The following is a 72089-nucleotide window of genomic DNA, read 5'->3' as shown; positions in this document are numbered from 1 at the left end:
CAAAATCTCTTCTGTTTAGTAGAGAAAAATTAAACAGCACATGTCACCTTTATATGTATCATAAAACACAGTCTACAATCTCTCAAGCAATTTGTTACGTGGTACAGATTATTAACAACTGAATAATTTACATAGATTTTACATGGCAAATATCTAGACATTCCCTCACACCTTAGCATAATTCCCCCTATCACTAGCCAGCCTCTTGTATGGTTGTTATGCCAATAAAAATGAAGAAAGTGATACTGCCAAAGGTAAACTAAGGAGATACAGATTAGCATAAAGTGCTATAAAATAAATTGGATACATGCTTAAATCAATTACGAACAACTGGATTTTCCATACTTCTGTTTCCTTAAATTGCAAATACAGACTGTCTTGCTACATCATTATGAATAGTATGCTATATTCCAAATGACAATTTTCCTTTACCTAAAGATAGGAATTAGGAAAGCACTGGAATCAGGCAACATTCTTCTTAGGAAAACGGGCAACCTAGAAGTTAACCAGTGTTATAATCTAAAACACCAACTACTGCTTCATCTCTGCTGACATTTAACACCTACCTCCTAATCTGCTACATACTATTTTGGTTAAACATCAAATTTTCAAATGACATTTAAAATAGAAAATCACTGTTATGTAAAACTTGTAATCAGAAGAAATGTAAAAGAACAAATAAAGCACAAAAGGAAAATCTTTCTACCAGTTTAATCTATTCAATAACACGAAAAAACCAAAACTAAGTGCTTGTTAAAGAAGTGAGTTTTCATGACTATCAACACATTAATGGAATGACAGACAATCATTATAGTTCTTCCATGTGATGTAACAGGTACATCTACATGTAAGACAACAATTCAGTCTTTCTTTTGAAGAAAAACATATACATAAACACACAGACAAAGAGATACAAATGTGTTTGAAGAGTCTTGAATGTTGCATCTTGGGCCCAATGGATAAACCTAACTTTCAGTAGTAGAACTTCAAGTGGAAGAACTGAGTCATTATTGTAGTTTTATTATAGTAATGTTTGTTTTAGCATAGAATGCTTGTTTTCATTTCTTTGTAGAGAGACCTTATTCACTAAATATACGTAAATATATAATTTGTATTTACTTCCACACACCTAAAGCAATGATTTCTGGTGACTATTCAGGTGGGTGCCACAACTAAAAAAGGAATTACCTTTAAAATGAATCTCTAAAAGCCTGAGACAATTAAATTCTTTGTTGCTCTACTTGAAAGTACTCTTAGAAGTACTCTAAATTTTTATGCAGATATGGATACAACTAAGTTGAAAGAAAGGTGATCTTTGTTTTCATAACCCACTCAGGATCATTTAGCAGTCCAACGAACAATGGACTGAGGGGATAGACAATGGAAAAAACTCTACCATTTCCCAAGGGTATGGACATAAAAATATTTCTTTAAGTTTAGACTGAGCTCCTTGAGAACGGTGATTATGAGCTCCTTGAGGACGGTGACAAATAGGAGATACTCAATAAAAGTGGGCTGACCAAATGAATAAATGTTACAGTTAGGGTGCTCATTCACTCCCACAGCTAAGAACAGGCTTTCAAGGAAGCCACTTAATATAATGGGTAGAATGGTTTAGAGAAGAATTCCCTTTTCCCCAGACAGACAGATATCATAAAAATTGGGTTGATCTACCTCATTACTCTTGCTCTGAGATAGTGTCAGGCTATCATTGGTCAGTTCCTCATCATCAGCACTGTTTCTGCTAAGAACTTTACTCTTCTTCTTCTTGCAGCCCCCTTCACTGGCGGGACTGCTATGATCTTCATCGTTGCCTTCATCGTTCTCGTCCTCATCACTGCCACTTCCCTCCTCCTCATCATCCTCATTGTCTCCATCACTTCCTTCCTTCTGAGACGCAGATCTTCCCTTTCTTTTCACTACAGTGGGTCGCCAATCATTGTCATCTTCACTGTCGTAGTCATCCATGTCATTCAGCTCTTCCATGGAAACAAAATCCAAAAGTGGTCGGTTCCGACGAAGGTTCCACTTTTTTGGCTCGCTGACTTGCTCCTCAGCAGCCGTGGTAGCGGGGCCTGCAGGACACGTGTGAGCAGCAGGAGGGCTCGTGGCTGGCGTGGCGGAGGCGGCAGCGGCAGCCACATTATCAGATACTGTTGCTTTCTCTTTCTCCTTCTCTCTCTCCTTCTCCTTCTCTTTTTCCTTTTCTTTCTCCTTCTCTTTTTCCTTTTTCTTCCTAGGCCTTTCTCCACTCTCTTCCTCCTCTTTCTTTTCCACCTTAATTAACTGTTTTTCTGATGACAGCACTTCTTCCTCTGCAGAACTTTTAAGTTGCTCTTCTTTTACTTTAATGTCTTCATTCAGTTCTTCCTCTAAAATGTTTTCTTCAGAATCACTACAGGAACCTTCTCCACTGTCCTTTGAAGGATCTTCACTTCCATTACCACTCCCTTCAGAATCTGTTGAAAATATGAGAAAAAAAAAACCACACATATGTATATACATACACACACACACACACAACGCTGACACAAATGAAACCACCAAAATTTGTGAGTAACTTGCAAAACAATATAAACAAAGTTAAGTCAAAGAATGGTAGACATTCCCAACCTGATTAAATAATAAATCAATGAAGTTGATATGATTCTAGTTTAGTATAGCACTAATGAAGATGAATAGATGTAACTCTAAATTAAAACATGCTTTAAAACGAGGACCACTATTTTGTGTCATACGTCTCACACTATACTTGGTACTTTAGAGGCATTTTTTTTTTCTGAAAGTAAAGGTACTTCTTTTTAAATTGAGCACTTGATTTTAACTTTATAATATAGATTATATTCTTCTCTTACATCTTTCTTTCCTAAATTACATGGATTGGCAAACATGGAGTCACATTCAGAGCAAGAAAAATCTGACCCCCTCCCCGCCAAAAAAAAACCTGTTTCATTTATCTCACTCTTTACCTAGCAAAAGTGAACCTAGATATTTATGACAGTCAACCTATACCACATCTCTAATATACCAATCAAATTTAGGAGCACCAAATACACAAGGGAAAAACAGACAATAGCAATGGCACAGAAAATGGAGGTTGCAAGATATTTAAGTTATCCACTTTTCTGCTTATTAGGATACTGTTCATATCAACAAAAGAGTCACCTAAACTTCCAAAGGTTCTAGGCATTAACAACTAGAGCCCCTAGATTGAAAGAAATTAGTGCATTTTTTAAAAACGAATCCGTCTTAGACAAGAGCAAGCACAGTTGTCACTGAAAAGATAGGCTGAGGATATTAAGAGTTCATGCAGGACCATAAGCTTCCTAGCAAGTGCTATCCATCCCTGCCTAGGGCAGTCCACACCCTGTTAGACCAGCACTATTCAGTAGCATTCCAAGCCTCTTTACATATAATCAAATAAATAAGAATCTAAAATATTTGTGGAAGGAGAGCAGGAAGAAGTAGGAAACAAACCAGTCAATAACCAGGTCGTAGCCAACATCAATAGTAAAATCTGTGGGGTGATGAATATTTTGTACCTATAACCACAAAAAGGGTAATCATAAAATCATGGAAAAAATTCATATTTTTGCACCATTTTAATTTCTGTTAACTCAACCAGCATTAGCCTCTATAATTACCTGGCCATTCAAAGTAAAAAAAGTTGTCTGTTATTAGTATCTGGTTTCTAAAATATCTCAGAAATCCTTTACACACAGCTGATGAAGAAAATCCTGAAAGTTAAATCACATAAAAAAACACAGACTAACATTTAGTCGATGCTGACTGAGCCTGTAAAAGCACTGTCAATCTCAGGATTATCATACAGTGCCTATATCTCATTCAGGACTGCAGTGAAAAAAGCATTCTCAACCTGAACAATCTTGCAAAGGCCACAAGAGTAATATAATGTCAGCCAACAATCCTTTGTTTGAAACTTTTGGAGCCAGATGTGTTTCAGAATTTAGATTTTTTTCCCCCAGATTTTGCAAACATAGCATGGTGCATGCACAATATATTACACTAACACCACCGGTGGGGTCTATGGTACTATCGTATAATCAAATACATTATTTCTGCAGTGAAAAGTATAAAGATTTACGTAAGATAAGTAAACACTACAAATAAACTCCTATCAGTTCCAGTCAGATTTTATCATCAAATAAGTTTATGTCAAACATAGGAAACATCTTTGAATTTGTAAGCAAATTTTTAAGAAGAGTGTGGACCCAGTAACACAAATAGGGGAAGTCCAACAGCTCTACAAATCATTAAAGAAAAAAAAAATGGTGATTTTTTCATACCACTCACAACTATTAGACTCAAACTACCAAGAAAAAAATACTTCTGATTAAAAAAAAAAAAGTTCCTAGGTAATTTTAGATAAAAGTGAAAGTAAAGTGAAAGTTGCTCAGTAGCGTCCAACTCTGCGACCCCATGGATTGCAGCCCACCAGGCTCCTGTCCATGAGATTCTCCAACCAAGAATACTAGCCATTCCCTTCTCCAGAGGTCTTCCTGACCCAGGGATCAAACCCAGGTCTCCTGCATTTCAGGCAGATTCTTGACCCTCTGAGCCACCAGTGAAGCTCATTTTCAGATAAAGATAAAATAAATAATAAGCAGAGTTAATCATATGCTTCAGAGGCAAAGACGGATCTTTGTGCATACTGATGAAAGAAAACTGGAACATCCTGAAAGCAATGCAGATAACTATAATTAATTATAAGTAGATATAATTAATTATAATTAAGAGAGCTGTGAAATGGAGAAAAGGTACTTTTCTTCTGGATTAACCTTGTAGAATTTTTTCTTAATTAAAAAGTACTCCTAATAATTTTTACCAGTAAAAACATAATAGTAGATAGAAAAAAAAAATGATCAAGTGAGGCACAAATGTGGATTCCTGATCAAAACCAAGACCAATCCAACTTTGGTAAACATTAGTTGGAAATTTTTCAAAATGTCAAGAATTTCTGCAATTTTGTTTTGGTTGTTTTTGCCAATGCCAATAAATTATTTTTAAAAGTACTCTTTGAATCTGTTTTTGTTTTCTTATCATGCCTGAATAGAAAGCAGAATCTTAAACAGATTAATTAAATGTTTTACATTTGTTAACATTATTAGAAGAATCTGAGATTTTCCCACAAATTTCAATCCTAGTAGCTTACCCAACCCTCCATTCTCCAAATATAACACATTAGCCATACTCCAACTGCAGGGGATCAGGAATTTTCAAATTTTACTTTTCTCTGATTTCTGAAAAATAACTTCAACTGATTAGTTGTAACTTCTTTTTGGTACATATGCACTTGGGGGATGGAGACAAACAATGTTTACTCACAGGCATTACTTAGTAATAATGGCAATGAGAAAAATCAGAGTCCTGGGCTATCTATAATTGTATTTTTGTAGACTGCAATGAAAAATTTCCTATTCAAACAATGTTCCAAGTCATCACTTTTACAACCATTAAAAAAAAAAGAAAAAAGCAATAATAGACTAGAGAAATAAACCAGATATTTCAAATACAGCTATTGTGGACACAGGAATAGAATTAATTCTAATTCTACAATAAAAAAATTTTTAATTAGGAAAAAAAAACTTTAAAATTGAAATCTCTATCTCCTAGTCAGTTAAATTAATGGTGAGGTGAAGTGAAGTTGCTCAGTCATGTCCAACTCTTTAAGACCCCGTGGACTATAGCCCACCAGGCTCCTCCATCCACGGGATTCTCCAGGCAAGAATACTGGAGTAGGTTGCCATTGCCTTCTCCAGGGGATCTTTCCAACCCAGGGATCAAACCCAGGTCTCCTGCATTGGGGGCAGATGCTTTAACCTCTGAGCCACCAGGGAAGCCCTAAATTAATGGTAACCTTTCTCAAATATAATATATCAGAACCTCTGCAAGCAACAGCTATTTCCACTAACAGACAGTTAAATGTTTTACAGATAAAGAAATTAGAACTCAACCTTAAAGAATCCCTTCACAATATTCAATGCTTATGTTTTCTCCATGATAAATATTAAATAATAAATTAAATAACAGAATATTAGAATAGTTAATAAATATTAAGTAATTAAATCAGAATGATTTAATTCAGTTTTATGGTAGCTTTGCAATATAAAGAATCATCTTTGTTCATCAATCTTAATTATTTAACTATTCTGTTTATTGAGCTGATGTAACAATAATTAGGATTATATACATATACAACAGGTAACAGACACATCACCAGTCTAGTAGTCATTCAGTTATCATCCTGGGGACACTGTAAGCTAATCTAGTATGTTTCTTTTCAAAAAGCCAGTCAACACAACTCATCTTCTACTGTTTACTCTAGTTCTACTTGTGGCACTTTGTATTTTCTGGGTAAATCCAGACCAATGGTTCTCGAGTGGGTACAATTTTGTCCCACAGAAAACATTTGTCTATAACGGTTGCCACAAAAGGGCAGGGCTGGGATAGGAGTTAGGTAGGGTAGATGTTAAAGGCAGTTAGTAGAAGACAGAGATGCTGCTAAATATCCTCCAATACAAAGGACAAGCCTCCACAACAAAGAATTAACCAAAACAAAATGACAGTGTTGCTGAGATTAAGAACCCCGGTCTGACATGTAAGATCTCAATTTGACCTCATTCTATTTTCCCAGGCTCATCTCTTCTACTGTTCTTTTATTCAAATTCTGATCTCCATATGTAAATAATATTTACCATCCTCCACACTCTTTAACACCTAGTGTTTTCCTCACCTAGGTTGGGACTCTTTCACTTCCTAGTTCAACCCTCATCTCCTCAGTGAATCTTCTAAATCAAGCCAGTCTAAAGTAATCCCATCTCCTTTGAAAGACTGGAACTAGATCATGCTTTATAATATCTGTCTCCTTTTGTATTTAATTATTCCAGTATTTATTATTTCTTTGTGAATTCACCATAACATCCAGCAAAGAGCTTTTAAGCAAAGTAACAGTTGGTTAATGAAAAACCAGATTTGCTCATTAGCCAAAGTCAGTTAAGCAGAAAATACTACCAAGGCAAAATCTAGTCTCAATCTTTTGGTTAAATTGTTTTCTGGCAATTTGGACCAACCAAACTAACGATGGGCTTCCCTGGTGGATCAGTGGTAAAGAATCTGCCTGCCAATGTAGAAGATGCGGGTTCAATCCCTGCGTAGGGAAGATCCCCTAGAGAAGGAAACAGCAACTCACTCCAACATTCTTGCCTGGAAAATCCCATGGGCAGAGAAGCCTGGCAGGTTACAGTTCATGGGGTCACAAAGTCGGACACGACTGAACAACTAAACAACAACAAAACTATGGCTCAAGAGCTAAAGTTAACCATCTTACTTTGGCTAAGGGTTGGGGAGACACAGCAGTGCTATTTTATCTTGTTTAATAAACGTAGTACATGCATTTATCTTCAACATTATTCCAGCTGCATGTGGTGGTTTAGTCACTAAGCTGTGTCTGACCCTTGCTACCCCATGGATTGCAGCCCACCAGGCTCTTCTGTCCATGAGATTTTCCAGGCAAGAATATCGGAGTGGGTTGCCATTTCCTTCTCCAAGGGATCTTCCCAACCCAGGGATCAAACCCAGGTCTCCTGCACTGTAGACAGATTCAATCCTACTTTAAATGTTTCCTATCCCATCTTAAGTCATAGTCTCAGATATAGTCAGTTTAAGCCAAACTATGAAACTGCCAATAATCAACTGCCTTTAGTCCTATAAAATGATTAATTTCATAGGGTACCAGCTAACATATGGTTCTTCTGGTGGTAACCACCATAAATTTGATATGCTTACATGTTATTTTGGGATTAATTTGAAAATTTATTTAGTGATTGTCCTCAATCAAAAATGATAGATTTAGTCCTACTTTTACGTTAGAGATAAAATAAAAGATGGTCTATTTTCAGTTCATACTTTTCTAAAGGTAGAAGCTAATAACACTTAACTGTTGATAATAACTTGCCAAGTTTATTGGCAGCTCTTTTCTGAATTTTATCTTTTTCTATTTTATCTGAGAAGCACAAAAATTATGTCTATCTGCAAGGGTAATCAGTTTTCAGAAATTTCAATATTTATTCTTAAAGCCAGACAGAAACACAAAGTTTTGTAGTCAGAATTTCAGAATTCAAAATGAATACCGGAAGAAATTCATAGAATCCAATTAAAAAACTGAGGCCCACCACTCTAACCATTGTAACATTAAGTCTGAACGAAGTCAACAGTTTATTGAGTTAGTCATTTTTAACAACTTTGTAGGAGTCTTTTTTTTTGGCCATGAAACATATGGGATCTTAGTTCCCCAATCAAAGACTGAAACAGCAACCCCTGCATTGAAAATGCAGAGTCTTTACCACTGGACCACCAGAGAAGTCCAGAGTTAGTGATTATTAAAGACTGCTTTAATAGAAGCTATGATCAGAAAGACTATTATTAAAGATTATTACTATTCAGTTACCATTTTTTCACCTCCAGTTTAATTGCCTATTACTAAGTAGGGCTGGGATTCCACAACTTCAACATGTTTGAAAAACAGTGATAACTCAAATGTCTTATTTCCTATAAGAGTCCAACTGTCTTACAAAGAGAAGAGAAAGGATTCAAACAGGAAGCACTGGTCGTCTAGATAAGCCAGCATGTCAGCTATGGGAGACAATACACCTTAACCACAAGTGGAAAATACAATTCAATTTCTACTATTACCCATTTTAAAAAAAAATCATTTTCTACTAAACTCTCAGTTATGATAACAAGAGCTGCACAAACAAATATGCGACCTTTGGGGCCCAGGAAGGAAATTACAAGCATAGCAGACTAGACAACTGAAAGTATATATTTTTAATTACTTCAGAAGACTAAAAAAATTATCAACCTAACAAAACTCACCATTTTCACAAATAACAGATAATTCACGTCAACCATGATTAAAATTTAACAAGGTGAGGGGGTCTCTATTTAGCTTGATATCAAAAAATTATTTTGAGAAAGCAATTTGTATCATTAGATTATTTTAACCCTTGTAAAGAGAAGTGCTACATCTCAATAAATAAAACGAGAAAAATTATATACAAAGTCAGAATTTACCATCATAAAATTAATTATGGAATACGTAAAAGAAATTAAGCTTTGGAGTTTTTCCCTAACTGTATTCTAGTAAGTCATAATTTCTGAGACCCAACCATTTTTGTCAGTTTACAATCTCAACATGACAAACCAAAGCTGCATTCTAGCAAAGAATATCCCTTTCTGCCAGTTTTCAACAAGAGCACTGACATAGGTTTAGATTTTACTTCTTTCCCTTCCTTTTTTCCCCTTTGGAAATACCAAACAACAGTAAACCAAGTGAGAGATGAAAGAGCTGAAAAACAAAGGAGTAAAAAAATTAAACAAGATAAACTTTACAACTTTTGATTGCTGGGAGTAACCTCAATTAGTCACCTTGATAAGAAAGTACAATAGTTTCAACTTAAGACTACATCTATCCACTTTCAGGGCCTAAGCAGTGAAAGCATTAAAAATGTTGAGAATCCTAAGAACTGGACTAGATGCATTTAGGCTAAGTGGCTTCATGCAAATTCTTTAAACTCGGTGTCCCTGTTATCTGTAAAATAGTATCTCTTCCAAAGTTATTGTAAAAATTAAGTAAGATTATGGAAACAAAAAGTTGTTGGTAAATCACAATGTAAACTGTTCCTGTTGAGCTATTAAAAGTAAAATAGTAACACAACACAACCAAATTTCATCCCTTCCTACCACATCTCGCAGGAAAAAAAAAAAAAAATCAGGAGAGAAATAGGACTAAGCACTGAAAATTCTCTAGAAGAATAATTTAAAACCTTTAAAAGGATAAAATCAATTATCCTTTAATTGATTTAAATTTAAATTTGATTTAAATTTCTCACTTGATTTAAATTTCTGTCAAAAGGGGCAGAACTAAGGAATTTTTATTGTTCATGTGTACTTCTATTTTTCACATAAAATATTTAAACATAATTTGTATTTCTCAGATTCCAGCAATGAAAACTTATGTAGATATGTCTGTTGAATTACAATGAACAAAAGATAAAAGGGAAAACATACGTTTCCATTTTTCAATTGTGTACAATGTTACTATATGATTTCAGTTGTGTGTATCACCCTATGAAATTTTTTTAAGTTTATTTTTAAAATCACAAAATAAAATTAGCAAGCATTCATGCTTTGTAGCTCAGATTTTTAACGGCCCAGTTGACAGAGTCCAGCACCTACCAAAGTACAACTTTTTACTTATGTCAATTTTGCGCTGGTAAGGGAGCTAATAGACAAAAAGCAAAACTCCTTTCAGAGGGTGCCAAGCAGTCTGAAAAGACAAACTCTTCCTTGGCGGTTCAAGGCTCCTATTACTCTCAGAACGGTACTCTACTTTAAGATTAGCTCTAGATTTTTCCCCACTCTGTCCATAAAGGAAGTGTAAATGTATCTTTAAGTAAACAACAGAGAAAACACTTCTGCATCTTGTGTCTTTCTGGTTTCCACTGTGTCTTTTTGTTTGGTGTTTATTGAGGTATGAAAGTGAAAGTTGCTCAGTCGTGTCCGACTCTTTGTGACCCCGTGGACTCTACAGCCTATGGAATTCTCTAGGCCAAAATACTGGAGTGGGTAGCCTTTCCCTTCTTCAGTAGCTCTTCCCAGCCCAGGGATCCAACCCGTCTCCCACAATGCAGGCAGATTCTTTACCAGCTGAGCCACAAGGGAAGCCCAAGAATACTGGAGTGGGTAGCCTGTCTCTTCTGCAGCGGATCTTCCCCACCCAGGAATGGAACTGGGGTCTCCTGCACTGCAGGCGGATTCTTTATCAACTGAGCCACCAGGGAAGCCTTTATTGAGGTATAGGTGATTTACAATACTACTGCATCTTTGAAATAAATCCTTCTCTGACAGTTATCTGATACGTAGCAACAATAACAGAAGTAGTGATAGTATTATCCAGTGACACGCTCTAAGGGACATGTAGGAAATCAAACAGACAAAATAAAGTTTATGTGCTTTAACTTTATCTTGACATTTTAATTAAAATCCATTCTTTTTAAGCAACGTCTGAAAATCAGCCCAACTCCAAAGAGGTGGGAAAAGGGAAGCGAGAAATAAACATTTACCTGAAGCATCTCCAACTTTAAAATCACTGTCATCTGAACTATCATAATCGAGAGCTTCTAGCAGAGAAGCTGCCAAAGGCTTCACCTGCCTCCTCTTGGAGCTGCGATCCACTGTTAAAAGAAAAACATTACATCGTCATTCATAATCACACCAAGCGCGAGGGAGAGCTGTGGTGCTGAAAGAAGGTACAGATGACCTCCTGCAGGTGGCGCAAATCTTTGTCTTAATTCAGTTCTCGGCAAATGGTGCGGTGGAAGGTTGGGGTGGGAATATTGGGGCTGGCCGGCCAGCTCCATGGGCAGGTTCAGCCCCAAGGCGCAGCAAGTACGAGCCCAGGGCACAAAAATCAAAACTGGCCTTCTTGAACATCTTGCTTCTGAGACTTGCTCTCTGTAATCCCTCACTAAGACATCGTTAACAGTCAGTAAAAATTTCAAAGCCCAGGGAATATAAAAAGCTATGTCCATTCCGACGGATCGTGGAGGGGGGAGCGTCCGCGGAGGGTACATCTTCCCACAGGACTCTCCCACCCCCGCCCTGCCCTCGCCGGCCCCGACTTCTTGGACTGAAATGGATCTGTCTCCCCGCGGACGCCTCCGACACACTTACTAAGGAATCCGAGGTGGTCGTTTGGAGGAGACCTAGGAGAGGCTGCGATAGCACAGGCAGCGCCGAGGTCGAGGACTGAGACCAAGGAAATAAGTCCAAAAGATGCTATTAAAAATAGGCGGCGCCGCGGACCTGACCGGGGCGCCCCAGGTGCAGCCCCGCCGCTCCCCTCCCGCCCCCCGGCCCCCCGGTCCTAGCAGAACCGACCCCGGCCGCTCGAGCGCCTTCCTTTGGCGCTCCCTGGCCAAAGGCGCCCTCCGGCCCAGGCAGCGCGGCCAACCCGGCAGCCCTGAGGAGTTAATTTACCCCGTTAAAACGCTTAGATAAAAAAAATATATAAAGGAAAGAAAAACTTTATTATCCCGCAAACAAAAGCAACAAAAGACCCAGAATCTGCACACTCCGAGGCCGGTTGCCTAAGACAATAGAGAAAACAACGACCCGGATACAGCTCTGAAGAGAAGGAAGTAAAAACCGGAGCTAGAGAGCGGCCCTAAAAGCAGCAGAAGCTGAGAGCGCGTGCGCGCGAGTCGCCTCGGCTGTATCTCCGAGAGGAGGAGCTGAACGGAGCCGAATGAAGACGAACGCGAAGCCGAGGGAGAGCCGAGAGGAGCCGAGTAATGCCGAGCGGGAACAGAGAGCCTCCCCAAACCCTCTGCCTGCAAATCCCTGATGCTGGGCCCTCAGTCCAAATAAGTAGGAGGTCAGTGTTTGTTTCTGAGAAGACAGAGCAGTGTGTGTGTTCCATGAATGTGGAATAGTGCTTTGCATACACTTAGATAATATATTTTTTAAGATGAATTTTTAAATCCATAAAAATATGAGGAGAGTATGTACAATTGGATTTCAGTCCTTCAGCAGTTTCAAATGCCACGTTTATTCATATACAGGTTAGCTGTTTTTTAAAAACAATGTTAAAATGTTAGAATCTGAGCAGTGTTAACACTTTTTACGTGTTTCTATATCAAGGAGAAAGTAAGAAAATAAAGCTGATTCAGTTTATGTATTCCCCAGATATATATTGAGTAGTAATGTTTGTGACATGGGAAAATACAGAGTTAGGAAGGACTGTAAATGAAATATATAAGAAGCGAATCATGCAATACAGTAGGGGCAGTTATTCTTTAAAGAAAACATGTTGAATTCTTTTGTGAACTGTAATTGAATTTTATAATACTAAATTTGAAAAAGTAATAAATACTTACAGAGTACAATTTAGGGGATGATTACATAGAGGCTGTACCTTCACCAAGAAAGTTATCTTTTCCCTGCCAGAGCTTAAGATATAGTTGAGGATACAAATAAGTCAGTGAGCAATTACTACCTATTGTGAAAAGGGCTGCCAGAGAAAAAGTACACATGCTAAGAGAAGTCTTCCTAAAGAAAGCTTTTTTTTTTTTTTTTTTAATTTTGTTTATCTATGGCTGTGCCATCTTCGTTGTTGTGCACCTTTCTCTAGTCGAGGCAAGCTGGCCACTCTCTCCTTGTGGTCTGTGGGCTTCTCATTGCAGTGGCTTCTCTTGCTGAGGTTTGCAGGCTCTAGAGCTTGGTCTCAGTAGTTGTGGCACATGAGCTTAGTTGCTCCAGGGCACGTGGAATCTTCCCAGACTAGGGATGAAACCTGTGTCTCCTGCATTGGCAAATGAATTCTTAACCACTGGACCACCAGGTTAAGTCCAAAAGTCCCATTTAGCTCCAGACATAGTGTCTGAACTGGGCGGGAGAAGAGAGAAAAAGAGATGCAAGTTCCAGACCAAAGAAAGGACATAAGCAAATATCCAGAATGAATAGAGGAATAGAGATGACTAGTCAGATTCCCTGAAAGCTGGGCTACCTTGAATGCCTCAAGACATTCCACCACAACCGTAGTTATTGCAACCTCATATTTCTGTGTTCCACATCACTGCTAAAAATGCAACGTCTCTGACCTTCTGATCTCTCTGAACCTTTAATTCCCTGATCCAAACCACCACTGCTATGTATCCACTCAAACCTTTCTATCATACTGAGGAAACTTCCTTTCCAAAATTGTAAACTGTTAGTAAACTCTTTGTAAACTCTTTCCCGTTTCAGTATCTTTCTTGTGCCTCCTTGTATAAAGTAGCAATGTATAAAGTTGGTATGAAGTTATCACGAAACCCCCTCAAATGGAAGCCACTTGTTTTCTCAGTATCCAAAGGTGGCATCTGGTCCTTAGATGGCTTTCAGGAAGTGTCATAATTCAAAATGATTTGTAACCAAATTCAAGATACTTGGAGATAAAAAGATGGAGTGTGTGGGGAAAGTAAAACAAGAAATGAAAAAAGTTGAATTGTATTATCTGATTTGAGAGAGAAGCTGTAGGTCCTGATTAGTATTTTAAGAAACCAGAAAAGTGGAAATCAATTTGTTATAAACCTAAGGATAACAGACATCAGCAACTCGATGGATATGAGTTTGAGCAAGTTCTGGGAGTTGTGATGGACAGGGAAGCCTGGCGTGCTGCATTCCATGGGGTTACAAAGAGTCATATGACTGAATAATTGAACTGACTGAAGGATAACAGATCTGGCTCACAAAACATAATGGAACGTGTCAGTTACATTCCTACTCTCCCCAAATTTCACTGAAATTACAGGAAAAAAATAAATATAAATAAAGCCAAAAAACCATAACTCTGCTATAAATCTTAGCAGAGCGTCACAAGCAAACTTTTGAGAGTAGAAGAGAATGTTAACAGTTATGGAGGTAGGCTCAAATTGCCAACAAAATCCACCTTACTAAAAAGTGCTTAATCTCATCTGGGTGAAAGAGATGAGCCACTGAAATGAGTTTTTTCAGAAGTCCTTGTATAACCCTCAAATGACAGATAATAAGGCCTGTGAGAAGAGCTAAGACTTGGATAAATAGGTTGGCTAATTCATGCTGCTGCTGCTGCTAAGTCGAGTCAGTCATGTCTGACTCTGTGCAACCCCATAGACGGCAGCCCACCAAGCTCCACCGTCCCTGGGATTCTCCAGGCAAGAGCACTGGAGTGGGTTGCCATTTCCTTCTCCAGCTAATTCATAAGAAGGCAAAAAATGTTTCATAGCAATCCATTTGTAGAGGGCCTGAAAACAGTGTTTCTCCCCAGAATATAACTTCAAGTTCATTTTTATTAAGTAAGAAGTCTGATTCCAGAAATTACCAGAATGGGCACCAGGTTTATAGGAGAAAGAAGGATAATTAACCTAGTGCCATGAGCTGTCATAAGAAATAGGAAGATCCAGCATACAAAATCACTCATAAATCATGAAAAAGAGCCTAGTCACATGTACTCTCCCTACATCACTGATCTTCTTCCTGCCCACCGAAATGATCAGAGTGAGGACATCTATAAACAGAACTCACATTCTTTTATCTGCCAGGTGAACAGGACTTCTTATTTAGGCAACATACAAAAATTCGGGCTACCAAATCCGCCTATTCTATGTATATAAACATAGAGGCAACCATGAATATTTTAGTGAAACTAACAACATGAGAGGATTTAGATTTTTAAAAATCTGTAAGACAATTATATAATTCATATATATCAGGTCTCATGTACATCATAGATTTAGAAGGTGAAAGGACACAGGCCACCTTCTTTCAGCTGTAGCAGTAGCAAAACAAAATCCATTTTCTGTGAAAGTAGAATCTATGTTCTGGCATCTACTCACCATTTTCAAATGCATAACGTCATGGTGGAGAACGAGCTCTGGAAAAGATTAGCAACAATAGCTGCACTTTGTTTTCTGACTTTTAGATCATAGCTACAGTTGTTCGGTTTTGAAACTCACAGCCTCTTTGGATTACCGACTTTCACTCTTTCAGTCCTTCTAATGATTTTGCATGTACCAATTTTTTTTTTTCAGTATAAAATACTTGTAATGGTTTCTGTTTCTTCTACTAAAATCTACTTTGATATGAATGCTTGCTAGAGAAAGGTGTTCAGAAAATAAATAAATAAAACTCAACCATGAAAATTAAAGATTTTTTGACTTGGTGTTTGTCAAAAGGCAGTGATGACTTCATTTATTGTTGAGGTTTAGTCATTAAGTCAAATCTGACTGTTTTGCAACCCTGTGGACTGTAGTCCACCAGGCTTCTCTGTCCATGGGACTTCTCAGGCAAGAACACTGGAGTGGGTTGCCATTTCCTTCTCCAGGGGATCTTCCCAACCTAGGGACTGAACCAGAGTCTCCTGCATTAGCAAGCAGATTCTTTTCCACTGAGCCACCGGGGAAGCACAGACAATTTATTAACAGTGGAAAATAGATACAGATGCAGTGATAAAAAATTTATTTACAGTATTAAATGTAATAGCCAGGAATAAGGTGCCTATTGAAGGCAAATCTTTGGTGACAATGCTTGCTATGGCAGAATGAAAATTATTATTTTATCACTATTAGGATGAAATAAGAAATGCTGATTTGGGCTGGAGCCAGCAGCTAGCCAAACGGCTGTCATTTGTGATCACTTAATTCATTGTAGAGTCTATGGCTCATGTTATCTCACAATAGTTAACGTTTTCAGAGATATTCAGAAGAAAACAATATTGAAGAAATATAAAAAGATGGTGCTGAAATATCTGAGCTTCAAGAGAATGCTAAATGCTTCTAAAGAGAAAAGGCAGAATATCTACAAAGGAATAGAAATCAAGTTAGAATCAGAATTTTCAACTGCAACTATGGATGACTGGGAACTTCTAAAACCATCTCAATGTTTTCTAACAAAGGGTTCATTGATAACCACCCTTTTTCAATTATGTAAAATATATGGCCACAGAATTTTCTCCAAGGCAACAAGGATCTGCTCTAGTATTCCAGAGTAAAAACTTTCCACATATATAAAAAATGAATAATACTGACTTTTAAAAATTAATTTTTCATAGATAATATGTACACACAGTAAAAAAAATGTTTAATGCACAAAAGATTTTTATGAAAATAAATTTTCACTTTATCTTTGTGCCCTAGACAGTCATCTCTCTAGACATAGCAGGATTAACTTTTTTTTAAAAGACGCTTAGCTCAGGGCTGAGTTTTTAAATCTTTATTGAGATACAGTTCACATACCATAATATCCACACTTCCATGGTGTAAAATTCATGGTTTTTAGCATATTCATAAGTTGTACAATCATCACCACTATCTAACTGTAGAACATATATAACATCATCACAGAAAGATAGCCCAAACCCATTAGTAGTGACTCTCTGTTTTCTTATTTCTAGACCCTGGCAGTCATTAATCCACTTTCTATCTCTTGGAATTTGCCTATTCTGGATTTTTATACAAATGAAATAAAAAACGTATAGTCTTCTGTGTCTGGCGTCTTTTGTCTAGCATAGTGTTTTCATGGTTCATCCACACTGTAACACAGCTTGTTTGTAAACTAACCTAATACTGTGAAATGTTATCAGTATTTGTTCTGCCTGGAGAGAAGATGAAAGAGGTATTTCAGTATTTGCTGTAATAGCTGTGTATTAGACAGATCTCTTAGACAAGCTGAGATATTTAATTATGTTTCAGTGCATATGAATGGCACTCTTAGGGGATGAGTTTCACAAGGGGCAAGTCCCAAGAAAGCAAAGCAGATGGGCAAAGACAGCATCACTGATGCAACATCACAAAGTGTACAACATTGTATGTTAGACAGACAAATAAGGTTAGTTAGAGACAGGAGTTTTTGTGTCATCAACTCAAAAGGTGGCAAAGCTTTCAAACAAACAGGAATACATAAATAATACCTTCTGTTCTTTTTAATCCATCAAGTCTTCAAGTGACAGAACATAAGCAAACTCCTCAATATTGTTCTAAATCTACACAACTCAGTTTAAAAAAAAAGTCTTATTGGAAAATATCAGAAGACAGTGAAAAATGAATGAACATACAGATGAAAGGCTCAAGGAACAAAACACCCTTATAAACACCATCCATGCCAAGGCCAAAAAAGTCTCTCTTGAGCCCCCTCAATTAGTACCCTCTGTGAAAAGAAGAGAGGCGAAAAGCAAAGGAGAAAAGGAAAGATATAAGCATCTGAATGCAGAGTTCCAGAGAATAGCAAGAAGAGATAAGAAAGCCTTCTTCAGCGATCAATGCAAAGGAATAGAGGAATAGAACAGAATGGGAAAGACTAGAGATCTCTTCAAGAAAATTAGAGATACCAAGGGAACATTTCATGCAAAGATGGGCTCGATAAAGGACAGAAATGGTATGGACCTAACAGAAGCAGAAGATATTAAGAAGAGGTGGCAAGAATACAGAAGAACTGCACAAAAAGATCTTCACGACCCATATAATCATGATGGTGTGATCACTCATCTAGAGCCAGACAGCCTTGGAAAGCATCGCTATGAACAAAGCTAGTGGAGGTGATGGAATTCCAGTTGAGCTGTTTCAAATCCTGAAACATGATGCTGGGAAAGTGCTGCACTCAATATGCCAACAAATTTGGAAAACTCAGCAGTGGCCACAGGACTGGAAAAGGTCAGTTTTCATTCCAATTCCAAAGAAAGGCAATGCCAAAGAATGCTTAAACTACCGCACGATTGCACTCATCTCACATGCTAGTAAAATAATGCTCAAAATTCTCCAAGCCAGGCTTCAGCAATACATGAACCGTCAACTTCCAGATGTTCAAGCTGGTTTTGGAAAAGGCAGAGGAACCAGAGATCAAATTGCCAACATCCACTGGATCATGGAAAAAGCAAGAGAGTTCCAGAAAAACATCTATTTCTGCTTTATTAACTATGCCAAAGCCTTTGACTGTGTGGATCACAAGAAACTGTGGAAAATTCTGAGAGAGATGGGAATACGAGACCACCTGACCTGCCTCTTGAGAAATCTGTATGCAGGTTAGGAAGCAGCAGTTAGAACTGGACATGGAACAAGAGACTGGTTCCAAATAGGACAAAGAGCACGTCAAGGCTGTATATTGTCACCCTGCTTATTTAACTTCTATGCAGAGTACATCACGAGAAACGCTGGACTGGAAGAAGCACAAGCTGGAATCAAGATTGCCAGGAGAAATATCAATAACCTCAGATAGGCAGATAACACCACCCTTATGGCAGAAAGTGAAGAGGAACTAAAAAGCCTCTTGATGAAAGTGAAAGAGGAGAGTGAAAAAGTTGGCCTAAAGCTCAACATTCAGAAAACGAAGATCATGGCATCTGGTCCCATCAACTCCATGGCAAATAAATGGGGAAACAGTGGAAACAGTGTCAGACTTTATTTTGAGGGGCTCCAAAATCACTGCAGATGGTGATTGCAGCCATGAAATTAAAAGACGCTTACTCCTTGGAAGAAAAGTTATGACCAACCTAGATAGCATATTCAAAAGCCAAGACATTACTTTGCCTTCAAAGGTCCATCTAGTCAAGGCTATGGTGTTTCCTATGGTCATGTATGAATGTGAGAGTTGCACTGTGAAGAAGGCTGAGCGCCGAAGAATTGATGCTTTTGAACTGTGGTGTTGGAGAAGACTCTTGAGAGTCCCTTGGACTGCAAGGAGATCCAACCAATCCATTCTGAAGGAGATCAGCCCTGGGATTTCTTTGGAAAGAATGATGCTACAGCTGAAACTCCAGTACTTTGGCCACCTCATGCGAAGAGTTGACTCATTGGAAAAGACTGTGATGCTGGGAGGGATTGAGGGCAGGAGGAGAAAGGGATGACAGAGGATGAGATGGCTGGATGGCATCACTGAGTTGATGGACGAGTGAACTCCGGGAGTTGGTGATGGACAGGGAGGCCTGGCGTGCTGCTATTCATGGGGTCGCAAAGAGTTGGACACGACTGAGCGACTGAACTGAACTGAACTGTGGCCTGTAAATATATTCATTATCTTGAGTCTAAGACTATTTGTTTTCACATTTTATTTACATGAACCCATACAGTATATGTTATTTTGTTTCTGGTTTCTTTGACTAATATTTTTTCTAAGGATAATCTATGTTGTTGTAATTGTAGTTCATTTGCATTTTGGAAGCACATGCTTGAATATACCACAATTCACTTTTCCTTTACCCTTGATAAACACTTTGGCTCTTTTCAGTTTGTGCTATTATAGATAATGGTTTTATATGTATTCTTGTTCATGTCTTGGCATAAATAAGCACACATCTGTTGGGTTTATATCTCAGAGTAAATTATTGGACCATATTGTATTCAAATATTAACTTTAGCAGATTTTCAAAGCATAGTCCCAATTATACTCTAATCAGCAATGTATTCAGGCAATGTATTTAGCAGGGTAGCAGGATATAAGATTAATACACAGAAATCTGTTGTATTTCTTTAAATAAACAATGAAATAATAGAAAGAGAAAGTTTTAAAGAGTCCCTTCTAAAATACCGTGAAAACAATACTTAGGAGTAACCCTGACCAAGGAGGTGAAAAATGTATATGCCGACAATAAAACATTAATAAAGGAAAGTGAAGATGAATAAAATAAATGGAAAGATATCTTAGATCAGAAGAATTAATATAATTAAAATAGCTATACTATCCAAAGCAATCTGCACATTAAGTGTAATCCCTATCAAATCATCCATGACATTTTTCACAGAACTAGAGCAAATAATCCTAAAATGTATATGGAACCGCTAAAGACCCAGATACCAAAACAATCCTGAAGAAAAAGAACAAAGCTGGAGATATAACCCTCCCAGACTTTAGAAAATACTGCAAAGCTATAGTAATCATAACAGCATGGTGTTGGCACAAAAATAGATATATAGATCAATGGAACAGAATAGAGAGCCTAGAAATAAACCCACAGCCTACATTCAATTAACCTTTGAAAAAGGAGGCAAGAATATACAATGGAGAAAAGACAGTCTCTTCAGCAAGTGGTATTGGTAAAGTTGGACGGCTACATGCAAATAAATGAAGTTAGAACACTCCCTCATGCCACAGACAGAAATAAACTCAAATGGGTATTCGTCTTTAGGCTTAAATATAAGACATGGCACCACAAAACTCAGAGAATAGAAAAAACACAGGCAAAGCATTCTCTGACATAAATCATACAAATGTTTTCTTGGGTCAGTCTTCCAAGGCAAAAAGAGAAGACAAGTTTCACCACTTATATGTGACATCTAAAAATATATATACAAATAAACTTATTTACAAAACAGAAACAGACTCACATAGAGAAAACAAACTTATGGTTACTAAAGAGGAAAGGGGGGAGGGATAAATTAGGAGTTTGGGGTTAACAAACTCATACTACTACATATAAAATAGATAAATAAGAAGGTCCTACTGTATAGCACAGGAAAGTATATTCAATATCTTTTAATAACCTATAATGGAAAAGAATCTGCAAAAGACTATATATATATATTTCCATTATATACATATATAACAGAATCACTCTTACTATAGAAACTAACACTGCATTGTGAAACAAACTATACTTAACAACAAGAACAAAAAACAACCTAGCAGATCTGTCAGTACTTGAAGCAAATTACCATGCAAACTAAGTTATCCATCATGAACTGGGTTTTGTCTGACCAACAAAGCCATAAGACTGAATATGCAGAGTAGCATTCTATCACCAAATGGAAACCAGATGAGTCCGAGCTGGTCCTGAAGGTATAAGTAAATTGCATGAGTAAGTGTTATTGATGCCTGTGTTCTACACTCCTGCGATAATATCTGATCCCCTCTCAACCAACCGGCACCTATGATTACATGGAACACACCCTTTGACCAGTTAACTGAGGGAGAAATATTTAAGTCCAGACAGATGTTCCTCTATGAAATACTCTCAATATTAAACAGCTGTAGCATTTTAGTTCAACTCTGGATTGACCCTGAAGGACAGTAGTGAAAGATCATATGGAAGTGGCTCTTATTATTTTCCCTAAAAATCCACTAGTGAAATTCCTATCACGTCTGCAACTGGAGCCTTGCTAATCCAGAAGCCCTAGCTTCAAGAAAAGTTTTCTATCAGGACATAGAGCAATGATTCAGTTAAAGTGGAAGGTGAGACTGCTACCTAATCACTTGGGGCTCTTCAATCAACATCCATATGGGAGGTTCTTCTATTTAGCTTGGGTAATTGACTTTGATTATCAAGAGGAAATTAGGAAGCTACAACTCAGTGAGGGTAAGGAGGAGTATGTCAGAAATGCAGATCTCCCAGGGCACCTCTTAGTATTCCTGTTCTTGCCAAATCCCTCTTTTAGTTTCTATATTCCTAAACTAGGTTTATGTCTAGTTCTGTGACAAAGGGCTCCAGTGTCTTTGGCAGGACACCCATATCATTAAGCCTGAGAGTTTGGAGGTAATGAGAGACCACTGTGGTCTCTCTGTTCTCGTGGGTTCCACCCATCCCCAGAGATTCTAATATGCCTTTGCTTCTGTTCCTCATGTCCTCTTCCTTTCCTGACTACCTTTCCTGTTAACTTCAAGATGCAATTAGAAAGAGTACTCCCACAATTGCATAATGTCAATTCCTTATAATAAAACTCTAATTATACATGCATATATCCTAGAAGCTCTGTTTCTCTGGTTGAACCCTGATGGATATATCAGCCTACATTTCTGACTCATTCTACTTTTTCTGGTCTAACTCCTCCCCCTTGGCCTAGTCCTCGTTCTGTGCATATTCTCTAGAATCATAGCACTGACTCTCTTCTCTCCTTACATTTTCCTTCTTACACATTCTTTGTAGCCAAGCTCATCAATTTCCATAAATCTCACATGCACACCCTTTCCTTTTATATTGTACTTGTAGACCAAACTTCTCTCTTGAACTCTAGTGGGTATTTCTGCCAGCCTTCAAAACATCTCTGGTTGGATATTTCGTAGATAATCCTAGACTCAACATTTCCAGAAATGAATTCATACACCAAGTAACCTAAGCTATGTAGCAGTATTTACTGTGGCACTTATCATACAGTTTTGTGATAATTATACTCCCATCCCACTAGATTATAAGATGTTGAGGAAACACAGCATTGTGTTATTCATCTTATCCTAAGTATTTAGCATGATGAACAGTATGCAGCAGGCACTTAACATATGTTTAAAATGAATATATGAATGAACAAATGACTGAATGAATTGATTCGTAGAAGAGATAGAAACTTCAGAGAGATAACAAGTGGCAACACAGAAGAATAGAGCATAGTTATTTTCAAAAAAGATATAATTTAAAGATCTATGTGTATGGCATAATTTTCCAAAAGTTTTAATAAATATCATTTTCCTAAAATTAATATGTAATCAGAAGGTTTCAGGGAAAAGAAGTACCATGATTTTAAATTGCTAGCGTTTCTTTACTTTTTAGTATTCATTGAATTTTATACATAAAATACTTCAAAAAATGCTTCAAGTATTTAATTTAAACTGATGACTGTATGTGAGGCTTTCAGATTTATAAGAGTGGAAGTAAACTTTCACAGAACAAAATATGTTTTCATTTTTCTAATAGAAGTTGTATAATTAAATACAGTTTATGCTAAGCAACCACAATACTATTATAAGACATTTATTTTTAGATTAAGGATAGCTGCAGAGTCTTTATTAATAAGTGAAGGTATAATTTGTATTTGTGTTATCAGAAAAACAACTCCGGTTGTCAATTTATCTGCTAGAAAAATAATTAAATGCTAAATGCAAACAGAGTAAAAAATATAAGATTCTGCTTTCAATTTGCATTAATATAGTCGTACTCCATGGTTCACTTATCAAATTATTCTTCTCTAAAGAAGTTATTTCTTTACTGTCATACAGTTAATAACAACACATAATTACTATACTTTCCAGAATTTTCTGGGCTTGAATCTTCAAAGAAACCATGCAAAAGAAATAATTTGGGGACATGCTATTGATATACTGCCTATATTTATTCACTGAACAACTTGCATTTAATTTGAATAATATTTTGGTGTTTTAAAATTGTTCACAAAATTAAATGGAACAAAGGAACAAGAAATCTAGAGGACACATGTCTCAGAGTGGAATGGTTTTAATGAAAAAACAGCCTTATCAATATATTAATAGTATGCTCTGCCGTTGTTTTATCTCTTGTTTATATATAAGACTTACAAATCTTTACCACCTAAAAGATAAAGTTCCAAATCTCAACTTCTCAAAAATCTGTTAATCTTTTCCACTTCATTTCCAATAACTCATCCTTATGAACCTAAACTCCCACCATACTGAATTCATTTCAATTCCGTCTACACATGATATACTTTGTGAACTTTCATTCCTTCTGACCTTTTCAAGCTATATCATCTGTACGGAAGCAAATCTCCCCTCCTTTTTTCTCTGACTTTCTAGATGCTCCATTCTCTATCATTATAGCTTGCAAACTGATCAATTATTTTCTGAGTCCTTCTTTTTATTGTACTACAAGTGTGTCCATTGTTGCCAGAAGTAACTGACGCATGTTGCTACAAGCCCTTTGCCTGCCATTTCACTCAAAGCTCTGAGTTCACCAGGGACATTAACTGCCTTCTAATTAATTGAGAACTATTTCACCAACCTTCTGGCACTGCATAACATAGATTACCATCCTTCTAGCCTCTAGTAATAATTATCTTGTCACCTGTTGCTGAGTCCTGAATCCAATGGCTCATAGTTTAGGGTTTTTATCATAACACACCACCACAGTTTTGGAACCAAATCTGAATTAATCTCAGTAGGTTAGGTTATGCTACAGTAACAAGCTACTCTCAAACCTGGTGACTTGTTTCATTTTCATTCTCCATACATGTCCACCATAGCTCAGCAACATATCTGCTGCGGGTAGTTTTCAGCATGACAGGAAAGGCTCTGTCTACAACACTGCTGATCTTGCGGCAGAATGAAAAGACAGAACATAGCACATGCTAGCTCTTAAAGCTTCTGCCTGTGCATGACAAATATTACTTGTCACATCTCATTGGCAAATAATGCAAGTCATCTTATCAAGCCTGACATTAGTGAGGCAAGTAGGTGATACCCCTTCCAGGGAGAAGCAGCAAGAATTTGTACATAATATAATCTGCCACACATAACAATTCTACTTCTAAAGCTCAAGTTTGTTTTTACATCATGTATATTCTACTATGGCGTCTTTTTCCGGACTGTCATCTCTAATCTTCCCATTTCTGCTTAAATATTGGTCACTGACTCTTTCCTCTAACTTTATTGTGAAAAATGTAGATTTTTACAATCTGACATTTTAATATTTAATGAAATTTAGAAAATTCTCTGATGTTCCATTGTTTAGAACCCCATGCTTCCATTGCCAGGTGTCTGGGTTCAACCCCTGGCCAGGGAACTAATATCTCCAAAGCCAAATGCCTGCCCCCCTCAAAAAAAGAAAAAAACTTTTAAAAATGAAATTTAACTTCCCTGGTAGCTCAGGTAGTGAAGAATCTGCCTGCAATGCAGGAGACCCCAGTTCAATTCCTGGGTCACAGAGATCCCCTGAAGAAGGGATAGGCTACCCACTCCAGTATTCCTGGGCTTCTCTTGGGGCTCAGTTAATAAAGAATCTGTCTGCAATTCTGTGGAAGACCTGGGCTCGATCCCTGGGTTGGGAAGATCCCCTGGAGGAGGACATGGCAAGCTATTCCAGTATTTTTGCCTGGTGAATCCTCATAGACAGAGGTGCCTGGTGGGCTACAGTCCATGGGGAAGCAAAGAGTTGGACACAAGAAAAATTTGGCTTAAAGCTCAACATTCAGAAAACTAAGATCATGGCATCTGGTACCATCACTTCATGGGAAATAGATGGGGAAACAGTGGAAACAGTGTCAGACTTTATTTTGGGGGGCTCCAAAATCACTGCAGTTGGTGATTGCGGCCATGAAATTAAAAGATGCTTACTCCTTGGAAGGAAAGTTATGACCAACCTAGATAGCATATTCAAAAGCAGAGATATTACTTTGCCAACAAAGGTCCGTCTAGTCAAGGCTATGGTTTTTCCACTGGTTATGTATGGACTATGAAGAAAGCTGAGTGCAGAAGAATTGATGCTTTTGAACTATGGTGTTGGGGAAGACTCTTGAGAGTCTCTTGGACTGCAAGGAGATCCAACCAGTCCATTCTGAAGGAGATTAGCCCTGGGATTTCTTTGGAAGGAATGATGCTAAAGCTGAAACTCCAGTACTTTGGCCACCTCATGCAAAGAGTTGACTCATTGGAAAAGACTGTGATGCTGGGAGGGATTGGGGTTGAGGAGGAGAAAGGGACGACAGAGGATGAGATGGCTGGATGGCATCACTGACTTGATGGACATGAGTCTGAGTGAACTCCGGGAGTTGGTGATGGACAGGGAGGCCTGGCGTGCTGCGATTCATGGGGTCGCAAAGAGTCGGACACGACTGAGCGGCTGAACTGAAGAGACTAAGCACAGCACAACCCTGCTTTGTTAATTATTCCAAAGGCATCACTTGACTACCTATATTATTGTTACTTCTAGAAACTAAATCATTCAAAAAAGAGTCACCGGATTTTACTTTCTTATTAGCAATGGCATTCCTGTGTGCCTACTTCCTTATTACCAATTGTTATCATTAAAAATAAAATATTGCAAGATCTTCCCTTTCTAATTTCTTTACTGAAAGCCTACCTACACTCACTAGTCTTGGGCTTCTATGTTCACATCTAAGTATCTTACATGATTTTTGTGCTGATCTTTTCTTTTAACATAACCATACTCCTTACCATAGTTTATAAAGTAAATGTCAGAGACACCTTTATAACCTCTCTGATCTCATTTTTTAACGGGTCAGCATACTGGCCTCCCTTGAGCATTTCATTATTTTTTTAAATCTCAAAATTATTTTTTCTTGAAAATCAGGATGTTTTTCCCCCAGATCTTCAGTAGGTTATCTTCTTTTCATTTAGGTTTCAGCTCAAATATTACCTCCTCAGAGGAATCTTCCACATTCACTTTTACTAAAATAAACTTCTTTGCTCCACACCTCCATGTCCTTCTCTATCTCATTATTCTTTTTGTTTGTTTGCTTTATTAGTCTGTAAAATGGGCTTCCCTGGTGGCTCAGATGGTAAAGAATCCACCTGCAATGCAGGAAACTCAGGAGATGCGGGTTTGATCCTTGGGTCAGGAAGATACCCCCTGGAGAAGGGAACAGCTACCCACTCTAGTATTCTTGCCTGGGAAATCTCATGGACAGAGGACCCTGGCGTGCTATAGTCCATAGGGTAACAAAGAGTCAGACACAACTAAGTTATTAAGAAGAAGTCTCTAAAATTATCTTAATTGTTTATTTATGGTTTTGAACCATTCACCTCAGATAGGGATTTGAGGTGCCAAGACCCATGTGCCAAGAATTGAACCTGGCCAAGACCCATAGCTTCAAACTGAGATCACAGACCTGTTTTTAGGACCTAATGAAGCTCAGTCAGTCAGTTTAGTCGCTCAGTTGTGTCTGACTCTTTGCAACCCCATGGACTGCAGCATGCCAGGCCTCCCTGTCCATCACCAACTCCTGGAGTTTGCTCAGACTCATGCCCATTGAATCAGTGATGCCATCCAACCATCTCATCCTCTGTCGTCCCCTTCTCCTCCCACCTTCAATCTTTCCCAGCATCAGGGTCTTTTCAAATGAATCAGCTCTTCGCATCAGGTGGCCAAAGTATTGGAGTTTCAGCTTCAACATCAGTTCTTCCAATGAACACCCAGGACTGATCTCCTTTAGGATGGACTGTTGGATCTCCTTGCAGTCCAAGGGACTCTCAAGAGTCTTCTTCAACACCACAGTTCAGAAGCATCAATTCTTCTGTGCTCAGCTTTCTTTATAGTCCAACTCTCACATGCATATATGACTACTGGAAAAACCATAGCCTTGACTAGATGGACCTTTGTTAGCGAAGTAATGTCTCTGCTTTTTAATATGCTGTCTAAGTTGGTCATAACTTTTCTTCCATGCGTCAGTGTCTTTTAATTTCCTGGCTGTAGTCATCATCTGCAGTGACTGAGATGAAGCTCAGGTTCTTGACATTTCATCACAGAAAGAATTCAATGAATGACAAAGTGGTAAGAGGTGGATTTATTTAGAGAGAAACACACTTCATAGACAGAGTTTGGGCCATCTCAGAAGGCAAGAGCAGCAGCAAAATGTGATGTGGTTAGCTTCTACAGGCTGAGTAATTTCATGGGCTTGAATGGGAGGATCACTTCAACTGTTTTAGGGAAAGTGTGGAGAATTCCAGGAATTGGACTACTGCTCATTTTTTGGACTTTTATTCTCAGCCTTTGAACCATCTTGGTGCCTGTGGATGTGTCTTTCAGCTTGCTGTTGTGTTACAACCAGCGTATACTGAGGCTCAAAATCTAGTGGAAGTCCACTAGTCTGCCATCTTGGACCTATTTGATTCTAATCAATTTATGTCATGTCTTCAGGCTATACCATTCTTTTAAAGGTTGTGCCCTGCCCTCCTTCCCTCCTGTTTGTCTTCCCAACCAGTATGTAAACTCCATTAGTGAGGAACAAGTTTTTCTTTCAGCTGCCATAGTTAAAACAGTGCCAGATGCAGAGTAGGTACTTAATAAATATCTACTGAATGAATGAAAAAGATACCAGTCTTCATAAGCTTCATGTCATTTTAATAATCACCACCTCTTCTCCAGCACAATTCGAAAGCATCAATTCTCCAGAGCTCAGCCTTCTTTATGGGCCAGTTCTCTTAATCTGAATAATTGGCATCAATCCACAGAGTTAGAATGGAACCTCTGAAACTATCCTGGACTCGCTCGTCTTCCCACTTCTATGTTTGACCAATCACAACGTCTTGGTGCTACCTCCTAAATATCTCTGCAATCTTTTCTTCATCATTTCCTACACTAGTGGAAGCTACCATTACCTAACATGGACTATTGCAATGGCCCTTTAACCATTCCCCCCTCTTTCATGTTTATCTCTAGTGATTCAATTTTCATAGACAAAGCAATCACTTAAAGTCACATCTTGCTTTTGCCTAACTCCCTAATGCTTTCAGCATAAAACCCATGCTGTATAAATGACCACTGGTGCAACAGATCTGATCCCTGCCCACCCCCTACCCCCCACCCAACTGCCTCGCTTCCTCTACTATTCAAGTTCCAACCAAACCAGACTTCCCTTCTTAAAAAGTTGCTGTAAGACAAGTGTACCCCAACGTTCATCGCAGCACTGTTTATAATAGCCAGGACATGGAAACAACCTAGATGTCCATCAGCAGATGAATGGATAAGAAAGCTGTGGTACATATACACAACGGAATATTATTCATTAAAAAGAATACATTTGAATCAGTTCTAATGAGGCGGATGAAACTGGGGCCTGTTATACAGAGTGAAGTAAGCCAGAAAGGAAAACACCAATACAGTATCCTAATGCATATATATGGAATTTAGAAAGATGGCATCCAGTCCCATCACTTCATGGGAAATAGATGGCGAAACAGTGGAAACAGTGGAAACAGTGCCAGACTTTATTTTTTGGGGCTCCAAAATCACTGCAGATGGTGATGGCAGCCATGAAATTAAAAGACGCTTACTCCTTGGAAGAAAAGTTATGAACCACCTAGATAGCATATTCAAAAGCCAAGACATTACTTTGCCGACTAAGGTCCTCTAGTCAAGGCTATGGTTTTTCCTGTGGTCATGTATGGATGTGAGAGTTGGACTGTGAAGAAGGCTGAACGCCGAAGAATTGATGCTTTTGAACTATGGTGTTGGGGAAGACTCTTGAGAGTCCCTTGGACTGCAAGGAGATCCAACCAGTCCATTCTGAAGGAGATCAGCCCTGGGATCTCTTTGGAAGGAATGATGCTAAAGCTGAAACTCCAGTACTTTGGCCACCTCATGTGAAGAGTTGACTCACTGGAAAAGACTGTGATGCTGGGAGGGATTGGGGGCAGGAGGAGAAGGGGATGACAGAGGATGAGATGGCTGGATGGCATCACTGACTCGATGGACGTGAGTCTGAGTGAACTCCGGGAGTTGGTGATGGACAGGGAGGCCTGGCGCGCTGCGATTCATGGGGTCGCAAAGAGTCCGACCGACTGAGCGACTGAACTGAACTGAATGATAACCTTGTATGCGAGACAGCAAAAGAGACATAGATGTATAGAACAGTCTTTTGGACTCTGTGGGAGAGGGAGAGGGTGGGATGATTTGGGAGAATGGCATTGAAACATGTATAATATCATATATGAAACGAATCGCCAGGTTCGAAGCATGATACAGGATGGTTGGGGCTGGTGCACTGGGATGACCCAGAGGGATGGTAGGGGAGGGAGGTGGGGGTGGGGTGGGGAGGGAGGTGGGGGGGTGGGGAGGGGAGGGTTGGGGAACACGTGTACACCCGTGGCGGATTCATGTTAATGTATGGCAAAGCCAATACAATATTTTAATTAGCCTCCAATTAAAATAAATAAGTTAAAAAAAAAAGCCTCTTTAGTTTTCGACAGTCACAACTATTACCTCTCTCTATACATCTACCTCCCTCCATTTCGTTTGGTTAACGTTTTCTCCTTCCCGTCTCCCGTTACTTTTTTGGAGGAGACTTTCTTTCCAGGTCCAATTAGTGGTGTGATCATTTGATTAATGCTTTAAATTACATATGAGGTTGGGGTTCAGAGTGTCCTCGAATGCCTGGGAAGACTTTTGGGTTAAAAATAGAAAAAGAAAAAACAGGTAAATGAGAATTCCAGTATTGGGATACCGGAGTAACAAGACCAATAGAAACATATTTTTAGAACGCAGTTTTAGACCCGGGCAGAGAGGAGAGAGTGGCAATGTCGCAGAGGTCTTTGTAGCACCTTTGTAGCCAGGCTCCTCTGTCCGTGGGACTCTCCAGGCAAGAATACTGGAGTGGGTTGCCATTTCCAGCTCCAGGGAATCTTCCCGTTCCAGGGATCGAACCCGTCTTCCGCACTGGAGGCAGATTCTTTACTAGGTCTGAGCCACCAGGGAAGCCCTGAACATTTAAGCGACGACCAGGAACTGTTTCCAGATCACATTGACAAGACTACCGCCATCTGTAAGTCATTTACTAGTTTTTAACTTCTGCCCCTCAATGACATTCAAGGACAGGAAGCAGCTGCAGTAGTTTTAAACCGCAGTCGCTGACCTCAGTGGCTAGAGACTCGACCTGCCCTCTAGGCGGCCGGCGCCCAGCAGCCAGAGGCGCCGCGCAGCTCCCGGAGCGGCTGTCAGGGCGGCCGGCGCGCAGCCGGCACGCGCGCCCCCAGCTTCTCGGCGCGCGGACCAGGCTCGTGGACGTCTAGCTAAAGACCGGGCTCTCTGAGCTCAAGGCGCGTGCGTCCGCCTGCCCGCCCCCTCTTCAAACACGCGGCCTCCCGAGTAAGTGCCCGTGTAGTCAATCGTAGGTTCTAGTTTTGACGCAAAAAAAATTACCCATTGAAAGTATAGCAAGGCATAGTAATGAGACTGTTTTGCTTTGCAGTCAAACGCTGTTGATTTGGCCAGGTAGAGCAGACGCCAGAGGTGCTGAGTCAAACAGGCATTATCCAGGACAGCTGCATCCGGGCCCTACTGCCGCAGGCCGCCCTCTGAGCCAGGGGTCCTTCAGGTAGGAGGTCCTGAGTGACTTTGGACGTCCGCTCCTCCCAGGTGCGGTGAGTGCTTAATCCCCGGCCTTGCGGCTTAGTTTTTCTCTCGGTTTGGAATCGAGGCCACTGTCGCAGCCATGCTCCGCCAGATCATCGGTCAGGCCAAGAGGCATCCTAGCGTGAGTGTCTTCCCTTGTCTATCTTGTTGGGGGGAGGCGTCTGCGTCAGTCCCCTGGGAGCTTCCTCCTTCAGCCCCTTACGGTTCCTCGGGGCTGGACCTTGCCTCACTCTGTCTTGTTCTCCTAGTTGCCCCAGGACCTTGAGTTCTGACCTTGCACGCCTTGCATTGTGGGGTTTGGCCTGGCATGGGGGAGGTGAGGGATACTGTCTCCAAAAGAATATGTTGGAACAGTGTGGTGGGCGCGCGTCGTTTTGCAGGTCGGTGGTACCAGGAGGGATAGCTGTGCGCTGGGTGGGTTAGACAGCAGGAAAGGTCAGGTATACTGTTTGTTGTGCTGTTGAAAGCCTTGTTTTCACTGCATTGCACCACCAGGCCTTAAGGAAAACGTGAAGATCTCTGAGTTTGGCATCCTCAGTTTCTCTTGACGTCTTGATATTTTGTGATATTTTAGGAGTGCGGAGTTCAATTGCGTTGAGTTCTTTTATATTTCACGTATTTTCCCCTTGCACATCAACGTCCGGTGGTCCTAAAACTCAATTACACAATCTTTAGTTTGTATTTTTAAATCTGATTGCCTAACTGTGCATTAAATGTGCTAGCAGTACGTTCCCAGAGATTATGTGTAATAGCGGTATTTAAAGTAGGTGTGTTTCTATATGCTCATTCAGACTTTACTTAACATAATTTTTGTTTTTCGTAACGTCTGTATAGAAGCAAGCTTAAATAATTTGCCAAGATCTTGTGTTTCAAGCCTTGACATGCGAGAAGCTGGAATTTAATGAGAGTGATGTATGACTATTAGGTAAAAAAGATGATGTATTTTCTTAGAAAATTTAAAATTTCAGTATAACGTTTTCCACGTTAAATCAGAATTATCCTCACATCCTTTAGAAAGTCTAGAAATTCCTTTTTTTTTTTTGAATTATTGAACATAGTTAAAAGTAATCTTCCTTAAAAATGAAGTCTTTTCTTTTAGACTTTAAGACCAGATTAAAAAGGTGGTTTGAAGAGAAAGTAAGTCTAGAGTTAGAACGCAGATTAGTGGTTGCCTGGGGCTGAAGATGGGGATGCCAGTGGCAGCAGTGGCCCTGAGAGAGATTCTTGGGGTGATGGGAATGTTCTAAAATTGTATTGTGGGACAGTTGCACAACTTTATACATTGACTGGAAATCGTTGGTTGTTGAAGTTAATGAATTTTACGGCATGTAAATCCCAATAAAGCTGTTAAAATTTTTTTTAAAAATAAAAAGATGATTAGAGATTTGGGAATCAGTGTGTAGAAACTACTGTAGTCTTTTTTTGTTTACTTTTATCAGTATGTAGGTATTTGAAGATGGCTGTTAATTCTCATCTATTTTGTTTTGGCTTCCAGTTGATTCCCCTCTTCATATTTATTGGAGCAGGAGGGACTGGAGCAGCACTGTATGTCATGCGCCTGGCATTGTTCAATCCCGATGTCAGGTAAGTGTTTAAAAACATTTAGAACTTTGATGGTTAACCAAACTGATTGAGGAGCCTCAATCTTTCTAGAGAGGCAGCGTCAAGTAATAGAAAGAAGCTGAAATTTGCTGTCCTAGGCTAAGTTCAGATCCCAGTTCTACTGTTGTTTTGTTTTGTTTTGTTTTCTGGTTCATGAAATTATCTAGATTTCTCTGAGTTGCATTTTCTCGTTGGTTGAATAGAACTGCCAGTACCCGTTTTGTAATGTTGTGATGATTGAGATCATAGTAATTTTATAAAACACTTAGTCAGGGTTGCTAGTATGTTTGAGTGTTTTTGGGGGGCTGTTTTTCTACAGTAGGGAATGCTTTCTTTTTTTTTAAACTAAAGTTTTCTGTGACAGGGTTAGGAACAAGGATAACTGCCCCAAGGGGCTCTCTGTGTTGTACCTTTTTCTAACTCGTTCCATGGGTTTGCTTAGTAGGGGTCTTTTCTCTATTTCAACTCTATAATGAAAATAACACTACTTCATTTGATAGGAAATGGAATTTGATCTATTCAAAATGATAGCTTCTGGAATATAAAACTATTTTAAATAGTATTTTGTAACTTTAATAATTACAATGTTTTATATATTTCTTCTAGTTGGGACAGAAAGAATAACCCAGAACCCTGGAACAAACTAGGTCCCAATGATCAGTACAAGGTAAGCTAAAAATTGTTTCAGAATTGCTGGAAAGTGTATTTTAATAAATTTTGTCATGGAGTAGGTCTTTTTTTGAAATAGATGTAAGTAAAACTCTATTATAATGAACTTTGAGAAATTACTAGATTGTTCTGTGAAAGTAAACTGGTATATTTTTCTAATAAATATCTTTTTAAGGACTTTATTCACAGGCTTTAGAGTCTGGGTGGGAAATGAAAATAATGTCTCAATTCTGCTGATTTGACTAAGGAAAAAAAGAGATAGTATGCTTAACATTTTCTCCAGTCTTGGTTAGTGTAGTGCAGTGATTCTCAGACCTCGGCATACATTGGCATCACTGGAGAGGTTGTTAAAATAGATTCTTCAACTCCACCCCCAGCAGTTCTGATTCACTTGATCTGTTGTGGAAACTGAACATTTGCATTTCTGATAAGGTTTCAGATGATATTGATGCTGTTGGTCCATAGGCCACACTTTGAGTAACTAATCTAGTGGCTGGTTTGGTTGGTGGTTTTTTTCTTTTTGATATGGTTGACATATTTCAGGTGAGAATTAGTAGGAAGAAGTGAAAATCAGTTGGAACTTATATTTTACCATAAACTTTCTAGGTACACTTTTTGACATCTTTCTGCAAAACTAGTTTATGAAACTACTCCAAAGAATGATTTCATGGACTGAGGCTATTTACTTTTAATTATGTTATTGATGCATAATTGACATGTAATACTGCGTAAGTTCGAGGTGTACAGTTTGTTGGTTGGGTGCACTTATGTATTACACTATGATTACTACAGTAGTGTTGGCTAACATCTTTATCATGTCACATAATTATCACTTTTGTGTTGAGAATAATTAAGAGCTAGTCTCTTAGCAACTCTGAAATTTATGATACTGTTGATGATAATCACTATATTGTGCATTAAGCCTCCAGAACTTGATGAGCTACTAGTCACAAGTTTCTGCCTTTAATAAAATCTTCCCAGTTTCCCCATCTTCTATCCCCTGGTAGTCACCAGTCTACTTCCTCTTTATTTTAGATTCTGTTTAAGTGAGGTTCGTACAGTATTTGTCTTTCTCTGTCTCAATTACCTCACTTAGTATAATGCCCATAAGGTCTATGCTTGTTGAAAATCTAAGACCATTTATTCCTAAGATGCTATGCTTCCATGTAAAATTTTTGTATATACAAAGAAAAAACCCTTGGCATGTCAAAGTTTTATTAGGATATGATTCATATACCATATGTGTGTACTAAGTCACTTCAGTTGTGTCCAACTCTTTGTGACCCAGTGGACTGTCACAGAGAGTCAAAGGGTGAGACAGAGGATGAGATGGTTGGATGGCATCACCAATTCAATGGACATGAGTTTGCACAAGCTCCAGGAGTTGGTGATGGACAGGAAAGCCTGGCGTACTGCAGTCCATAGGGTTGCAAAGAGTTGGACACAATTGAGTGACTTAACTGATGGACTGTAGCCCATGAGGCTATTCTGTCCGTGGGATTCTCCATGCAAGAATACTGGAGTGAGTTGCCATGCCCTCCTCCAGGGATCTTCTCAATCCAGAGATTGAACCCTCATCTCTTATGTCTCCTGCATTGGTAGGTGGGTTCTTTACCACTGGGGCCACCTGGGAAGCCCTTCATATACCATACAGTTTACCCACTTAAAGTATATAACTTGCCGTGAATTTTCCACTATGCCAGGCTCTTTCATCAAAAGCTAGCAGTTTCTTTGAGCACTGTTAGGGAGAAGTATCCAGAGCAAGGAGTGTTTAGGACCTTTTAGCAAATATATCTCCTTATTATAGAAATAATGCTGTCATTACTGATGACAGCAGCTTTTAAAATAATTACCACCTTTTGCAGACTCCAAGCCTTCTGTTCAACCTTCTGATTATAATTGGGCTTCCAAATGTTCAACAGATTTCTCTACAAGAAACAAAAATGTACTGGTGAACCTGAAGTGAGCCATCTTAGTTTTTGTCACATTTTGCCTCAAAAAATGATACTCAAGCATCCTATTTTTTCTCTCCTGTAAATTTATGTCCATTCTGGAGAAAATTATTCCACATCCAATAAACTTTGAAAAAGAAAATAGCAGCAACAAAAAAAACCCAGGCCTTGGTCCTCTCACCCCAAGAGCATATTGGAATCTCTGGTATGTAGTTCAGAAAACTCCCCAGGTGATTATGATAATGAAACTGATTACCAGTGTTTTAAAATATGATGTTCATGGGGTCACAAAGAATCAGACACGACTTAGTCACTGAACAGCAACAACAAGAATATGGTAACACATGCCAGTATAAGGCCGTGTGAGCTGGAAATGGAACGTTGCTGCAGCAGAAATCTAATGTGTGTGGCATAGATTGGGCTGTGAATAGCTAGGATATTGGTATTAGAGCCTGGAAAAATGAATCATATAATGGCAAAATATCTGATAAAGTGTCCCCTGCTGTAACGTGGAAAGCAGACTTTGTGCCTAAAGAGTTCATTATAAAAGATTTTGGAAACCAGGATGTTAGTAGACTATTGCTGGCTCTACTTGCCGAGATGAGTTTAGAAGAATTGGGACATTTGCAAGCAGAAATAGAAGGGAGCCAAGTCCAAAAACTCATGAGCTTGGCATGGATGATGTCTACTGTTCTTAAACCTAAACAGTGAGGTAAGCTAGGTTATTCTTTCTCTGTCATTCACTTTCCCTCACCTAAGAGAATTTTTTCTCAGGCCCTTTTAACATCAGGTTTGGTTATGTGACTTGCTCTGGCAAATCAAAGAAAGTGGTATCTGCCACTTCTAAACGAGCATGTGGTTGGTCCATTGTTCTTTTCCATTTTCCTCCTGAGACCAAATTGACAGTTAAGAGCTTCTCTTTCAGCCCAGATTAAAGTGAAAAGAACATAGAACAGTCAACTTAGAAAGGCAGATAATATGAATGAAAAATAAACCTTTCTTGAAAGCTGCTATGATTTGGTGGTTATTTTTTGCTATTTCACATTCTAGCAAAAGCTAACTAATACAAACAAGAGAGGAGGCTAAGATAGCATTTTAGCACTGAAGGTCTAGCAGCATTTATCAACTGAATAAAATACCCTGAAGCCAAGATCAGAATATGCTGTGTCTTCCCAGCTGTTGTTTCAGAAACTGCTGAGGTAGCTACCATTAAATTGAGAAAAGGATGGGGGACATGGAAGCTGAAAAATAAGGCAGATTTGAAAATTACTTTGACAGAGAACTCTGATACTGGTACATGGAGCTGAATAAAGCAAACATATCAGAAGTCTACTTAGTTTGAGAAAATTAGCAAAAATACTGTGAACTTTCTGCTCTGCTTGGGTGTAGGAGCTTGATCCTGCTTCTGACAACTTGATAACTTGATCCCAGTGGCTTCTTTTCTAAAGAATGAGTAAGGTTGTGATAATTAAGATAAATGATTCTGCTGATAGTGCCTGGGATCTTTTAAAACAGCCCAATAAATAATTCTTAAAATATAACCTGCAGTTCCTTTTATAAATATTCTCTTTTAACATTTTGTTAGTATGTTACAGATGAACAGTTGGTTTCTTTCAACTCTCATTGTCTAGTTCAGTTAATTCATAGGAGAATACTGTCAGAACAAAAAATACTAGTTTATGACTGATTCATACTTTAATGTTTATAAGGTTTATAAATGTCTACATATGTATCTCAAGGATAAGCTTTACAACCTGGGAATTTTTTAAAAAGTCAAATAAAATGAAGAATTTTTCAATTAGAGATCAAGAAGTTAGGGTGTTTCAAGAAATGAAGGGGTTTGAAGAAATAATGGACACAGATTTATTAGCTTCTTGTTTAAAAACTGAAGAAAAGATAAATTCTGCAGTTCGGATACTTCTGGAGTTAAATAATATAGTTTTCAAGTAATTATAGCATAGCCTCTTCAGTATTCTTTGGCATAAGATTATAGCCTTATCTGGGCTTACTACAAATCCTAATGTTTCCTTAGTACGATTGTTAGAGCAGTTAAAGTATAAATCATTTTTTAAAAAATTATTGGGAGTTAGAGGCAGTTTTTAAAGAAATGATAGTAAAATATATTTCAAATTAAGTTGAATATAGACATATTTATGAAAATTTAAAAACTTCCAAAGTACATTTAAATATATTTAAAAGCTTTTGTGCCAAAGGTGGTAAAGTATAAATTTGATTTTGATGCATTCTGGGTTAGGAAATTAAGAAAACCCCAAAGTAAAGGAGAGAGAAAAATGGAAAGAAAAGCCATCAAAGCAGACCAGTTTGTATCTAAAAACTAACAGAAACAAACATGTAACAAAGCATTACTTTGTATTATTAGCTGTTTATTGCTTTGAATCTTTCCCGTCTAAATTATAGCACTTTGCTGACCAAATAGGGATGATAATTGATACTCATTCTGTTGAAGATTCACTCCTGTACCTAATCTAGATGAAAGGAAAAATGTAAGAATTGAAAGTGTATGTCAGAAGAATTCATAATTATTCACCTTGAAAAGAAGAATTTTTTATAAGTTCCAACAGATCATACTGACTCTGCTTTTCTGAGGAAGACTGAATATTTTTACCTTACCAAAACCGTTATTAAGGATTGGAATTTTAACATCTTTGTTCGAATGACTTTTATATTGTTAAATATTTCTAATAATTCATGTCTATAATTGTTACTATAGAAAGCTGAATAAAAATGATCTTAAACTTCTATATCATCTTTGTGTATATGATTATCTAAAATATCTTTTTTCTTTTCCAAGTTCTACTCTGTGAATGTAGATTACAGCAAACTGAAGAAAGAAGGTCCAGACTTCTAAATGAAATATTTCACTATAAAGCTGATTAGAATGAAGGTCTTCCAGAAGCCATCCGCACAATTTTCCACTTAACCAGGAAGTATTTCCCCTCTAAATGCACGAAATCATGTTGGTGTATTGTGTTGGGGTTTACACTGATGAATAAATAGTCTGAAACTTGATATGTGTCTTTATTTAATGCTGAAACTCTACCCTGAACTTCATAACTTAGGATATGGGAAATTATTGGAATTTAAGGAATTTCTTGAATTTCTGTGTATTCATGTAACTTGAAAATAAGACTTTAAGCAGCTCTAATTAGACACTTTGATTTTGTGTACAGGCTGTTGTTAACACTGGGGCATATTTAAGAACTGGAATTGTAAATGAAAGGTAGATTTGGAAGATTATTCAAGCCTCTTTGGGATTGGCGAGATGAAAACATGAATTTCTGTTACTGGCTGATATTGAAGTATGTGCTGTTGTTAATACTGGTTTTTACTATGTCGTTCATTCTCTCTGCTGAAGATTTTCTAGGTTGTCAGTTGCCATGGTCTGGCTGGGGATTATAGTTGGATCTGACTCCATCACTGCTCACCAAGTGAATGGCGAAGAAGAGCTCTTGAGAACTTCTGAGTTTTGGCAGGTTTTCAAAGGCTAGGAAGTATGCTAGCAATTTTGATCCAATGAGCAGAACATTTCATTGGTGGCTAATGAAGAATTCGCCATGTCGTATTATCAGTTTTCCACGTGGTATGTGTAGATCATGACATTGTAGGAGCTTCAGGAATTTAGTGAGAAAATTTCAGATTTTAATATATAGGTCTACATTATACATATTTTGTGTTTACAAAGTAATGGTACATTTTACTTGTCAGAACTGAATTAAATGTTCATGTGAATTATCTCAAATACTTAAAAATATTTTTTTAAACAGTTAGGAAACCAAGACCAATTAAACCAAGATTGAATTATTCAAGTTCATTCCATTAGTCAAATGTGAATCAGTTATCCCTTGGTGTTTGGGAGGTTTGTTTCAGAAACACTGTTCCTCCCCGCTCCCTGCAAATACCAAAATTCACAGATGCTCAAGTTCCTTATATAAAGTGGCATAGTGCAGTCGACCCTCTGTATCCATGAAGGCGGAACACATGAATGTATTTGAACACATCTATTTATATCTGAACCCATCTGTTTGTATTTGAACCCAGGTAGTCTTGAATGTAGAATTGACTACTTCAAGCTCCTTGTCTTTTGATAATGTTTCTCCTCAGAGTTTCTCAGCCTTGCCATTGTTGACTTTCTGAGTCAGATGTCAGATGGTTTGTTGTGGTAGGGTGGGTTTTTATTTTATATTAGCGTGGTTAGTAGTATCCTTGTCCTCTGCCTTATATGCCAGTGACATTCTCCATGTTTTAAAACTAAAAACACTTGCAGACATTGCCAAATGTTTGGTGGACAAAATTGCCCCATTCCCACCCATGTCAGGAACCACTCTGGATGCTTTGGTACAAATCACCTCAAGGTTTAAAATTATGCTAAGATACAGGGATTTAGGTAAAATTCCTAAATAATTGAAAGACAAAAGATTTTATTATTTCCAAATAAATGCCTTACATTTCCTAGTACTAGAAAATCGTAAGTCTTTTAAGACTCTAATAATCTCTTTGTGATCAGTATTTCTGGACTTGCCCACACAAAAATGTAAAATTTGGTATGAGACATGTCTTGAAGAAACTACATCCAATTATTGCTGTTAAAGACACTGAAGTGGAAATGGAAGTTGACTGTCACTTAGGGCTGTATCATACAAATGCTGCCAGGAAAAATAACATGCCATTTTTTTTACCCTTGAATGAATTTGTTTAGAATTATATTTTTACTGTACTGCTTATTTAAATATACAGCAGATTACTGTCATTTCCTCATCTTAATGAGGTCACCAGGCAAAACTGCAATTCAGGACAGATGTTGCCTTGGGTAGCATTTTTGTATATTTGAAAAATTGCCATTTTCAGAATTGACAGATGCTTCCCAGGAGGTACTTGAATCAACCCTGAATATTCATTGGGAGGACTGATGCTGAAGCTGAAGCTCCAGTACTTTGGCCATCTGATGTGAAGAGCTGACTCACTGGGAAAAAGATCCTGATGCTGGGAAATATTGAAGGCAGGAGAAGGAGATGACAGAGGACGAGATGGTTGTGTGACATCACTGTGGCTATGAGTTGGAGCAAGCTCTGGGAGATGGTGAAGGACAGGGAAGCCTGGTGTGATGTGAAGAGCTGACTCACTGGGAAAAAGATCCTGATGCTGGGAAATATTGAAGGCAGGAGAAGGAGATGACAGAGGACGAGATGGTTGTGTGACATCACTGTGGCTATGAGTTGGAGCAAGCTCTGGGAGATGGTGAAGGACAGGGAAGCCTGGTGTGCTGCAGTCCCTGCGGTCAAGAGTCAGACACTACTTTGCAACTGAACAACAGTGTATTTGAAACAAGAAGCAAGCAAAAATTATACTGAATTTTGCTCTTTTCAAGTCTATTAACCCACCCTGATCAGGTTTTACCCTTATTACTTAACTAAAAATGCTTCAGTTTGGGGCATCAATGACCTCCACGTTTATAAATTTAAAAGTTAATTATCATTGCTCACTTTGACCTAATAGAGTTTACCCATCTCCTTGAAATATTCCTTCACTGTCTAGAACGACATGCTGTGCTTGTTTTTCTTTTACAGCTTTGGCTTTTCTACTCTGTTGGTGATATACTTCGGAGAAGGCAATGACACCCCATTCCAGTACTCCTGCCTGGAAAAATCCCATGAATGGAGGAGCCTGGTAGGCTGCAGTCCATGGGGTCGTGAAGAGTTGGACACGACTGAGCGACTTCACTTTCCCTTCTCACTTTCATGCATTGGAGAAGAAAATGGCAACCCACTCCAGTGTTCTTGCCTGGAGAATCCCAGGGCCGGGGGAGCCTGATGGGCTGCCGTCTATGGGGTCGCACAGGGTCAGACACGACTGAAGCGACTTAGCAGCAGCAGGTGAAATACTTTCGTTTCCATGAGCTTTTAGTGTTGGAGTGCGCCAAAGAAAAACACTGGGCTTTTTCACTATCTGAACTCTTCATCCAGGTTCGTGTCTTCAAGTACCATCGTTTGGCTGTTAAAAGTAATTTTTCAGACCAGGTCTTTTTTCATGTGTGTTTGTGTGTGTGTATCTCTGTTCACTTGGCCTCTCCCTGTGGATTCTTAGAGGCATCTTTAAGATGTCCGATATGAACTTGTAAACATCTCAATTTCTGCATCCACAGCCCTCAGTCCCACTGTTCTCAATATTGTCAGTTTATAGGAACGCCATCCTTAATAGTAGTTCAGTCCAAGATCCTCAGAGTCTTCATTAACTCTTCAACACCCTGTATCTACTATATTTGAGTATGTTTACTGTACCTAAAATAATACCCAGAATCTCACTGTTTTCAGCACATAATTTCCCCACTGTCACCTTGGCCTTAAGCCATCATCTAACATGAAGTAATAAATAACCTCTCAACTGGGTCTCCCTGTCTACAATCTGCTCTTAACAACAGCAGCCAAAGTGATCTTTAGTATATTCCTTTGTTCAATATCCACCAACATTTTCCTGTTTTACTCAGTAAAAGCTAGATTGTTTTGTTGCTAAGTCGTCTCTGACTTTTGCAACCCCATGGACTGTAGCCCACCAGGCTCCTCTGTCTATGGGATTTCCCAGGCTAGAATATTAGAATGGGTTGCCATTTCTTTCTCCAGGGACTCTTCCCAACCCAGAGATCAAACCCAAGTCTCCTGAATTGCAGGTAGATTCTTTACCGCAGTAAAACTTTCTGACTACTTTTTAAATATCTTCCTCTACTAAAATGTAAGCTCTATGAGTACACGAATATTTGGCCATTTTGTTTGTTGAAATATCCTCAGCACCTGGAATGGTACCTGGCATACAGTTGGTGTTCAAGAAATATTTGTTAATGAATGAAGGACCAATTCATCAGGTGTCTAGAGTGGCTAACCTTAAGTTGCTACAAGTGATTTTTGATGGAGGCAGAGAACCAGAATTAGAAATATGGAACACCTTTAGTGAAAGGGCTCTGAGCTATACTTTACGTCATCAACCCCAGTGGATAAGTTTTTAATAGGTCTTTTAAAATTTCCTGCTAAAGTATCATCTTTATACTGAAAAACATCTGTCCTGACATTTCAAGCTTATGTTCTTATTTCACAGCATTTTAGTTAGGATGAATCTGAATGTAGAAAAAGATAGGTACAAGCACAAATAAAACTAGATGAGTCCTCCTTTCATTAAAAAAATTCCCAAAGTCCATATACCATATTCACCATTTCCAAAAGATATCCATTTTCTTTCCTTCCCATTTTTCTCCTTTCCAGTTACGAAAGCAATGCATGCTCAGCATAACTAAAATAATTCACAGAAAGCATTTTTTATATATCCAAGGCTTTCCTTTAGTGGTATCAGAATATGTTGGAATGCTACTCTGTTACCACTTTCTCAAAAATGCTCAAATAGGGCATGCAGGAACTTTGTTATCTGAACAAATAACAGTTACTGTAGAGCAAAACAGAACCTCTAAATTTGAAATTTAAACTTCAAGTAAAAATATACATAGAAATTATATATATATATATATATATATATTTATTTATTTATTACACTTAAATGTTTCTCATTGTAGCAGCTTGTCCCTTTCCTCTAGGGTGATAGAATTCATCTTTGGAGGAAATCTCCACTTGAGTAGGTAGAAGGTAAAAAGGACAAGAGAAAGCATTACAAGAAGGCATATCAGGATGAAAGTGATAACACCAATGGATAACATCATTGAGCCAGGGACAATATGTATTACTTCATTTACTAATTATAACATTGTAAGGCTGACACTACTCAACCCCCTCCCCTGCCAACTTTTTTAGACAAATGAAGAGAACAAGACATAAAAATATGCCCAGGGCCATATTTAACTAGGAAGTGGTATAGAGTCAAGCTTTGAATCCAGATAGTTTGACTCCATGTTCATTCCCTCAACCTGCTAGACATGTCTCATAGGGTTGTCTTTAGAATTAAATAAGATAATATATGTAAGAGGCTTAATATATCTCCTGGCAAAATAAGTATTACTTAAATATTATATAATTTGTATTATAAAGACTGGAGTTCATTTCTTTCCTTCCATCAGAAATTTAATGGGAAACTTAAAAGCCGTATTATAAAAAGCTTAAAGGAAAGAAAAGAACTGTTCAGTAAAAGCCTATCCAACTACCAACAATCTGATCCAGTAATTTTTTATTGTAAATATCACTGATTTCAAGGTGACTCCCCTTTTATACCAGAGCTATAAGTCTAAGAAGTGTGATTTATGTTTCTCCCTAGGTTTGCTCAAGCAATGCTTGCCCACATAGCATGCCATAATAATGTTCCACCCTCTCTGATTTGCATTATGACTCCGTGAATTAAAATCTTGTTATGTAGGTCATTTCTCCTCAGTTGAAAATGATACTGAGTTAATCCATGCCTGATATTGAAAGAATTTTTTGATGCTGTTTGAATGATAAATACCATCTGGAAAAATTTATCTCAGGTCTTTTTTCCTGTTGTTGTTTTTTTAATCTTAAAAGGCAGCAGCTTGTATACTCTATACAAACCTTTTCTGTTTGTTTCTAACCAAATCTTTTCTAGGAAAAGAGTTAATACTATACAATATTTTCAGACTCCATAATGATCCATCCTAAATAAAGATACTCTACAAACTTAATTTGTTTTAGACTGGTCAAAAAGTAATTTATCCTTCCTTATTATATAGTGTATTTCCACATCTTAAATTACAAAGCAACTTTGTTAGGAGAATCTTGTTAAATTGCTAAATTGTTAAATTCTATTGTTTTCATAAGGAGTTTGTCTCATGTTCCCTCTTGAAGCAGTGGTGTGCAGGTAAATGTTTAACAATAAGCCCTCCAGAGAGGAAAATCCTGATTTTTAGTGTTTGCAGATTTCTGTGGTTGGCAGATAAATGCCTTCCCCTAAATTAATTCCTGGAACCTGAGAATAAATTTGTTTATATAGCAAAGGAGAAGTAAAATTGTACATGAAATTACTGTTGGTAATCAGCTGACTTTAAAATAGGGACATTATCCTAGATTATTCAGAGCCCAGTGTAATCGAAGAATCCTTAAAAGTGAAAGAGGGATTGGGTCGTTTATTTTTCTGGAGTTGAGCTGCAGAAGTTGCTTGTATATTTTTGAGATTAGTTGTTTGTCAGTTGCTTCATTTGCTATTATTTTCTCCCATTCAGAAGGCTGTCTTTTCACCTTGCTTATATTTTCCTTTGTTGTGCAGAAGCTTTTAATTTTAATTAGATCCCATTTGTTTATTTTTGCTTTTATTTCCAGAATTCTGGGAGGTGGATCATAGAGGATCCTGCTGTGATTTATGTCTGAGAGTGTTTTGCCTATGTTCTCCTCTAGGAGTTTTATAGTTTCTGATCTTACATTTAGATCTTTAATCCATTTTGAGTTTATTTTTGTGTGCGGTGTTAGAAAGTGATCTAGTTTCATTCTTTTACAAGTGGTTGACCAGTTTTCCCAGCACCACTTGTTAAAGAGATTGTCTTTACTCCATTGTATATTCTTGCCTCCTTTGTCAAAGATAAGGTGTCCATATGTGTGTGGATTTATCACTTCACACCAGTCAGAATGGCTGCGATCCAAAAATCTGCAAGCAATAAATGCTGGAGGGTGTGGAGAAAAGGAACCCTCCTACACTGTTGGTGGGAATGCAAACTAGTACAGCCACTATGGAAAACAGTGTGAGATTCCTTAAAAATTGCAAATAGAACTACCTTATGACCCAGCAATCCCACTTCTGGGCATACACACCGAGGAAACCAGAATTGAAAGAGACACATGTACCCCAATGTTCATCGCAGCACTGTTTATAATAGCCAGGACATGGAAACAACCTAGATGTCCATCAGCAGATGAATGGATAAGAAAGCTGTGGTACATATACACAATGGAGTATTACTCAGCCGTTAAAAGAATTCATTTGAATCAGTTCTGATGAGATGGATGAAACTGGAGCCGATTATACAGAGTGAAGTAAGCCAGAAAGAAAAACACCAATACAGTATACTAACACATATATATGGAATTTAGGAAGATGGCAATGACGACCCTGTATGCAAGACAGGGAAAGAGACACAGATGTGTATAACGGACTTTTGGACTCAGAGGGAGAGGGAGAGGGTGGGATGATTTGGGAGAATGACATTCTAACATGTATACTATCATGTGAATTGAATCGCCAGTCTATGTCTGACGCAGGATGCAGCATGCTTGGGGCTGGTGCATGGGGATGACCGAAGATGTTATGGGGAGGGAGGTGGGAGGGGGTTCATGTTGGGGAATACATGTAAGAATTAAAGATTTTAAAATTTAAAAATAAAAACTAAAAAAAAAAAAAAAAGTGAAAGAGGGAGTCTGAAGAGGAAAGTCAGAGGGAGACGTGACTATGAAAGAATAATAAAAGAAATGCAATGTTGCTGGTTTCAAAGATGGAGAAAGGAGATCATGAGCCAAGGAATGTGGGAAGCTTCAAAGAAGCTGGAAAACCTATGGAAATGAATTCTCTTAGAGCTTCCAAAAAGGAATTCAGTCCAATGAATTCTAACTAATATAACTGTGAGATAGTAATTTGTGTTTTAAGCCATTAAATTCATGGTAATTTGTTATAGGAGCAATGGGAAAACTGATACATCTACTGTGGCAGAGTTAAGGTGCTATCTTGTTTTTTTCAATAGAAGGTTGGAAAAATCCAAGAAGAATTTGCTCTTGAGAGCTGATGTTGAACTCATGCTAGCACGGCACTGAGTGGACTCAAATAGGAAAAGGTTTGTTCATTTTCTCCTTATATTTCATAGTGGAATAATAAACTCAATAAAAAGTGACTAATTGAAAACCTCTTACTATCATTAAGCTGTTTGCTAGTATTTTCTTTTCTTTTTTCTGTTTTGTTTTGTTTTTCCTTAGAGTCTAATGCAGCTGGAAGGTAGGAAATGGGCGTCTAGGGAGGGGAAAGAGAATGGGAGGAGGTGATCACGTTGAACAACTCTTGAGGGTGAAGACAGTACAAATGATGTCCCATTTAGCTGAACAGAATCAAGTCCCCAACATGCTTTTAGATTTTTATACAATATGAAAACTGCTGCTGTTTCATAAAGTTTTTTTTTTTTTCAAATTGTTCACTAGAAACTAAGTAAAAAAATCAGGATTATATATAGAAAAGAGAACAGGGTTTGAATAACATAGAACTTTAGTCACTATTCAGCCAAAAAAACCAAACTCAAGAGATCAAAAACATCACAACGGAAATGAAGAGGGCCTTTGATGGGCCGTACGTAAACTGGACAGAACTGAGGGAAAAAAAATCTGAGCTAGAGGATATATCAATAGGATCCTTGGAAACTGGAAAGCAAAGAGAACAAAGATTAACAAAGGAATATGCAAGTTGTGTGGAACAACTTCACACATACGTATAATGGAAATGGAGAAAAAAAAGAGGAGCAGAAGAAATACTTGAATAATAATGACTGAGAATTTGCCAAAATTAATGTCATAAGCTAGCTCACAGATCCATGAGGACACTGAGAAGGTAAATGCCAAAAAAAACTATCCCTAGGCATATTAATTTTAAACTGCTGAAAGTCAAGGATTAAAAAAAAAAAAATCCTGAAAGAAGCCAGAGGAAAAGCAATTACTTGTAGCGGAACAGAGGTAAGAATTATATTTAGCTTCCCTCAGAAACAATGCAAGCAAGGGGAGTGGAGTGAAATATTTTAAATGTTTTGAGAAGGAAAATGTACCTCCCTAGAATTCTGTGCCCTGCAAAATTGTTCAAAAGTGAAGGAGAAATAATGACTCTCAAACAAAAGGTGATGGAATTCGTTACCAATAGATCTGCCTTGCAAGAAATGTTAAAAGAAGTTCTTTAAGAGGAGAGAAATAATGTAGGTCAGAAACTTGGATTTACTTAAAGGAAAGGGAGTACATGGAAGAAGGAATAAATGAAGGTAAAATAAAAATTTTAATTTTCCTTCATAATTTATCCAACAGCAGTTTGTTCAGATAATACTAACAATGCATTTATATGCTGTGGATTCAATGCAGCAATGTATTTACATGCTTTAGATTCAGTGTCAGTTCAGTTCAGTTCAGTCGCTCAGTCTTGTCCGACTCTTTGTGACCCCATGAACTGCAGCACGCCAGGCCTCCCTGTCCATCACCAACTCCCAGAGTTCACTCAGACTCATGTCCATCGAGTCAGTGATGTCATCCAGCCATCTCATCCTCTGTTGTCCCCTTCTCCTCCTGCCCCCAATCCCTCCCAGCATCAGAGTCTTTTCCAATGAGTCAGCTCTTTGCATGAGGTGGCCAAATCCCCAATCAAAGTCTTGGTAAGTTATTTTTGTGGATATTGGCAAACTGATTCAAAATTTTTTGTGGAGATGCAAAAGAGTCAGAATCACCAACACAATATTGAAGGAGAATAAAGTTGGAAAACTGACAGTACCCGTCTTCAAGGCTTACTAGAAAGCCATAGTAATCAAGATTGTGTCATGCTGGAAAAGAAGACATAGATTAATAAAACAGAATCAAGAATCCAGAAAAAATGGTACAGCTACTTCAGAAAACAGCTTGGGGTGGGGGCTGGGGGCATTTTCTTACATAACTGAACATACTATAGGAGCCAGATATTTCTCTCCTTGATATTTACCCAGAAGAGTTGTAAACTTGTGCTCACAGAAAAACTGTACATGGATATTTATAGCAGCTGTCAAATAATAATTGTCAAAAGTTGAAAGAAGCCAAGATGTCCTTCAGTAGGTAAATGGATTAAACTGTGATACATCTGATAACAATTGAATATTATTCAGCACTAAAAAGATATGAGCTATCAACCCATGAAAAGACATGGAAGAATCTTGAATACATATTACTGAATGAAAAAAGCTGTCCTGAAAAGGCTCCATTACCGTATGAGTCCGACTATATGATACTCTGAAAAAGACAAAGCTGTAGAGACAGTTAAAAGTTCAGCAGTTGCTGGGGGTTGAGGGAAGGATACATAAATGGAATACAAAGGATGTTTAAGGGACTGAAAATACTCTGCTTGGTACCATAATGATGGATATGTGTCATCATACACTTGTCCAGACCCATAGGATAAATAGCAAGGCTGAACCATAATGTAAACTTTGGACTTTGGATGATTGTGATGTGTCAGTTTAGGTTCATCAGTTGTAACAAATGTACCATTTTGGTGGAGGGTGTTGATAATGGGGTTGGGGGTTTATGCATAGGTTTATAGCAAGGGCTATAATGGGAAATCTTTGTATCTTCCCCTCAAGTTTTCTGTGAACCTAGATCTGCTCTAAAAAAATACAATCTTATTAAATTTTTTACTTTAAAAAATAAAATGAAGAGAAGAAAAGAAAGGAAGGTTAAAAAAATCCACTGTTACTTTCAATCAATCTGCAATTCTTTTCCCCTTTGCGTCTCTCGTAACACACGGCCACGGACTATATTTATGATGGTTACCAAAACTTTACAAGTAGATCTACGTCCCCATTTCACACATCTTGATTGTTGCACCAAGGTTTTCTTTGTATCCACGAGAAGAGTGTCTATATCTGTTTTGTTTATCCTTGTATCTCCAGGGCCTGACAGTGTCTGCACTTAATAGACCTGAAAGTATTCGTTGATTGAATATATAGAACATAATGTGATTGCAGAAGCTTTTGATTTATATACATTTTCTGAGTGATAGTGTAACTTAATTTGTAGATGGTAGTTGAATTTTGAATGGATGTTTAGAAGTGGAAACTCAAGTGCTTATATGTTATTAAAATGAAAATAAAATGCAATAGAATGTTTTTTATAAACACCCAAGGGTTTATATATGAAACATCAATAAAATAGCTATTGAAAAACCCTAATTACTGACACTTTACCATGTAGATACCTTATATGATGTTTCTACATGGACGCTACTAATTTGAATCACTCTACAAAAATAATGTATATAGGCATTTTTAGTTTATCATCATAATATGGTGATGTACCCCCTCTTACTAGAATCCCACAGTGCCTAATAGTCATGAATAAATTTATAGACGTGTTTTTCATATTGAAGCAAAATGACTATGAGCATGAAATATCCTCTTCTTTTAGTTTCCTTACTGCAGGCAAATAAAACAAGGACCTAATGGATAGTGAGAATAAATTACTGTATGGAGAAATAAGAACTGTATGCCTATTACTAAGTTTTAGGCACATAAACAAGGAAACAAAAATAGATCATATTGCTGGTCCATACTGGTATAAAATATAATTTTAATTCTAGTTTTAAAGGTGATTTTTAAATAAGTATAATTTTTGAATTCAGCTAAATGTTGCCAGGAGAAGAAAATGAGTTTGGCATTTGCTGGCATATCAATTTGTAAACATGATCACAGATCATAAATTGCAAGAAATACAGTGCTATTTATTTTTTAGATTGCAGTAAGAATTAGTTCACTGGAAAGAAAACAGAAAGACATTTTAGCTAATTTATATTGCTTCTTAAAAGCACAAACCTAATAAAATACTATGTTAGGAAAGAAAAGCTTAGAAAGCAAAGAACATGGAGAAACATTGAATAATCAGACTGCTAGGGATAAAAAGTAAAGCTTAAGGTATTAGGAGGATTAATTTTGCTCTTGCTTTCTGTAATGGATAGGGAGGGGAGAGAAGGGAGCTCTTGTTTAAATGCGCAAGGCTGTTTACATGGGTTACCTCACTTTTTATCCTAACATCAGTCCTTTTGGGCTGCTGTTGTTTTACTAATTTCAATATCAAAAAAATGAAGTTCAAGGAAGCTGGTTGAGTAAGTTGCACTACTGTCTTATAAAAGCAGGCATTTGAATCTAGATCTACATAGCTCCAAAGCTTCCTCTTACCACTATTTTCAGCTATGTTCATCAAGGGGTGCCAATAATTTGAGTCCTGACGCCACAGGCACAATGATCTGGTATTAAGAATCTACAACCTGGTGGGAATGGCTTAAATTTGCCTTCACTGTAGCTTGCTCTTTTCATTGCCTTTGAGTATTTTTATTCCTATATTAACAGATGAAGAAATTGGAGTAGAGAAGTTAAGCAGATTATGGTTACACAGGACGCAAATTGCTGAAATGGGATTTGAAATCAGAAATGGTAACTCCAGAGCATACAAACTTAACTACTGTGCTAAAAGGTCAGGCGTTATGGAGGAGGAAATATAATCCTTTCTCCCTACCACAGCTTTCATTATCTCCTGGTGATTTATGCTGCTTATGGGAAGGTGGCTGAGGATAAGGGGGTGAAGTGGGGAGGGGAGTGTAGAGGGAAGAGAATTCAGATGCATTTCTTTAATTAATTACTTTGGTGTTTGTTTCATGGCTCATACCTGCTTTTGATATATGTTGTAGGAGACAGGAAAACAAAAGGTATATTTGGATAGTGATAAGTAGGAATATAAGGTATAAGGTTTTAGCATGAGGTATGCAAGCTGGTAGTCAGAGATAAGACTAAAATGTGTGTTGAGAACAGATCAAGAGAGGAAGAAAAGATAAGAGTGGATTTTATATGGTGGTTGAAGAGAAACATTTATGATGGATACAATTAGAGATTTGCTTTTGAAAGATTAATCTGGCATAGTTGTACATGTGAATTTGAGAGAGGAGACATTGGAATCAAAGTCCAGCTGAAAAGCTACTTAAAAAATAATTCAGACTACATGAATCTATTAGGGAAAAATTACTTGTTAAAACAGAAAAATCCTCTTATGTTAGTCATCTCAGGCTGCCATAACAAAATACCATACACATAGTGGTTTAAACAAAGGAAATGTATTTTCTTGCAGTTCTGGAAGCTGGAAGACTGAGATTAAGGTGCCTGCAAGGGTTGGTTCATGGTGAGAACACTTCTTGGTAGGTCACCTTCTCTATGTTAAGACAGAGCAGAGGGAGAGAGAGCAAATTCCCTGGTGCCTCTTTATGAGGCCACTAAGAGCATCATGAGGGCTTCCCTCATAGCTCAATGGTAAAGAATTCACCTGCCAACAGGGGACGCAGGTTTGATCCCTGGCTTGAGGAGATTCCTGGAGAAGGAAAAGCAACTCACTGCAGTATTTTTGCCTGGAGAATCCCATGGACAGTGAAGCCTGGCGGGCTACAGTCCATGGGGTCACAAAAGAGTCAGACGTGACTTCGTGACTAAACAACAACCATGCCATCATGAGCCCCACTCCCACGACTTCTTCTAACCCTAATCACCTCCCAAAGGCCCCATATCGAATACTATCATACTGGAGTTTATGGCTTCAACATATACATTTTTGGGGAATATAAACATTTACTCCATTATACCCCACATCTTCATGGCTTAAATGAATAGAGTTTAATGAAGTTTGACATGTTTTCCTTGGTGGGAAGTTTTCAATGTGGGTCATGTTCAAAGTTGAGATTGATCCCTGTGTGAAACATAATAGTTTCTACAGCAAGGAGTGAGTGTAGTTTTTTCGATGCTAGGTCTGAACATATCTCCTATTGATCTAGAGACTTAAGAATTATGAGATGAACTCTGCAGGATTTACCAGGCAAGAGTACTGGAGTAGAGTGCCATTGCCTTCTTCGAACTCTGCCGCCTGCATACTCAATAATATAATATACAATCGTATGCAATACCAGATAATCCCAAAAAACATACCCACTCAGAAAGAAGACAGAGTAGGAACATACATCAGTCTCTGGTCCATTAAAGCTCTGAAATCTCTCCATGTTATGAGAGCCCCCTTCTGTAGGGATAGGGAGTGTCCCTTGATTGGATAATTCTAGTTTCTGGGAGATGTGGCTCAGTCCATTGTTCTCTGTGTTTCTTAGGGCTTTTTTTTTTTTTTTTTTTAAAGAGTACTTTTCAGTATTCCCCTTGGTCTCATCTAAAATAAATACTGGAAAATATACCCTCCCTGGGTACTTAGTAGCTTTTTTTGAATCTGCTTTTTGTCTGAGAAAAGTTAGAGGCCAGGGGTTGTTCTAAGACTCCAAAGGTCTCAGATATTTCTAGTCTAGGCTCATGATTTATCAGACAGAAAAATGCTCTTGTAAGCTTAATAGGCATTTAATCTGATTCCAGTGACTTTTATATGCCTGTCACACACCTGCAGCTCTTTTAAAGACATAGACAGGTTTACTATGTATCTTTTCTTTCTAACCACCTCTTCTTCTCTCTGTTACTCTCGCTCTCATCTCATTATGATCTCTTGGTGTTTCACCTTAATTGGAGTACCTTGGACTTATCAGACTCCTACAGCAGAAACATACCCTTAATTTGTTTACCTTGGGGCATTTTGTCCAGCTGAAAGTATTTACTGGGTGCCAACTCAATTTATGCACAAACCTTAGCTTTGATGTTTGCCAGAGGCTTAGTTTTAATCAGTTTTAATTCGCTGTTTTACTATTTGAGTTTGGGGAGAGTTACCTCTTTCAACTCTACAAATCACTGAATTTCTGTATTCTCTCTAAATCATATATTTCTGTTTCTTACCAGCCAATTCTTCTCACGAGTTTCTCATTTGCCTGTGATATCTCACTGAATGCAGGCAATGCCAACTAGAATGTGTTGCTAAACTTCATTTTCCAATCTTTTCCTTTAGGATTACAGTTTGTTAGGTATATAATCTTCTATATAAGTTATTTCAGGGAACAGGTCTGCCAGATGTTTTGCCATGGCATAGTTTTTGGACAAACATATTTTCAGGCTCTGAAAAGACTTTCCTTTTCACCTATTGCCTGAACCCAGTGCCACATTTGTAGATCAAATTGTCAACATTCACTGGATTATAGAGAAAGCAATTCCAGAAAACAATCTACCTCTGTTTCACTGACTATGCTAAACCCTTTGACTGCGTGGATCATAACAAACTGTGGAAAGCTCTTAAAGAGATGGGAATACCAGACCATCTTACCCATCTCCTGAGAAACCTGGATGCGGGTCAAGAAGCAACAGTTAGAACCCTGTATGGAACAACTGACAGGCTCAGGATTGAGAAAGGAGTACAATAGGGCTGCTGTCATCCTGTTTGTTTAACCTATACACTGAGCCACTCATGAGGAATGCTGGGCTAGATGATTTACAAGCTGCAATCAAGAATGGTGGGAGAAACACCAACAACCTCAGATAGGCGGATGGTACCACTCTAAGGGCAGAAAGTGAAGAGGAACTAAAGCGCCTCTTGATGAGGGTGAAGGAGGAGAGTGAAAGAGTTGGCTTAAAACTAAATATTAAAAAAACACTAAGATCGTGGCAGCATCCAGCCCCATTATTTCCAGACAAAGAGAAGGAGAAAAGGTGGAAGTAGTGACAGTTTCTTCTTCTTGGGCTCTAAAATCACTGCGGATGGTGACTGCAGCCATGCAATCAGAAGACAATTGCTTCTCAACAGGAAAGTGGTGGCAAGCCTAGACAGTGTGTCAAAAACAGACATTACTCTGCCAACAAAGGTCTATATATCCAAGGCAATGGTCTTCCCAGTTGTCATATACAATTGTGATAGCTTTACTGTAAAAAATGTAGAATGCCAAAGAATTGATGCCTTTGAACTGTGGTGCTGGAAAAGACTTCTGAAAGTCCCTTGGACAGCAAGGAGATCAAACCAGTCAATCTTAAGGGAAATCAACCCTGAATATTCACTGGAAGGACAGATGCTGAAGCCAAATCTCCAGTATTTTAGTTGTCTGATGGGAATAGCTGACTCACTGGAAAAGTCCATGATGCTGGGAAAGATTGAGGGCAGAAGAAGAGGGCATCAGAGGTTGAGATGGCTGGATGGCATCACCAATGCAATGGAAATGAACTTGGGAAAACTGAGGGAGAAGATGAGGGACAGGGAGGCCTGGCGTGCTGCAATCTTGGGATCGAAAAGAGTTGGACACGACTGGGCAACTGAACAACAACAATTGTTTTGGCAGCACCTGACTGGATGGTAGTAATTTTTACATTTTTCAGGATAGGCTAGATTATGACGTAGAAACTCCCAAATAACAGTGGCTTACTAAACCAAATTTGTTTTTCTTTCATGCTATATGCTGCTTACTGTGAGTTGGGTAAGAGATTCTGTTCATAGTAGTCACTAAGGAATCAAGGTTAGTGGAAATTTCAACCAAATACTTTCTTCCCAAACCATAGGGTAGCCCACCTATTCTCATTTGTTTGGATGTTTCCCAGTCTTAGCACTGAAAACCCTGCTTCCCATGAACCCAGTCAAACCAGAACAGTGTTTCTGGTATTGTTCTGGTCTTTCGTCTGGAACTCCTGTGTCCTAAGGAATCACTCAGTTCTGAGAAAACTAAGGTAATTGGTCATCTGATACAATCTGATACAATCCTACAACAGTGGGAAGGAAATGTTCTTCTTAAGCCATCAGACCAAAAATGACATCTGCCACTGTTCCTTCCTCTCCTTAGTCAGTGTAAGTTGGATGACATTGTCTCAAATCAAAGTGGGCAGAGAAGAGCAACTGACCATGTGTTTACAAGGCAGAGTCAGAAATATTTAGTGCACAGCGCAAACTACCACAGGAAGAAGACAAAGCAGTTGAATAAACAGCTGGTTAGATCATAACATATAAAAGAAATTGTGGCAGCTTAAGATATTAAAACATATGAAAAGTTATACAAATAAAATCAATATAAATATGATAAAAGCTGGTATTTAAAAGGGAACCTAGAACATAAATTAGATCCTAAAGATAACAGATCTGCTTTTGAACTATAAATTTAGCAACAAATACTTTCTTGGTTCTAGTTTGTATGTATACATGTACATGTGATGGTGGATATAATACATGTAGAATTTTAAGCTCAGTTACTCTCTGAGAATTTTGTAGAATATATGAGCAATGAATGCAAATCAGTCACTTGTAAAAATGTCTCTTTCTGAGCTCTGCAAATGTGAGAATGAACTAAGGATTTCCAAATTTGCCAGTTACTAGAGTATAGGTGCAGAATAGTGTCTAATCATTTATTCATCAATCAATTTATTCAGTATTTATCTAGTGACATAAACTGTGGATGTAGGGACAGAAAATGTAAGGATGTAGACATAAAATGCCGCTCTTCTCATTGGAGGAGACAGATAAACAGGATAATTGCTGTGAGGGGAATAAACAGGATGACTAGAGAGAGAGCAAAGAGAGAGGGCACAGAATGGGTGGGAAGTATTTTGATTCTAATAATAGGGAAATTTCTCTGTGAGGAAGTTACATAGTAGGAATAAGCTGCCAAGGGAAGAGCTGGAATAGCTTTATAGCTACAAGTGTTACCAAGTACAAAGACACTGAGGTTGCAGTAGTACAGTAGTAGTGTTAATCACTTGTGTCCGACTCTTTGCTACCCCATGGACTGTAGCCCACCAGGCTCCTCTGTCTATGGAATTCTCCAGGCAAGAATACTGGAGTGGTTGTCATTCCTTTCTGCAGGGGATCTTCCCGACCCAGGAATCGAACCTGGGTCTCCTACATTGCAGGCAGATTCTTTATTGTCTGAACCACCACGGAAGCCCTGAGGCTTTAAAGAGGAACCAAATAAAGCCAACATGGTCAGAGTACAGCCTTGGGAAAATTGATACAAAAAGAAGTGGAAGAAGAGGTAAGAGCCAGGCCAGGGTAAAGAATTTGGACTCTATTCTGATCATAGATTTTTATTCAGTAAGTGATATGATCTGCTTTTTGTTTTACAGAGAATAATCTGATTGCTGTTTGGAGTATGGATGGAAGAAGGCAGGGAAAAAGGCAAGGAGACTAGTTACAAGACACTTTTAACAGTCTTGGTGAGACATAGTGGACTTTGAGTTAAGGGGGTGGCAATGGGTATGGAGGGGCTCACCTGGTGGCTCAGCAGTTAAGAGTCACCTGCCAATGTAGGAGACACAGTTTGATCCCTGATCTGGGAAGATGCCCTGAAGAAGGAAATGGCAACCCACTCCAGTATTCTTGCCTGGGGAATCCCATAGACAGAGGGGCCTCATGGGCTACAGTCCATGGTATCATAAAGATTCAGACACAAACTTAGTGAACAAACAGCAGCAACAACAAAAATGGGTATGGAGAGAAAAGGATAGATTTTAGATACAAGGTGGAGCTAGTAGCAGTGGGATCTGATGATGAATGTGATGGTAAAGAATCTGCCTGCCATATAGGAGACCCGGGTTTAATTCTCGGGTTGGGAAGGTCCACTGGAGAATAGAATGGCTACCACTCCAGTGTTCTCCCCAGGAGAATCCCATGACAGAGGAGCCTGTTGAGCTACACAGTCCATGGGGTTGTAGAGTCAGACACGACTGAGCAGCTAACTCTGACTGACTGACTGAAGAAGGGAAAGAAAGAATAGGATCAAGGATTACTCTTTAGGTTTTGGGCTTTAGCCATCTACTGTGTGGATATACCCTTTACTGATCTATCAGAAACCTAGAAAGAAACAAGATCTGTGGGAAAATCAAGAATTCTGCTTAGACAGACAGTTTGATTTACTTGTTGGATATCCAAGTGGAAATATCAAGTAAGCATTTAGATACATGGTTGTGGAAACCTGGAGAGATATACATAATGACACTTACGAGACATCAACATATTGATGTGTTGTAAGGTAAGGTAGTGGTTAAGGAAATATAGGGAGAGTGTGCAGATTACAAAAGAAAAGAAGTCCTGTGCTGATTTGGAGGCACTCCAACATTTAGAGACTTTGTAGAGAAGACAGAACAGAAAAGGAGACTGAGAAGATCCAGCTGGTAACACAGAGTGTAGTGTACTGAACATGGATGGAGGAGACTGTTTTAAGAAGCAGTGGTTGTGGTGGTAGTGAATTGCGCTATTGCTGCTGAAAAGTTCAATAAAGAAAAAAAAATAACCATCAAATTTGTCAACATGAGAACTGCAACAAGAGCAATCTCTATGGAAAAGGTTGAGGGACGAGTATAAAATGAGGAAATGGAGACAGTGAGTATAGATAAAATCTCCAGGCATAAAGTAATCATATCAAATATAAACAGCAGTAATATAATTAAATTGTAACAATATACTTCAGTAAATAAAAACATTACCAATTCATAATTATATCACTTATCTCTAGATGGAAATTAATTACAGAAGGTGAGAGTGAGTCTAAACCTGAAAAAGGGAGGCCAAAGTCCAGAAATCTACTGTTACTCCAATAGTCTCAGAGGGAGAGTGACAATGAACCTAGAGAGAACTGCTTTCAATCACCACAGAGATGGCTTTGGTGAAGAGCAAGGAGGATTCTTCCTAGTTCACTATTGTCTCAATGAAAATTACCTTCATTAGGTTAAATATTATTTCTCTTTACTTTGATTTCTTGCCTCCCAAACCACCATCTCACTAACAATTCTGTGTCCCAAAGTAACTGATACCAGAGAGAAGGGAAAGAAAAACAAAGAGGAGTTTTGATGGAAGGCAGAATGAATGGAAGGATTCGTTTTGGAGATGAGATGTTTCTGGTTTCCTTTTTTGTTTTTTTTTTTTGTTTTTTCCCTAAGAAGAAAATAAAGAAGATAGTATGCAATCACACAGCAAAGTATGTAGTAACAGACCGAGTGTGGAGCTTGGGTTGCCATAACAGTTACCACATACTGGATGGTTTAGACAACAGAAATTTATTTTCTCACACTTCTGGAGGTCAGAAATCCAAGATCAAGGTGCCAGAAAATTCAGTTTCTGGTAATATGTCTTTCCCTGGCTTGCAGACTGCTTTCTCCCTGTTCCCTTTCATGAACTTTATTTTGTGTGTGTGTGTGCGCGTGCCGAGAAATCTCTGATGTCTTTTCCTGTTCTTATAAGAACACTAGTCTTACCAGATAAGGGTTTTACCCTTATGCTCTCATTTAACCTTCATTACCTAAAAGCCCTATCTTCATATACAGTCACTTTGAGGGTTTGGGCATATGAATTTGAGGAGAACACTATTCAGTTCATAACAAATGGTTTTACTCTTCTTATAAAAGGAGGATGCATTTTCTATTGAGTAGGTAATAATCAATAGAAATTATTGAAAAATATGAAAGGATTGTGTAGCCATATTACAGTTTGACTACATTTCAAAGCAAGACAGCAGCATGGCAGTGGGAATTCATATAAAGGCCAGAGGTTAAATAGATTTGAAAACTGGAATAGTCGACATAAACAAGAATGTCCAAGAGTATGGGGAAGATGTGAGCAGGAGAAAATACTGTTAATGTGGGCTTCTTCAAAATGGTTGGCCATTGCATTTAAACTAATGCTTCCCTAAATTTTTTCATGTCAATGGCAGGAAAATGACAAAGCAATGACAATTTTTGTAGCATTTTGAGACATCTATATGGGTCTTGGTGGAAAAATTTTATATTAGCAATTTTACATTTTAGTAACATATACTTAGGGAGAATAATGAATAGAAATACTACAGAAGATATTACTTTTGAATTTGTTTGCAATTCTAAATAAAATCCTTTAAAATGTCTTAATGAAAAATTTCAGTTTGTTTTCTGAGCATATCATTTTTAATATCAGAATTTTTTCCCTTTTGGAATAGCCATATGCCATTATTGATTAAGACTTTTAAGTGGTGATACATTAAAATTCTTGATAGTCATTATTGATATAATAAGTAAGTATATAATAAAAATTGAAATAGAAGTTTTAGGACATTTGTAGGAACTGAAATCAGTTTCAAAAATGATTTTTAAAAGTTTTTTTTCATTGGCAAATGTAATATTGGACCTTTTCTGAGATAGTAAAGAGATTCAAATCCAGTTAAACTTTTCCAGACCAAGAATTTAAATGCATTTGCATTGTTAGAAGAATCTTCCTGTCGCTAGCTTGGTGGCTGCAGAAAGGACAAATTAACCATGACTTATTTAGGAGGACATTTTGGGATGCAGTCGCCATCTATACCTGCCCACAGTTCTGCCTGACCTCTTCACTCCAGCATCCTGGAGCTTGGGCTGTATTACTTGATTTGCTGAAACACAAACTCCTTCGACAGCTTCCTGGGTCACTTGTGGGGAGTGGGCAGTGACTGAGTGCTGAAACACTTGAGGGTGTCCAAGGGATAGAACACATCCTTGTCCATGCTCATCACTGTGTGACAGAATGGGAGGCACCAAGAGTTACTCATTTTTTGTGGGCAGCACTTGAGTTGCCTCCTGAAGAGCCCCAGAGAAGGCTGCTATCTGCCAGGGGTTACCAAATAGAGTCGTGGTCGATACAGGCCCCACCATGCTTCTTGAAGATTAAATAGAACATCATTTTAGGTAGCTCTAAGTTTTGCAAAGAGACAATTATAATAAAATCAGAAGAAGGATGATGGTTTCAAGGAACTAGGAGAAGTTGTAATGAGGAAAAAGAATAGGTTCATTCTACTCAGAGCTTACACTCTAAAAATTCTGTCCATGTCCCCACCTTTGTGCTTATAATATAAAAAACACAAAATGATATATTTATTCAGACCAGTGGATCATCCAACTCAATCCTTTTTGTATACTAGCACCAAGAAATATTTTATAGGAAAACATAATTCTTTCCAAGCAAGGAATAATACCAAATTTGCTTACTTAAAAAAAAAAAAACCCAACAACTATCTATTATAGATAAGTCATCTGTGTATTTGTGTCAGTCTTCTTGAATATAATGTAATACTCTTCTGGTAGTAGCCAGTATATATTTTAAACAGCTTTATTGAGATATGATTTGCATACTATGCAATTCATCCTTGTAAAGTGTATAATTTCATGATTTTTCATATGTTCACAGAGATGTGCAACTGTTACCACATTCAATTTTAGAACATTTTCTTCACCTCAGGAAATAACTCTGTAACCTTTAGCTATTATCACCCTCCTCCCCCATAACTTTCTTAGCTCTAAGCAACCAGTAATTTACCTTCTGCCTCTAGAGATTGCCTATTCTGGTCTTTCATATGAATGGAATCATATAATATGGAGGCTTTTGTGACTAACTTTTTTCACTTAGCATAATGTTTTTTTTTAAGATTCATCTAAGTTGTACCAAAAGGCTTCTCTGGTGGCTCAGACAGTAAAGAATCTGCCTGCAATACAGGAGTGAAAGTCACTCAGATGTGTCTGACTCTTTGCAACCCCAGGGACTGTAGTCTATGGAATTCTCCAGGTCAGAATACTGGAGTGGATAGCCATCCCCTTCTCCAGGGGATCTTCCCAACCCAGGGATGGAACCTAGGTCTCCCACATAGCAGGGAGATTCTTTACCAGCTGAGCCACTAGGGAAGCCCAAGAATACTGGAGTAGGTTGCCTATCCCTTCACCCATGGATCTTCCTGCCACAGGAATTGAACCAGTGTCTCCTGCATTGTAGCCCGATTCTTTATCAGCTGAGCTACCAGTGAATCCCACAATACAGGAGACCCGAGTTCAATCCTTGGGTTGGGAAGATCCCCTGGAGAAGGGAATGGCAACCCACTCCAAAATTCTTGCCTGGGAAATCTCATGAACAGAAGAACCTGGCAGGGTACAGTCCACACAGTCACAAAGATTTAGAGATGACTGAGCAACTAACACTTTTCAAGCGTACCCCAAAATGTACAAACTACCATACACTTGTGCTCACTTCACATGCTGGCAAGGTTATGCTCAAAATCCTTCAAGCGAGGCTTCAGCAGTACTTAAATGGAGAATTTCAAGATGTATAATCTAGGTTTAGAAAAGGCGGAGGAACCAGAGATCAAATTGTCAACATTCCTTGGAACACAGAGAGAGCAAGGGAGTTCCAGAAAAACTTCTACTTCTGTTTCACTGACTCTGCTAAAGCCTTTGTGTAGATCACAGCAAACTGGGGAAAAATTCTTGAGAAGATGGGAGTACCAGACCACCTCAGAAGACCACCACCCCTCTTCTGAGAACCCTGTATGTGGGTCAAGAAACAACAGTTAGAACTGAACATGGAACGACAGACTGCTTCAAAATTGGAAAAGGAGTCCAACAAGGATGTATATGTCACCCTGCTTGTTTAACTTCTATGCAGAGTACATCACGTGAAATACAAAGCTGGATGACTCACAGGCTGGAATCAAGATTGCTGGGATAAATATTAACAGACTCATATATGCAGGTGATACCACTCTAATGGCAGAAAGTGAAGAGGAGCTAAAGAGCCTCTTGATGAGAGTGAAAGAGGAAAGTGAAAAAGCTGGTGTGAAAATAACATTCAAAACACTAAGATCATGGCATCTTGTCTCATCACTTCATGACAAATAGAAGGGGAAAAAGTGGAAGCAGTGACATATTTTATTTTCTTGGGCTCCAAAATCGCTCAAGATGGTGACTGCAGCCATGAAATGGAAAGACTCTTGCTTCTTGGATGAAAAGCTATGACAAAGCATATTCAAAAGCAGAGATTGCTTTCTAACAAAGGTCCATATATAGTCAAAGCTATGGTTTTTCCAGTAGTCACGTACAGATATGAGAGCTGGACTATACAGAAGACAGAGAGCTGAAGAATCGATGCTTTTGAATTGTGGTTCTGGAGAAGATTCTTGAGCATCACTTGGACCACAAGGAGATCAAACCAGTCAATCCTAAAGGAAATCAACCTTGAATATTTATTGAAAGGATTGTTGCTGAACAATCAGTTTGACCACCTGATTTGACTCATTGGAAAAGACCCTGATGTTGGGAAAGATTGAAAGCAAAAGGAGAAGGGAGTGGCACAGGATGATATGGTTACATATCCTCACTGACTCAATGGACATGAATCTGAGCAAACTCCAGGAGATAGTGGAGGACAGAGGAGCTGGCTTGCTTCAGTCTGTGAGGCTGTAAAGAGTCAGACATGACTTAGCAGCTTGGCAACAACAACAAGCTGTACTATATATCAGTACTTCTTTTTATGGCCAAATAATATTTCATTGCATGCATATACTACATTTTATTTCTGCATTTGTCCACTGGCTGATATTTGGGTTTCCCCCAACATTTCGTCTACTATGATTAATGCAGCTGTAAGTATTCCTACACATTTTTTTGTGTTGGCATATATTTCATTGCTCTGGAGTGTACATCTAAAAGTTGAATTACTGGGTCATGTGGTAGCTCTGTGTTTAATCATTTGAGAAACTACCAGAATGTTTTTCAAAGGACTGAAGTATTTTATATGCTCATCAAAAGTGTGTGGGTGCTCTGATTTCTCTACATCCTCATCAGCCCCTGTTATTATCTGACCTATTAATTCTTGCCATCTCAATTGGTGTGAAGTGGTATCTCATTTTGTTTTCGATTTGCAACTTTCTGTTGACTAATGATATTGAGAATCTTTCCATATGCTTATTGGCTAGAGAAATGCTCATTTAAAAAATTGGATTCTCTCTCTCTCTTTTTTTAAATGAGCTGTAATAATTCTTTACATAACCTAGATATAAGGTCCTTATCACATATATGATTTTAAAAGTATTTTCTTTCATTGTATTATATGTGTTGTGTTTTTTACTTTATTAATGGTGTCTTTTGAAGCACAAAAATTTTAAATTTTGAACTTCCCTGGTGGTCCAGTGGCTAAGACTCCACACTCACAATGCAGGAGGCCCCAGTTTGATCTCTGGTCAGAAACTAGATCCCCCATGCTGCAACTAAGAGCTTGAATGCCACAACTAAAGATCCCCCATGCGACCCCATGCCATAACTGAGATCGAAGATCCCATGTGCCACAGCTAAGACCTGGTGCAGCCAAGTAAATAAATAAATATTTTAAAATCCTTTGAATTTTAATGAAGTTGTTTATTTTTTTCTTCTGTTGCTCATGATTTTAGTGTCATATTTAAGAATTCTTTGTCAAATACTGTGTTTTCTATGAAATTTATAGTTTTAGCTTTTACATTTAAGGACTTTGATCCAGTTTGAATTGTTTGGTATCTGTTGTGAGGTAAAGATGTTTTGACCACCTACTATTTACCTAGTTGGTGAGGGAGGTATCCTCTATCATAAATAGTATGAGATGGTTGAACTCATGATATCTAGCCCTGGACAGATGAAATCCAATAGAAGATTATTAATTAATCATGCTTGCAGCCGCAGGGAGGACACAGCGTATCGTACAGGGCCATATGGGGGCTGCACTTGAGAATAGTAAGGATAAGCAGAGGCTGTGGGAGCCAGACTTTGGAATATCCAGAGGATGAGGTGATCCCTGGCTCCCACGGGAGATCATTGGCTTGTTTGTGATTGGCTTGTTTAAATTTCATGGACTGGCAAGGAGATAAAACCCATTAGACTGAGGATGGAGGGTGTTGTACTTGGTGCAGGTGACAGAGAAACTAGTCAGATGGGAAACCTTTCCTGCGGGGTGGGGGGCATAACTCACAAGAACAAGGAATCTTACGTTTAAGACTTTGGGGCCCTGCAAGGCTCAAATGCAGGACAGGAAATGTTAGACTTTGTAATGTGCTGTGCTTAGTCGCTCAGTCGTGTCTGACACTTTGCGACCCCATGGACTCTAGCCCGTCAGGCTCCTCTGTCTGGGATGGGTTGACATGCCCTCCGCCAGGGAATCTTCCCAACCCAGGGTTGGAACCCAGGTCTCCTGCATTGCATGTGGGATTCTTTACCATCTGAGCCACCAGGCAAGCCCAGAAATACTGGAATGGGTAGCTTATCCCTTCTCCAGGGGGTCTTCTTGACCCAGGAATCAAACCAGGGTCTCCTTCATTGCAGGCAGATTCTTTACCAGTTGAGCTATCAGGGAAGCCCAGATTTTGTAATACCAGAAGACAGTTCTTTTGTATGTGGCCATCCAGTTGTCCCAACACCATTTGTTGAAAAAATTATTCATTCCCCATTGAATGGTCTTGGCAACCTTGTTGAAAATCAATTGACCCACAGATGTATGTGTTCAGTTCTGGATTCTCAGTTCTAGTCCAGTGATCTGTCAGTATATATCTTTTTCTAGTACCACACTGTATTGGTTAAGAAGCAGAGACATTTGTCAACAAAGCTTCGTCTAGTCAAGGCTATGGTTTTTCCAGTAGTCATGTATGGATGTGAGAGAGTTGGAGTATAAAGAAAGCTGAGCACAGAAGAATTGATGCTTTTGAACTGTGGTGTTGGAGAAGACTCTTGAGAGTCCCTTGGACTGCAAGGAGATCCAACCAGTCCATTCTAAAGGAGATCAGTCCTGGGTGCTCATTGGAGGGACTAATGTTGAAGCTAAAACTCCAATACTTCGGCCACCTGATGCTAAGAGCTGACTCATTTGAAAAGACACTGATGCTGGGAAAGATTGAGAGCAGGAGGAGAAGGGGACGACAGAGGATGAGATGGTTGGATGGCATCACTGACTCAATGAACATGGGTTTGAGTAAACTCTGGGAGTTGGTGATGGACAGGGAAGCCTGGCATGCTGCAGTTCACGGGATCTCAAAGAGCTGGACACAACTGAGCGAGTGAACTGACTGACTGTCTTGATTTCCATTGTTTTGTAGTACATTTGGGAATTGGGAAGTGTGAGTTTTCTACTTTTTCTTATTTTCCAGGATTGGAAATATTTTCTTCACTCAACTTTAGAGTTAAGTGATTTTGGAAAAACTGGTGCTAGCTTTATGAAACCAGATTTAGTATAAGACTAGTTAACCATGTTAACTGAAAAAGAGAAAAGAGCAGCCCATGTAACACTTGGTTTATTATTTTTAAAAAATTATTTTAACATTGTAATGAGATTTGAATACAAAATACATAGATCATATAGTTAAGTTACATTATTAACTTCTTTAGTATTTTGTTGAAATAATGTTTATACCTGATATTTTATATAAAATAAAAATTTCACTATACTTACTATGTAGATTAGCCCCAAACAGTTTGGCTGTTACCTTTAGCTATAAACAGATATGACAAATTCAAGCTGATTTGGGAAATTATTTAATCAGTTAGAGACAAAACGTGTGCAAATGAAAACGAAATGTCATGTCTTACAAATCAATTTCAAGCTGAAATAATTTAATTTCTACATACAATTGGAGTTTTCCATACATATTAACAATGTAGTCAAAGCTACATTTTTATCTTTCTATCACTATGATGTTTTTCAAGGATATGTTAATGTGAGTTACAGAAAATGAGACTGCATGTATAAAATTCACCAGAATGAAACTTAGAAGGAAAAAACACAAGTTATCTATTTTTTTCTTTAGGTTTATTGTATATTTATATTTAATATATGGACTTCACATTTAAATGACATTTACAAAAAATAAAGGCTAACATTTGTATGTTCCTCACAATGGGCTGGCCTTGTGCTTTATGTACTTTTTAATCTTCAAATTAGCCTATAAGGTAGGCACTCTCATTATCATACCAGTTTTATAATAAAGAAACAGAGGCTTAGAAAATGTAAATAACCTGCTTGTGATTATACTGCTGCTGCTGCTGCTGCTGCTAAATCACTTCAGTCGTGTCCGACTCTGTGTGACCCCATAGACGGCAGCCCACCAGGCTCCCCGTCCCTGGGATTCTCCAGGCAAGAACACTGGAGTGGATTGCCATTTCCTTCTCCAATGCATGAAAGTGAAAAGTGAAAGGGAAGTCACTCAGTCGTGTCCGACTCTTCGCGACCCCATGGACTGCAGTCTACCAGGCTCCTCAGTCCATGGGATTTTCCAGGCAAGAGTACTGGAGCGGGGTGCCATCGCCTTCTCCAGATTATACTGCTAATGATTGGTAAAGTTGAAATGAATCAATCTGTCTTTCTGACTCTAAGACTTGTATTCTTATAAGACATGCTGTACTACTCCTGCTGCCTCTCATAATATCCTCATATGTAACTAAATTCTGGAGAACTGTATAACTAATACAGGAAATACAAATAAAGCAAAAACATTTCAGATTAATACTGTTCTTTCATATGCAAATTTTATATGACTTTTCCCAGTGTACACTTCAAAATCTCAACAGATGTTTGAACAAGATGTCTTGACTTAAATTTGCTCTAAGAATACTGAGAAGTTTGATGGGATTCAGTTCAGTTCAGTTGCTCAGTCGTGTTCGATTCTTTGCGACCCCATGAATCGCAGCACTCCAGGCCTCCCTGTCCATCACCAACTCCTGGAGTTCACTCAGACTCACGTCCATTGAGTCAGTGATGCCATGCAGCCATCTCATCCTCTGTTGTCCCCTTCTCCTCCTGCCCCCAATCCCTCCCAGCATCAGAGTCTTTTCCAATGAGTCAACTCTTCGCATGAGGCAGCCAAAGTACTGGAGTTTCAGCTTCAGCATTATTCCTTCCAAAGAAATCCCAGGGCTGATCTCCTTCAGAATGGACTGGTTGGATCTCCTTGCAGTCCAAGGGACTCTCAAGAGTTTTCTCCAACACCACAGTTCAAAAGCATCAATTCTCCAGCACTCAGCCTTCTTCACAGTCCAACTCTCACATCCATACATGACCACAGGAAAAACCATAGCCTTAACTAGACGGACATTTTTTGGCAAAGTAATGTCTCTGCTTTTGAATATACTATCTAGGTTGGTCATAACTTTTCTTCCAAGGAGTAAGCGTCTTTTAATTTCATGGCTGCAGTCACCATCTGCAGTGACCTTGGGGCCCAAAAAAATAAAGTCTGACACTGTTTCCACTGTTTCCCCATCAAAAATTAGTAGAAAACAATTAATTGTCCATTTAAGTCCAGAAACTTTTTTTAAAATAAAAATCTGGCTTAAAAAAGAGATAGCTTGAATTGGCGTAGAAGACGACTTCAGGCTTTCTTTTTAAAATTAATTCTTTATTTCACTGAAGTACAGTTGATTTACAATATTATATTAATTTCAGGTGTACAACATAGTGATGTTGAATATTTTTGTAGGTTTCACTCATTTAAAGTTGGTGTAAAGTATAGGCTACATTCCCTATGCTGTACAATATGTCCTTGTAGTTTATTTTTATGCATACTAGTTTGTACCTCTTTATCCCCTACCCTTATCTTGCCCATGCCCTCTTCCCTCTCCCACTGATATCCATTAGTTAGATCTCTATATCTGTGAGTCAGAAGCAGACTGTTTCTTTGTTCTGGAAAAAAACTGCCACGGGCCATTTTGTTACGCAAAGCTACCAAGGAAATTAGAGGAGTTTGGGAATCTGTGGCTCTAAGAGGCTAAACTGTCCTTTATGGTTTGTGTAAATCAAGGTTTGTCTAGGAATAGGTATATCTGTATTTCTGCAGAAAGTGTTTCCTTTGGAGAAGAGTTTATTTTTCTGTATATGTCATCAAGCAGATCTATGCCTGCTAACTGGTTTGCTGCAATTATGTACTTGCTTTAGCAGCAGCTCACAGGCAATCTGCTCCTGAGGACAGGAAAAGTCAGTTCATTGAACAAATACCTATAGAGTATCATTTGTGGATCAGATACTGTGGAAGGTGCTAGAATACAGAAGGAAAAGTAATACAAAAATCCATGTAGCCTCTGTTCTAGTAGAGGAAGGCAGATAACAGTGGTAAGTAAAATGTGCTGTGTATCACATGTTGAGACATGCTCTGGAGAAACGTAAAGTGTAACAGAGAGTGGGGAGTGTGTTAGATGGATTGACAATGCTGTTTACGTGGAACACATGGAGCACGCATGGATGCTCAGTCACGTCGACTCTTTGCAACTATGGACTGTAGCCCACTTGGCTCCTCTGTGCATGTTGATTTCCCAGGCAAGAATACTGGAGTGGGTTGCCATTTTCTACTCCAGGGGATCTTCTGGACACAGGGATCCAGCCCATGTCTCTTGCGTCTCCTGCATTGACAGGTGGATTCTTTACAACTGAATCACCTGGGAAGCCATTGTTTACATATTTGTTTAGAAACTGCTTTAAACTTACAGAAAAAAAAGATACAAGAAACTACTGTTTATACGAACCATTTTAGAGGAAGTGGCTATCACTCCTGAACAACTTTGTCCTACACAACCATAACAGAGCCATAAGAATTAGGATATTAGCATCCATCCTTTACTGCCATCTCATCTCGTTTCGTCAGTTGTCCTCGTAATGTTCTTTATGCAATAGGACTCTTATCTAGGATCACATATTACATTTGGTTGTCATGTCTTTTTAGTGTCCTTCAATCAAAAACAGTTTTTTATTGATGGGGGAATCCTTTCACAATGTATACGTATATCGAATTATTATGCTGCACACTTTAAATATCTTAGAATTTTATTTGTCAAGTGTATTTCAATAAAGCTGGGAAAAAGCACAGTTTTTCGATGTTTCTTTGACTTTCAACCTTGACACTTGTGAAGATTTCTGGCTGAACATTTTGTAGAGTGTCCCTGTATATGGATTTATCTGATGATTCCTGATGATTAGATTCCAATTATACATTTTTGGTAAAATGCAACGTAAGTAAAGTTGTGTTCTTATTTTATCCTGTCAAGTGATGGGTGATTTCAGTTTGTCTCATAATTGATAACGTTAACTTTGATCACTTCATTAAGAAGTCAGGCAGCACCACTGTAAAATTACTCTTTTTCCTTTTGTAATTAAAAAAGCATTTTATGGGCAGGTATTTTTAGAGTATGTAAATATCCCATTTTGCATTGACTTTCACCCACTAGATTTAGCATCTGTCTATATTTCTTGCTTGATTACTACTTTGATGGTCCATGAGTTTCACTGCATTTATTAGTCATCATTCTACTATAGAGAAAATCTTTCCCTTCTCTCCATTTATTTGTTATCTTAAAACTTTATATCAAGGTGAACTCATGAATTTTGTTTTATTCATCAGGTTGTATTTTTTAGCATTGTTATTTAATTTCTTGCTCAAATTTTCCCAGATTTGGCCAGTGGGCTCCCTTTCAAGCTGACATCCATGACAAAACCTCATCTTTGAGCACTTTCTTTCTCTCTGGCATGTTAGATGCTTCAGGTTTATCTTGTAATTTCTCTGCCCTGCCCTGTAATCAGTTACTTTCAAAGATCCCTGGACCCTGTAAGTGGAAAATGACATTGAATATTTGGAAACTAAGATCTGAGTGCTAGATATGTTTGTGGCTGATAAGAGTTTGCTGCCTCTAGATCTTTTTAATGGACAGAGCTGGGATTATATGTATGATTATACACACATACACGTATACACGTTGACATACATGTTTATTTCTATATCTAATTACTGAAAGCATGAGTTAATATTAGCTTCCAGCTGCAGTCCAACACCACAGTTCATTTTAGTTTTCTCCTTTTCCATATTTGTAAATCCCTTCTCCCTCAGTAGAAACTTGACTGCCATTACCTTTCACATGTTTTTGTATTAGATCACTTCTTGCTGAATATAACCAGTTTCCTCATGCTGCTACCAGCCCTCACTTCCTCATGGCTGAACTCTTCACTCTCTACTAATTTTTTCCTTTTTAGATCTTGACATCTGACTTCAAGCTTCCTCTGACAGTGGTCCATTCATTAATGCCCTCCTCATCCCATTGATTCTTATGTATTGCACAGGTTTGCTGCCCCTTAACTCTATGCTGCATGAATGTTTAATTTTCTGGGCTTTGGAGTAAATTATTTAGGAAGGCAGGAAGAGTACTAGGTTGCCATTTTTAATGGAATGGTCAGGAAACACCTTGCTAAGAAGATTAAATTTGAGGGATGGTTTGAAGTTGGTGAGGGAGTGAGTCCTGTGGGTATTTGCAGAAGAGTATTCCAGGCAGCAGTAGTAACATGTGCAAAGGTCCTGAGGCACAAAGATATCCAGTGAGTCAAAGGCAAGGAGGCCACCATCACTGAAGCAAATGAGCAAAGGAGAGAGTGATAAATCAGGTCAGAGAGGTATCAGGAGGCCAGGTTCTGTAGGACTTTGTGGACCAATGCAGTTTTGGCTCTTCTCTAAGTGAGCTGGAGTGCTGTAGGAGGGCTTTGAGCAACAGAGCAATGTATTTGACTTCGGCTTTAAAAGGTGACATTGGTTCCTATGTTGAGAATAAACTGTGTGTATGTGAGTGGTGATGAGGAGGTGGAGGGAGATGGAAGTTGAAAACAAGGAAAACAGACAAAAATATTCTTAGGATGATGAGAAGAGAAATTAGCTATGGAGGTCATGCAGAATAGTCAGACTCTGGATATATTTTGAAAGGAAAACTGATGGGATTTGTGATGGGTTAGATATAGAGCTTTGTATAAAAGATAGATAACAAATACTTAATTACTGAAATGTAAACTTAAGGGAGTCAGAGATGAGAGTTAGACTATAAAGAAAGCTGAGTGCCGAAGAACTGATGCTTTTGAACTGTGGTGTTTGAGGGGACTCTTGAGAGCCCCTTGGACTGCAAGGATATCCAACCAGTCCATCCTAAAGGAGATCAGTCCTGGGTGTTCCTTAGAAGGACTGATGTTGAAGCTGAAACTCCAATACTTTGGCCACCTGATGCGAAGAGCTGACTCACTTGAAAAGACTCTAACGCTGGGAAAGATTGAAGGCGGGAGAAGGAGATGACAGAGGATGAGATGGTTGGATGGCATTACTGACTCAATGGGCATGAGTCTGGGTGAACTCCGAGAGTTGGTGATGGACAGAGAGGCCTGGAGTGCTGCAGTCCATGAGGTCGCAAAGAGTCGGACACGACTGAGCGACTGAACTGAACTGAACTGTACTTAAAACGTTTTAGTTTATTTTCTCTTTCATGAAAAATCTGCACAATCACCTCAGATACAGTCATTGCAGAATCTTTAATCCTTCTGTTGTCCAATCTCTAGTTCGGCATTCTGTTCTTGTGTTTTTTTTCTCTGTTTTCTTGAGCTCTTTTTCTTCTCACACAGGCCATGTCTTGCAAGCCTGTGCTTGGGCTCATTCTTCTTTGCATAATCCAAGGAATGGTAAATCATGCCAAAGCCAGTTGTCTTGCCACCACCAAAATGGATTCTGAATCCAAATACAAAGATGACATCTGGTGTGGTCTTGTACATTTTGGCCAGTTTTTCCCTGAATTTCTGTTTTACGTACTGTTGCCTTTCCAGGGTGAAAAACATCGATGACCATTTGTTTCCACTGAAGCAGTCGGTTGGTCATGAACTTCCTGGTCGGGATAGTTACTGTGTCTTTCATGATGGCAGCTGATCTTCAAGCAACCAGGGAGGAAAAGAGTGGAGTCAGGGATTTTTGTTTTTGATCAGTTTTCCTTACCGTTATAGCCCCAGCTCCTAGAAGTATACTTGGCATGTATCAAATATTCAACAAATAATAGTTGAATAAAAAAAAAAGTAAACAGGCATCATAATCTTCATACTTGTTGAGGAATTTGCATCTTTTCCTTTAATGGGGTGTGTGGAAATTACCACTAAAAAATATTGGGAAACCTGTATTTAGTCAACTGATAAAATGTGACATGAGTACAATGAAAAGGACTCAAGAGGGCCAATAAAATTATACTTTCAAATACTTACTGTTACTAAAAATATCTTCTAGAAACCAAAACAAGGAAAACTGAAATGTTCAGATTGTGTTCAGTAGTTCACTTCAGGATAGCAGTTCTCACTGTGCATATATGAATTATTGTGCAC

At 38.4% G+C, this 72089-nt stretch overlaps 2 protein-coding genes across 17 annotated transcripts in view; one reads left to right on the top strand and one right to left on the bottom strand.

The window, feature by feature from the left end:
• The window catches only part of PHF14 (PHD finger protein 14), a 194940-nt gene extending 182760 nt beyond the window's left edge, over positions 1–12180 (bottom strand). For all 16 annotated transcript variants that reach the window (XR_009600334.1, XR_006059599.2, XR_006059600.2 and 13 more), the window contains exons 1-3: positions 11755–12180; positions 11145–11255; positions 1675–2459 (exon numbers count right to left, since the gene is read on the bottom strand). Coding sequence is in view for 10 of the 16 variants with exons in the window: in XM_042248412.2 (XP_042104346.1) it covers positions 1675–2459; positions 11145–11255; position 11755 (897 nt within the window). In the remaining 6 variants the exon portion in view is untranslated. The remainder of the gene's footprint in view (positions 1–1674; positions 2460–11144; positions 11256–11754) is intronic.
• Positions 12181–31338: 19158 nt separating this feature from the next.
• Positions 31339–38607, top strand: NDUFA4 (NDUFA4 mitochondrial complex associated). Its single transcript, XM_004007753.4, has 4 exons — positions 31339–31475; positions 32850–32938; positions 33563–33623; positions 38390–38607. The coding sequence occupies exons 1-4, from the start codon at positions 31434–31436 to the stop codon at positions 38444–38446; spliced, it is 249 nt and encodes an 82-aa protein (XP_004007802.1). The 5' UTR covers positions 31339–31433; the 3' UTR covers positions 38447–38607.
• Positions 38608–72089: the final 33482 nt, after the last annotated feature.

Source organism: Ovis aries, chromosome 4 (assembly GCF_016772045.2).
Source record: "Ovis aries strain OAR_USU_Benz2616 breed Rambouillet chromosome 4, ARS-UI_Ramb_v3.0, whole genome shotgun sequence".
In the NCBI taxonomy this organism is placed as follows: domain Eukaryota; kingdom Metazoa; phylum Chordata; class Mammalia; order Artiodactyla; family Bovidae; genus Ovis; species Ovis aries.
This window is presented reverse-complemented; position numbering and strand designations above follow the sequence as displayed.

Coding starts and splice junctions, on each gene's coding strand:
- NDUFA4 (XM_004007753.4), top strand. CDS start 31,434: ATGCTCCGCCAGATCATCGGTCAGGCCAAGAGGCATCCTAGC. Junction 31,476..32,849: donor AGGCCAAGAGGCATCCTAGC/GTGAGTGTCTTC, acceptor TTTGGCTTCCAG/TTGATTCCCCTCTTCATATT. Junction 33,624..38,389: donor GTCCCAATGATCAGTACAAG/GTAAGCTAAAAA, acceptor TTCTTTTCCAAG/TTCTACTCTGTGAATGTAGA.